Source organism: Typopeltis vanoorti, chromosome 8 (genome assembly GCF_054136105.1).
Source record: "Typopeltis vanoorti isolate ZY-2024b chromosome 8, IOZ_Tvanoo_1.0, whole genome shotgun sequence".
Taxonomy (NCBI): Eukaryota; Metazoa; Arthropoda; class Arachnida; order Uropygi; family Thelyphonidae; genus Typopeltis; species Typopeltis vanoorti.
This window is the reverse complement of record NC_143556.1, coordinates 21114329-21186417: the sequence shown is the minus strand read 5'-3', so window position 1 is coordinate 21186417 and position 72089 is coordinate 21114329. Positions and strand designations below refer to the sequence as shown.

General features: G+C 36.4%; 2 protein-coding genes across 4 annotated transcripts in view; both read left to right on the top strand.

The window, feature by feature from the left end:
* The first annotated feature begins 34722 nt into the window (after positions 1–34722).
* Positions 34723–60280, top strand: LOC150103810 (uncharacterized). Of its 3 annotated transcripts, none has more exons than XM_090396553.1 (3): positions 34723–34980; positions 38247–38508; positions 59442–60280. In XM_090396553.1, the coding sequence occupies exons 2-3, from the start codon at positions 38260–38262 to the stop codon at positions 59712–59714; spliced, it is 522 nt and encodes a 173-aa protein (XP_090252679.1). In that variant the 5' UTR covers positions 34723–34980; positions 38247–38259; the 3' UTR covers positions 59715–60280. The 3 variants fall into 3 exon arrangements, 2 of the variants coding, with proteins under 2 accessions (XP_090252679.1, XP_090252678.1); XM_090396552.1 differs by having other exon boundaries at positions 34724–34984; XR_016548662.1 differs by lacking the exons at positions 34723–34980; positions 38247–38508 and adding an exon at positions 54426–54579.
* Positions 60281–66974: 6694 nt separating this feature from the next.
* The window catches only part of LOC150103809 (uncharacterized), a 17077-nt gene continuing 11962 nt past the window's right edge, over positions 66975–72089 (top strand). The window contains exon 1 of the mRNA XM_090397150.1: positions 66975–67085. Within this exon, the coding sequence (XP_090253276.1) occupies positions 67004–67085 (82 nt within the window). The 5' untranslated portion in view covers positions 66975–67003. The remainder of the gene's footprint in view (positions 67086–72089) is intronic.

The following is a 72089-nucleotide window of genomic DNA, read 5'->3' as shown; positions in this document are numbered from 1 at the left end:
TTGCACCACTGCAGAAATAAAAAGATTAAGGAGTTTCAACTCATCGTACGAAGGAGGGAAAATCCGAGGTGCCAGGAGGAAAACCTTCCCGTCGTTGAATGAATACACCAAGTTCTTCTGTTCAAATAATTTTAAAGGCTCTTTCCTTCAAAACATGATCAGATCATCTTCACAAAACAAATCCACTCTTGCACCATTGAAGAGATAAAAGAGTAAGGAGTTTCAACTCATGCCACGAAGGAGGGAAAACCCGAGATGCCAGGTGGGAAAACCCTGCCGTCGTTGGAAATTACGTGAAAGGCTCTTTGCTTCTAAACATGATTCCAACTTCTTCACAAAACAAATCCACTTTTGCACCACTGGAGAGATAAAGATGGTAAGGAGTTTCAGTTCAAGCCACGAGTGGGGGAAAACCCGACAGCCTGGAGAAAAAACCCTGTGTAGTGGAATGAGCACACCAAGTTCTTCTTCTGTTCAAATAATTTGAAAGGCTCTTTACATCTAAACACGATCCGATCATCTTCACAAAACAAATCCACTCTTGTACCACTGGACACATAAAAACGGTAAGGAGTTTCATTTCTAGCCACGAGCGAGGGAAAACCTAAGATTACGAAAGGAAAAACCCTTCCGTAGTTGAATGAGCACACAAAGTTCTTCTTCTGTTCAAATTATTTGAAAGGCTCTTTAGTTCCAAAATACGATCCGATCATCTTCACAAAACAATTCACTCTTGCACCATTTCAGAGATAAAATAGTAAGGAGTTTCAACTAATGCCACGAGGGAGGGAAAACCCGAGATGCCAGGTGGGAAAACCCTGCCGTCTTTGGAAATTACATGAAAGGCTCTTTGCTTCTAAACATGATTCCAACATCTTCACAAAACAAATCCACTTTTGCACCATTGGAGAGGTAAAAATGGTAAGGTGTTTCAGTTCAAGCCACAAGTGGGGGAAAACCCGACAGCCTGGAGGAAAAAACCCTGTGTAGTGGAATGAGCACACCAAGTTCTTCTTCTGTTCAAATAATTTGAAAGGCTCTTTACATCTAAACACGATCCGATCATCTTCACAAAACAAATCCACTCTTGCACTACTGGATACTCCAAAATACGATCCGATCATCTTCACAAAACTAATCCGCCCTTTCACCACTGGAGAGATAAAAACAGTAAGGAGTTTCAATTCATGCCACAATACAGGGATAACCCGAGATGCCAGATGGAATAACCCTGCGATCGTTGAATGAGCACACCTAGTTCTTCTGTTCAAATAACTGTAAAGGCTCTTTACTTCTAAACATGATTCGAACATAACATCTTCACAAAACAAATCCACTCTTGTCCCACTGGAGAGATAAAAAGAGTAAACAGTTTCAATTCATGCCGCGAGTGAGGAAAAACACGAGATACCAGGAGGAAAAACCTTGCCGTCGTTGAATGAGCACACGATGTTGTTCTTCTCTTCAAATAACTTGAAAAGAGCTTTACTTCTAAACACGATCCCATCATCTTCACAAAACAAATCCACTCTTGCAACACTGGAGAGATAAAACGGTAAATGGTTTCAATTCCAGCCACGAGGAAGGGATAACCCGAGAGCCTCGGTAACAACCCTGCCTTCGTTGAATGAGAACACAAAGTTCTTTTTCTGGTCAAATTACTTGAAAGGCTCTTTGTTTCTAAACTTGATTCAAACGTCTTCATAAAACAAATCCACTCTTGCACCACTAGAGAGATAAAAAGAGTCAGGAGTTTCAATACATCCCACGATGGACTGAAAACACGAGGTGCCAGGAGGAAAAATCCTGCCGTAGTTGAATGAGCACACGAAGTTCTTCTTCTGTTCAAATAACTTGAAATGCTTTTTGCTTCTAAACATGATTCGAACATCTTCACAAAACAAATCAACTCTTGCAGCACTGGAAAAATTAAAAGAGTAAGAAGTTTCCATTCATGCCATGAGGGAAGGAAAACCCGATATGCCAGGAGGAAAAATCTTGCAATCGTTGAATGGGCACACCACGTTCTTCTTCTGTTTAAGTAACTTTAAAGGCTCTCTGCTTGTAATCATAATTCGAAAATCTTCACAAAACAAATCAACTCTTGCACTACTGGAGAGATAAAAAGAATAAGGAGTTTCAATTCATGCAACGAGGGAGACGAAACCCGAGATGCCAGGGGGAAAAAACCTTGCCGTAGTTGAATGGGCACACCAAGTTCCTCTTCTATTTAAATAACTTGAAAGGCTCTTTGCTTCTTATATATATGATTCGATTATCTTCCCAAAACAAATACCCTCTTTTACCACTGGAAAAATAAAAGGAGTGAGAAGTTTCAATTCATGCCACGAGGGAGGGAAAACCCATGATGCCAGGGGGAAAAAAATTGCCGTAGTTGAATGAGCACACAAAGTTCTTCTTCAGTTCAAATAACTTGAAAGGCTCTTTACTTCTAATCATAATTCGAACATCTTCACAAAACAAATCAATTCTTGCACCACTGGAGAAATAAAAAGAATAAGGAGTTTCAATTCATGCCACTAGGGTGTGAAAACTCGAGATGCCAGGAGGAAAAACCCTACCCTCGTTGAATGAGCATATAAAGTTCTTCTTCTGTTCAAATAATTTGAAATGCTCTTTACTTCTAATCACGATCCCATCATCTTCGCAAAATAAATCAACTCTTGGACCACTAGAGAGATATAAAGGATAAGGAGTTTCAATTCCAGCCACGAGGGAGGGAAAACCCGAGATTGCTAGGAGAAAAATCCCTGCTCTATTTGAATGTGCACACAAAGTTCTTCTGTTCAAATAACTTGAAAGGCTCTTTACTTCTAAACATGATTCGAACATCTTCACGAAACAAATCCACTCTTGCACCACTGGAGAGATATAAATGGTTAGCAGTTGGAATTCAAGCTAAGGGAAAGGATATTCTGAGAAGAAAATCCCTGTTTCGGCTGTTCGAGAACATTCGTCTTCTGCTGAACCAACTTGAAGAGGACCTTGGATTGTATATAGGATTGAACAGTTCACTGAAATTCCAATAAACTCAAATGTTCTTACACCACCGCTGTTAACCGTCGATATAAAACTGTAAAAAGGCGAGACCAGCCGTTTAATTCTGTTAAAATTGTAAAATGCTGTAATTCATGGCAAAACTGCAACGAAAAAACCAAATCGGAACGAAGACCAGGATAGATTTTGAAAAAAATTCAGAATTTCCTGAATTCGCGAGAGTGGGATAGAAAAATCAATTTGCGACTTCATATAAAAATACTGCTGGAAAATTCTTCTGCCGTTTATACAGTATAACACATGCTAATGCTATTCAGCGCAAAAGGTATTCCATCATATGTCTAAGATAAATACCGGTATCCTGACATCAGTAACTTTAATCGGCAACTTCAATTCAAACCACGAGGGAGAGAAAACCGCAAGATTTACATGCAGACCACTTTCTGATTACAATGAAAATTCTACTACTGGAAATGAAGTTCCTCGAAGAGTTCAAATATGGGAGAGCGGATTGCTAGAAAGAACTAAATTCACTTCAATAGTTTCAATTACTGAAATGTCAATGTGGTCTTCAGATATGGCCACTGATTTTTGTATATGATACACGTATATCAGGAGTTCTCTGCTTTTAACTTACTAAACTTTTATCACTCAATCTTCGAACAGATGGCCAACCGTAATAAGGAGCCTGTTGTGTTTCTTTCTTTTCTCCTCAAATGTGCCCCTTTTAGCTTCCCTAGCCGACCAACTTATATTCCCCTATATATTTTTTCTTTTCTTTCGATGTAATCTTTTATTTCCTCCGAAGAAAAACTCCAAATAAATGTCTCTTGTTACTTGAGTTCTCAATAATTCTATACACAAAGTGAAAATTCTGTATGTGGGCCATTCTTGCGATAAATAAGAAGGAAGTGTTCGTCCATCTTTAAAGTCTTCAATGCATTACAGAAATCCGAAGCCATAATTAAAGATTATCCAATTAAATAAATTGGTTTTTTAGTTAGGTGACTGGGATTCCAGTGTGGCATACCTCCAGATTTTGTTACTGTAAAATTAATGCAATATATATTGACACAGTAGCATATTGACACAGTAGCATAAGGTTCACGTTCGCTGGCATTTATAACGGTATGCTCATAGACATTTACAAGGCTACGTTCTCAGGATTACAGATGGAAGGAAAGAATCCAATTTTCCTTTTTGCGAGAAAAAAAAATCTTCTGAACGAGATAAGAATCTAAGTCACCTTCTTGAACATATAAAACTCGGAGAAACAATTCAGACATATATCACACATATAAAAGACCTCCCTCGGAATTCCTAATAACTGAATTCGGAATTTTTGACGACGAAAAGACAACATAAGAATACACTCTCACTTTATGGACATCATTGAAACATTCCAGATTAAAAAGGGTAGAAATATGAATTTCTATAAGTGAGTTGATAATGACTTATAGAAATATTGGCAAATAAGATAAATTGCTGTAATAAATTACTGCCCTGTTTGAATTCTGCAACAAAATGGAATCTTCCTTTTCGCATGTAATTAACAGCACTGTGCATTGAAAGCAGAGAATGCACTTCTGTCCAAGCTACACTTGTAAATGATTCTAAATAGTCTTCTCTCTATTACTGAAAATGGAGAACCTGTCCTTCCTATCGATTCGAAGTGAATCAAATTGAATTAGATTTTCGGATTCTAATCCTAAATTCGAATTCAGATCACACTGTCGGATTTTGGAGACTTTCTAGACATTGTCCTCTCTCCGCATTGTCCGCTCTCCGTGAAGGCCATTCTGCTATCGTCCATTACCCCAACAGTAGAATCCAATCACCCCACGGTGCATTATGATCCAGATTTACTATAAAATAAGGAAAATAACTACAGTTGCTACTAATATTTCTTTCCAATACATTCTGATGAACGTATTGGAAAGAAATACATGAATAAAAAATCATTATCAATATTCAATATCAATATTTATCATTATCAATATTTTTAATGATAAAAAAGATTTTATCATTAAAAATATTAAAACATTTATAATACACTACAAAAATAAAATAAAATCATACATAAAAATGAAAATATTTCCTATTCCTAAAGTTATATTAAAATTAAAGTTAAAATCACAAATCTGATTGTATAGTGCTATCAGCTTTGTGAATACATAAATTTATATTCAATTATTTTTTCCTTAGTAAATTACTTACGAAATAATATTCAATTAAAAAAATATTTTCCAAATAATATACCGTCAACGTAAGAAAATAACAAATTATATTAGTATACAAAATTAATTGAAGTATCATTGAATTCTAAGAGATAAATACTGTGATTAATACGTCAAATTTCAAAAGATATTTCAAAACATTTACAATAATAAAAGCTTATTAAAAGTGAACTAGATAAACCTCTTTGTACATGTCGGTTGTGTTGTTTATGTCAACAAACTCTGAAACTAGCTAGGACTACCCTTGCGGAGGGACTCCCTGTAAGAACACACAGTGCCCAGTTTCCTCCACCGCCTCACTGTCAAATATCTGCCTCAAGCGTGACCCCGTCCCAGATTCCAGAATTACGCAAAGTATTGCATTCAAAAACGTTTTGACCTCAGAATCCTCGGAAACAAAAGACCATGGACACAATGATCAAGAAACAACACTGAATTGTCATCCTCCAACCGTCCCAACGCTTCAGCGCTGGATGACTTTGATCCTCATGGAAACATTGAGATTCAACGGGGAATCTCTAAGGAATGATGATCTACACTCATAATTGCTTGCTTGGTGGATTCCGTTGAAACCGAACGCCATCCATTATCTCTTCAAGAAAATTCCCACGACGGAGTTTTATTCTTTTAAAGAGTAGAATCTGCCACCCTCGCCTCCTCAAGAACACTTGACGGCGCGTTTCTTTTACGAGTCCTCATTCCGACTTCCCGTAAGAGTTCTGCATGTAAAGTGTAACCTAAATCTTTCATGGAATTACAGAGTAATCATACCACTTCCTCCCCCTCCTTGCGATTACATTGGTCTCTCGTAACAACCATCAGACCTCGGTCAGCGCGAATGTTATGGACTGTCATTGACCTACCATCTGGTGGCCCTTTAAACCTCTATCATCTAGTGGACCCTTCAACGCTAAAACAATGAACCAGTGTACCTCCAACCGCCTCTGATTCACCATCCATGACGAGATCGTCATAGAAACATCAATCTTCAATTAAATGTACAGTCCATTATGCCTAATGGGACAATCCATTCTTCCACTGCAATTGAATCCGTGCCTATGAAAACCTTGCTGTCTAAGGGTCCTTGAGAACCTATTATAACAACGTCGACTTCAGAACATATTAGACCTGAACATTCAAACCTGATTTCTCGTCCACTGGATCGGAATATATACCCATTGATGGCATTGTGACTTCATGAAACGTTGTAACAATAGAACGGGAGAAGAGAAAAAAATTCTTCTCCTCTCTATGATAATGTAGCTAACAATAAACTTGAACTTGTTGTCGAAACTATTGTTATGCTATGTGCACTTGGATCAAGTCATCGTGGATATTAAATAGTGTAATGTAAACTCTCCTGATGTGGAAAATAAAGAAAACTAAGTTAGTACAAGAAAGGAACAAAATCATATCTATGATTTTATAGATCATTCAGCACGCGATGCGTTTAGTCATATGAGTAACTTCAAAGAAAACAAATTTTTATAAACATTATTCCAGCATGGTTGGCCGAGTGGTTAGCGTATCCGCTCTCCAACCAAAAGGATGCGGGGTCGAATTCCGCTGTGGGCATGGATGTTTGTGATTGTCTGTGAAAACACAAGTGTTGGTAGTTGGTGTTAGATAATGAAGGTTGGTGGAGTAGTAAGACGTAGAATTGATGCCCTCCCTCGATGAGTCTTTGGATTCCCTGGAAGTATGATGTAATAATAATAATTATTGAATGTGAGTATGCACCTGTTGGTAAGTATTTTTATTATTATCATCAATAAGTATTTGGTTAATTCTTCATACCACATCTGGTATCAAGGGTTGTTTATAAATTCTGGCTCACTCCAAATCCATAAAAGGAGACCTATTTTAAGTTCGATTCTGCTCGAGCTCTAGAGGAATATTTTCGTAGTTGAGTTAGTTGATCGTCGGTAGGTGGCCGTTTTTTTTTTCTTTCTTTCCTGGAAACCAAGATTTTTAATCGCACAACAGAAAAATCAGCCTAAAATTAATAGTTTTACAGGAAAAAAAAAACCAGTCAGGTTACAAAAAGAATTGTGGGAAGTTGTTTATCCTTACTCTGTTCACCGCAATTTCTCCATTATTAGGTAGATTAGAAATGGTTATCACACATCTGCCTATTTATAAAACCTACGATGACAAGAATTCTGCCCACTATCGTCGGGTAAGAAAAGTGCTGGGGCATTTTATTTATTTATTTATTCTTTATTTGTTTACCATCGACAGAATCTGTTATTCGACTAACTTGATTTTTTGTTTCTCTTTGACATTTTTTCCCTTGATGCTTGTTTCAAATGTGCAACGAAATATAAAAAAACTTGAAAAAAAAAAAAAAAATATATATATATATATATATATTATTGATCATAATTTACTCGGTAGAAAATGTATATGTTAAATGTTAACCATCCAAGAAATTTTTTCCCCTTACTTTCTCACTGTGTGAACTCAGGATACTTCAAATACGAAAACAAGATTTATAAACCAAACTCAGGTTTAGCTATGGGCAGTCCGCTCTCTCCGATTCTTGCTTCTTAAGGATTTTGAAGAAAAAGCAATTAATTCCTCGACTCTTAAACCTAAAGTATGGTATCGTTATATTGACGATGCATTTCTCATCTAGGGAACACGGTGTCACCAACCTCAACTTTTTTCTGGACCACCTCAACAAGTTTCATCAGAAAATCAACTTTACCTGTGAACTAGAATCCGACGAATGTCTTCCCTTTCTGGACTTAAAACTTATTAGATGCGTTGAGAACATCAAAATCTCCATTTTTAGAAAACCCACTCACACGGACAGATACCTTCATGCTTCTTCCCATCACTATCCTCCACAAACGTTTGGTATTATTTCAACCCTGGCACATCGAGCCAGATCTTTATTAACAGATGAAACAGAAATTGAATATGAACTCAATTTTCTTAAAAGGTCCTTTGTTAACAATGGATTCTCTCTTAAAAAGATTAATAAAGTTCTCACTGTCCACCGCTCAACTGCTTTTGAAGATTCTTCTCCACCAAGAGCTTTTATTTCGTTACCATACATCAGCTCTCTCTCTCTCTCTCCCCAAAACTAGCCAAAATGCTTCAGAAATTCAACATCAGAACTTACTTCATTATGTGTCCTAAACTTCGCGCCATACTAAGTAGACCTAAAATGAAACATCTTCCTACTCAATATCCAGGAGTCTACAAGATTTTGTGTGATTGTGGCAAACCATATTGCGGCCTGACAGCTAAATCCATCTTTTTACGCATGGAAGAACACCAAAGAGACATTTCCTACAACAGAACCAGGGCCAGCGCTCTCTCTAGCCACGTTCTCTTCTCTATCAACTCGGATGAAGGCCGCCAACACCTCGTAGACTAGCCACAAACTTCTAATATCCATGTGTGCTATGATGAACTTGAAAGAAGAATAATTGAATCTAGAGAAATATCGCTTGATTCATCTCATATTAATAACAGCCTTAGCTACAATATTTCTGATGCACACATTGCCACTGTCCAATACTGGCGCACTCGTGTCAGCTCACGCACGTAGTCAACTTCATTTGGAACTCAAGCACGCATTCCTTTTCTTAAATGTACTTGTGTGTTTTTATACTAGATCTGTTAATGTATTTTATCATGTCTCTGTTATTTGTTATTTAATTCTTTGCCTGTGATACCTGAAGAAGTTGAATTTCAAAACGAAACTAGTCGTATCTTAACATTAAACTTTTCTTTCTCGCTACAGAGTAGTGCTGTGTAGTATAAAGCAGCCTTTTGCAACTGCCCAGTTTTAAATACACTAACTCGAATGCTTCTAAATGTTTTTTCAGTGTTTTGGGGATGGCGCCTAAACCACTTATTATCATGGGAACAACTTTCGTTTTCTTTTGCCAAATTCGTCCATCTTCAACTTGCAACTCGCGATACTTTGTATTTTTTTCAGTTTCTTTTTCGTAAATTCGGCTTTCTCTTGGTACTGATATTTCGATAAACTGAACAGCCTTGTTTCACCTTTTCCAATCACTCTGATAACTGATGTATTACATTCCAAGCTTTTGTCAATCTGGATTTAGAAATCCCAGAGTATTTTAACTTTTTCATTTTCAATCACCTTTTGGTCAACTTTATGCTTCCAAAAGTCTTTAGATACTTTAAACCCGTACTTTTTACAGTGAATTATCTTAGCTACATTATCGTGCCTTTTATGGTACTCAGTTTGTACGATTTTGCTGCACCCACTTATGATCTGGGTTTCTCTTGTTGTTATCTCTCAATAGTAAGATGGTACACTGGGAGAAAGTCAGAGGATCTTCATCTGTTTGCGGATGCAACGACCGGAGGAATGATAAACGATGAGACTGATGTGTTGGCATTTATAAATGAAGAATATAAAGTTATATTCTGGGTAGTCAAGAAAAGTGGAATGGATTATGGAAGCAAAAAAACGATAGACCTCTTTAAACGATGATTTCTAACATTCAACAAAGGCTATAATACGGCATTTGTTGAATGCACTGGATCATCTCTGTGATGAACGTCGGCCCAGTCGGCGAAGTGGTTTAGCGTACCTGCACTCCAAACAGCAAGCTGCGGGTTCAAATTCCACCATGAGCATGGATTTTTGTGATGGTCGTCAGTTAGAAGAAGAATGTCATCGCCTGGTATGAGACAACTCTCCCTGCTTAGTAGATGTCTGAAATGGCTGAAAATGTTTCGTGTTTGGTCTCTTTTGCAACTGCCCAGTTTTAAATACATCTAACTCGAATGCTTCTAAATGTTTTTCAGTGTTTTGGGGATGGCGCCTAAACCACTTAATTTTATATATATAAAACTGGTTTATATATATATATATATATATATATATATATATATATATATATATATATATGAAAAATTTATATCATTACTAACTTCGTATCTATAATTTTTCTCCAAATCAGTTTGTTACTTGTCAAGAATCCAACATTTATCACAACTTATATTTCTGTCGTCTAAGGCACTTTGTACCGTATCAATCCACCTATATCTTGGTCTTCCCCTGGGTCTTCTTCCTGCCAACCTGGCAGAGAACACTTGTTTTCCTAATCTTTCCACGCCCATTCTGTTTAAGGGACCATACCACCTGAGATTAGTTTGCAAATACATTACCCGGATGCTGATAATATCAAGTTCTTTTCTAATATCCTCGTTTTTAATATGATATTGCCATTGATGCCATCTGTTCACGCCTATAATCTTTCTCAGGACTCTCATATCTGCGGTCTCTAGCCTTTGGTCAAGTGTTTTACTTCTGACCCAGCTCTCAGATCCATAAGTTAAAACTGGTTTGAACACTGTCTTGTATACAGCTAGTTTTGTATTTTGGTTAATTTCTCTCCTTATTCGATATACATTTATTCAGTTGACTTCCTACCATACCAGCTTTGTTGATTCTGTTGTCTATTTCCATATTTAATTTACCATCTTCACTAAAAATCGTGCCTAAATAGCTGAAATGTTTCACTTGTTCCACAGGTTCTCCATTCACAACACAGTTGTGAATGGTGAACTATTTTCATCGTCTTTGTCTTTTTAATGCTGACCTTCATATCATACCTATTACAACAGCTATTCAATTTTGTCAGAGAATCTTGCAGACTTGTAGCGGATTTCTTTAGAAGTATAACATCATCCTCATAAAGCAAAGAGCTGACATTAACATCGCCAATTTTGATATCATGTTTAATACCACTTTCCTTCATAACGTGATCCATATAGATAATGAATAACAGAGGGCATAATGTACATCCTTATCTCACACCAGATTTAACCTTAAACCATCTTCCTGTACTTCCTTCAATTCTACCTAACTGACTGCTGACTAACAGTTCAAATAAAGACTAAGTATTGATTGATATAATGCCCCATTGACACCATATAACTGTAGCATATTGAATAGCGTATTGAAAAAGCATATGACAAGCATCTTGTCATATGCTTTTTCCAAATCAACAAAACTTAAATACAGATCTCTGTTATATTACCATGCTTTCTCGACTGTTTGTGTAAAGTGGAGATCTGATCCTGACAGCTTCTATTTGGCCTGAATCCAGCTTGTTCTTCACGAAGCTTTTCTTCAACAATTCTTCTCAACCATTTCTCAAGTATACTTGCATAGATCTTGCCAGGAACACTCAGTAGGGAAATACCTCTCTAATTCTCACATTCAGTTTTATTTCACTTTTTATATATGGGTACTATGAGAGCTCTACTTTAATCATCGGGAATTCGTCCCTCTGTCCAGGCTTTCTGAACAATGCAGTGTAGCCACTGTATGACTCTTATACCACCATACTTCAGCATTTCTGGTCGAATATCATCTACTCTTGCTGTCTTTCCACATTTCAAGCCTTTGTTGGTTTTTTCTACTTCAAGTATTTTTTCCACTGTGCTATCACTGCTTGTTTCAATTAGCAAATTTTCAAAGTAATTACTCCATACTTCAAGGATATCTTTTTCTCTTGTTTTCATGTCACCGTTATCATCTCTAACTCCTTTTACAGCACTCTTTCCTCCATTTCTAAGCTTCTACAACAACCTCCAGAACATCTTACCACCTTCTTGATATTTATTTTCTATGTTCTTGCCAAAGTCCTCCCACGACTTTTGTTTAGCTAGTTTTACACACTGTTTAGCTTTCTTACATTTGTCTCTGTAATCTCTAAGAGCACAAGCTGACTTATTTGCCAGGAACGTTAACTTCCTGTGTTCAACATGGAATTCTGATTTTTCCATCCTTGCAGACAACCTCACCACATGCTTCTCTGGCTGAATCAATCAGGTTTTTCTTCAAAGCCTGCTATTGAATCTCCAAGGTTTATTTCCTGTTCTCAAACTCTTTCATTTTTTCTTCAACAATCTTTGTATATTTTAGTCTACAGTTCACATCTGAGAGTTGCTCAACTTTTATTCGCTTTAAAACTTTCTTATATGTTATTCTCTTCAATATGAAATTCAATTTTATCCTGCTCAAGACTAAATAGTGATCATTCCAATTTCAAATTTTCTCTACATTCTGATGTCCTGCACCAGGGAGAAAACATCACTATCAACAATAACATAGTCAACGAGACTTTTCTTATTCCTTGCCTCTTCTCTCCATGAGAATTTTTGCACATTATTTTGTTGGAACACGGTGTTAGTAATAATCAGTCCATGTTCTGAGCAGAAATCCAACAGGCATTTATCATTATTATTAGCTTTGCTCTTTCTCGAAATTTTCCCAAAATATTTTTGTATGTCTGACAATCATTTCCTACTCTGCTATTTAGATCCCCAACAAGGGGATCTAATTTCTGAATACTATGGCTACCCCTACTTTTCCTTGATTGTAATTTCCTGAATATAACATTTTGTATTTATTGCTCCGAAATATCTCACCAGTTTTTGTCTTTTTTGTTTCAGTCACCCCTATTATGTCGATCTGGTACTTATATAATTCCTCAGGTAGCTCCATTTCTTTGCCATTCAGGCGTCTTATGTTGATAGAACCGATCTTTAACTCTAGTGATGTTGAGTTGGGGTGTATTTTCAGATTTGTTCCAGTAGCTGACTTTTTGCTGTTCGCACTGGTTCCCTGGCGAAAACAACGGGGGGGGCCTTGTTTAACCAGACGATGCCTCAGCCTGCATGAAATTTTGTCATGTTGTACAATCATTTTATATATTGGTTTAAGCCAATAAGAATACAATTTTTTCGGCTAAATTCTAAATTGCCAGCCGATCCTTGTTCGTGCAGTATCCAGGTAGATACCCAACAGAGTATATGTATATATATATATATATATATATATATATGTATCCGGTATCAATATATATATATTGATACCGGATATGAATTTTTTTTATCAATTTGATAAAAATAGAAAAAAATATCTCTAGCCCACCCATAGTACAAAACTGTACTATAGGTTTAAAAATAACCTTACGTGAGTGGGTTCAACATAAACAAAATTAAATTATTCAATACATTTTATGCGTGCGACACCTTCCAAGTAGTCCAAAGACTCATTGCAGAAAGCACTTCACTCTACAAAACCCATGGTCCAGACTGTTCAGAACGTCTACAAACAATGGCACCATCTACATACCATGCCACAATCTATCAGTTAGATGCAGCACCATCTATCGCCACTGATAACACTTTTGTCTGTAATTACATGGGTGTATTTCCATGTAATTTAATTAACATTATTACTTAATAAAGGACTTCCGTATAACAAAGTGCACCAAGTCATAGCAGCTGTAAAATATCACGATATAAATTAGCTAGGCCTAAAAGCCCTGTGGCAGTACCGTTTACATCCATAGCGCAGGGTCACCTGAAAAAAGCTGTTCTGAGTTCAATCTGAGATTAGAGGAAATCTGAGACTAGAGGAACTTTCTTAAAACCGGTTTAGAAAAAGTTTTCATTGACTGGTTCACAAGTTAGTCGATCTCTGGCATGATAGCTAGTTTTTATATGAGGAACTTGGGTTTTGATCCAATAAACTCAATAAAATAGACTTTAGAATTCACACTATTTAATTTCAGAGAAAATACCCTTTTATTGATAGTTAGCACGAGACGGCAGCACATCTGCCATCTCATTATTGGATGCCACTTGTATTTAATGATAGTCGTGGTCCATCTATCTCTGTTTGGTACTGGTGGAGACTGGACTATTATTCCCTCTCATTTGGGAATAACAATGCCCTAGCTGATTTATTTATTATTTATCTCGTTATTTCCTTAACTGAAACACTAAATACAAAACGCAATGAAGTTTGCATCCATAGAGGTAGGCTACTGAAAGAAAGACTGTTGTAAGTTCAGTTATAATGGCCAACAACAGGAACCTTTTCTAAACCTTTCTTCGACCATTTTCCATGTTAGTCCATCTCTGACACAGCAAATGTTTTATTAAGAATCTCAGGTTTTAAACTCTGAACCATAAAAAAGAATAAGGAAAGAAACAGTAGTACTGACACCATTACAAACATAATATGTTATTGTTGTGGTTTACTCCCACGAGATGGCAGCAGTTGTCTGGCTTATAACACACAAAATTGACATATATATATATATATATATATATATATATATATATATATATATATATATATATATATATATATATTTAGAAACCAAATGGCTAGATTACGATATGTAAGTTCTTATTAACCCATCTAACAAATATAAGAGCTTCATTGTTGATTGATACAAAGTCTTCACGTCCCGTCTAGAAGGTTGGATTTAATTTAATTATGTTCCACTGTATTTTATAAAATATAAACGTTGACAAGAATTGCTACTCCAAGAAGAAAAAAAAAAGAAGAAGAAGATAAAAAAAACACAGCTATTATCAATGCATTGTTATCAAAGAATGCATTAGAATTATCTACAATGAGTATTCTTACATCTTCCAATATAAGAAACAAGGAAGGCAAGTTTAAATTTCATTGGTTTAAAGATTGACTTCTTCCTCATACGTTCCTGATATCAAATTGGTCTTGCTTGACCTTTCGTGTCTTTAGGACAGATAAAAAACGAAATAAAATAAAAAAATATATATTTATCTTGTTTTATCATATCAAGTTGTAATGATAGAATGAATGAATGAACAGGAGTCAAAGTCGAAGACTAGTTTATATGGATTTTCACGTGAATATAGAATTCCTGTCAGTTACAATTGCAAGTTAACTTATTTAACATTCGCATAAAAGTTACTCGCTCACAACATTTTTCTTCTGAATTAGGTCCTATGACATAACAATTTGTTCGTCTGCCTTTCGAAATACGCCATCTACATTTTTAAAAAAAATGAGGTAGATTGAAAATTATAATACAAGTACGGGTATCTCTTCTTTTTAACTCTGTCTCCACCACTCACAATCCATGAACTGACCGCAACTACACCAACTTTATCTATCGCCGACCACCATCTGTAGCATTTCCACGGACAATCACAAACATCCATATCCACGGCGGGATTCGAGGCCGCATCCTTTTGGCTGGGGAGCGGATACGCTAACCTCTTGGCCAGTCTGACTGGCCCAGTGGCAAGGCCAAACTCGCCTTGCCATGTAAAGTGGGTTACATGGCAAGGCAAATACCTAATAGACAGATTTATGAAACGATGGACCAAATAAACAAGCCAACAGCCAGATTCGTGACGGTAAGTGCTAGTGGTGGCGGCGGGCGATAGATAGCGTTGGTGTAATTGCGGTTAGTTGTAGTTGGTGGATTGAGTGGTGAAGACAGAGTATTGTAGAGTAGGTGCCCTCCCTCGATGAGTCTTTGGACTCCCTGGAGGTGTCACATAATAATAATAATAATAATAATAATAATAATAATAATAATAATAATAATAATAATAATAACTCTACATAATTATATGTTACGCATATCATCCAGCACCCATTAGCATCCGATGCATTTTCCACTATTTCTCACATTCCCTTCCATCCATTGCCAGGTGGCCCGACAAACCTTTTAGACACCATTCTTCTAAATCCGTATATCCACTCTCGTCTTGCCCGTTCTCTTTTGTTTGTATTGTCTACTCTACTCTACTGTACTCGTATACCGGACATTAAGGTTTCGAACCTTCTGCTGTCATCCATCCCATAGATATGTCCAAAAAAATCGTTGTTTCTTTCTTCATTACATTCTCTTTCCAATTTTCTTCTTATAGAGTTTATTCGTTACGTTTTGCATCCATCCAATTCCTAGAAAACCATTTTACAGCCTGTTCTTTCAATTGGCAATATTTGCCTCTTAGAATCTTTGACCTTTACCGATGTTTCACATCAATGGAGAGTGCTAGTAAATATGTGGATCAGGCCTCACTATTTTACTTTGTCTTATCTTGTTTATTGCCTGTAAATTTACTTTAGCTATTTTTATCAGCGATTTCATGTCCCTTTTTGCAATCTAAATCGTGCGTCATATTTCTCCCCAGGTATGCGAAACTCCTGATCTCTTCCAGCTCATGTTCATTGACCTTTATTCGCCTTTTCATCCATTTCTCTTTGAATATTTAATTTTTAGATGTTCGTTATCAACCCATACCACTTTTCTTCTTCGCTTAACTTCTGCACTTTTTTTTCTATTTCTTCTTGGTCTTCAACAACGACTGTTATTTACAAATCTTAAATTATTGATGTTTGTATCTTGAGCTGAAATTCCCCTTATATTTTCCCTTACGACATCCATTGTTCTTTCCAGAATCATGATGAAGATGTAAGGAATACTGGGTCTCTTGCACCCATTGTCCAGGATCATATTTTTCTCACAATTTCTTCTTTCATGTTAAGAACCTTTTCTCAGGTTCCTGTCCACTCCATAAGATTCGAGTACAGCTTGCCATTTCTGATCTATGCTGGAATACTTCCTGATAGTATTCCAGCATAGCAAGCGTGAATATTTATAATTTTAAATAAATTTTTCTCTACAATTGATCGTGACATTATTTGGTGCACAGTACTCCTGTGTCTTCTCAATCGTACTTCCTCAGCTTCCATAAGTTTCCTTATTGTTTCTGTTAATCTCATCATAAGTACTTTTCCCGCTAGACTCATTATGGTAACTGTTCTGTAGTTTTTGTCCATTTTGTTTTCTTTTTTGTGAATGGATATTAGAATCACCGTGTCCATTATTTTGGTGTTTTCCTTTCATTCCACACAATGTTACTCAACCAGTGTACTTCCTTTACCATCATTATTCTCTAGGATCTCCCTAATGATCCCATAATGGGACTTTTATGGTGCTACAATCTTATCCTTTAGTATCTGTGTCTCCGTCCATGCTTAGTGGTCACATTTCCTTCGATTCTTCAATTAACCTCTTTTGAAGCTTAACATTTCTCCATGTCTTATGTAATTCTGAACATTAAGATCTTATCCATATCTCTCGTACTTCTTCAGTGTTCATCAAGATTTAATTCGGCCCTTCTAACCAACTTTATTACTTCATCGCACTTCACATTGCACTGTCCCATTTACGCAGAAATATCTCTCCTAGTCTTCAGTGCTCTTTTTATCTTGAATAAGTTTTAATAATCTTCTAAGATTCACCCCTTTTTTTTCGGCTTCTCTGTTTCTGGCATTATTGCAAATTTTTAGCAAACAAAAACAAAACGAATGTGTTCTTTTTGGACTCCATGGAACTGCCATGTAATAATAATAAAATTATATTTAAAAAAATTTCCAGTAAATATCGTGACCTATGGAATATTCATCCTTCCCATAATTTGCTTAATAATAATAGAGCTATTGCTACATAACCGTCTCCATTGTCATATGTAAATTACTTTTAACCAATAATTAGAGTACCACAGAAAGATTCTGGAACAGAAATTATTATTAATGCTTCAATTTCTACATTATCTTACTTCCATGGATCATTTGTAAATTCCTGATCTTTCAAAGACATTTCACAGATTTTAACATACCTTGCATGGATTTCTTAAAAAATAAGTATAATTGTAGGAGGAATCAAACAGGCATGCAAAAATGCGATATCTTTTACTGTAAGTTCTTCTATCTTAATATTCATTCATTTTTAACTGCGATTCAACGGCTGTGAGCCCCTTTTACGGAGAGGTGCTGCACCACCTCAATCCCCCCTATATTTATCCGGACTCGGGACAGGCATAGCTGACAATTCAGATCTACAGCTGGAGGGATTGTCTTAAGTATTCCTGAGAGTATCCGTGTGTGTTCACCGGGCCGGTTTGTCTGCTTGTGGGATGAAAAACCCCAGATAAACTGGTGGAAAAACCCTCGTCCAAGCCCAAGGCCGGCTAACTTCGCTATGGCTGAGGAAAATCCTTAAGCTCCTCACGTCATCGACGGAATCGAACCTAGGACACTTCTTCCCCAAGCATATGGTTGCGAAGCGCATAGTCACTAGGCTAAACGCGCGGACAGCCTAATGTTGTGTCCCATTTTACGATTTTTATTCTATTTTATAATTAATTCTTATCTATGTTCTTCTATATTCTACACACGAGATATCACCAAAAATTCTACTAATACTTAAATTATTTCTCCCCTTAGTACCCCTAATATTTGTATTTATACTACGCCTTTTGGGATATTTAGTTTAAGATATTATATTCAAAAACAAGGAGAAAGAACTCAAATATGTCTGAAAGTGAAACTATGTTGCAGTCGTGACACTTTATCTCGTTTCTTAACATTAATTTCCCGCGTGATTAGGTTCGTAATTTTTCAAGTGGTGCATTGGACAGCAATTTCAGACAACTCTTTTATCATTGAACAAAGGTTTATTAAATTCCTTAACATGGTACAATTCAACTTTTGTGATTACTCAATTTAATGCAAAACTAAATACTTACAAACTAACATTAGCTTATTACAAGTAATTAGGCTATGATCCTATAATGGGTAGTACGATCATGCCGCCATAACAATTCAACACATAAACTCATTTGACATGGACATATAAGATTAATTCACACTATTTAACTATTCAAACTTAAGTAGATTAACTAAACCTTTTACTGCACTAACACATAACTATGACATTTAACCTTCCTATACATTACAATAGACATTCAAAATTCTCAGGACACTTAAATTTTCTTTTTTATAACATTAACACTAGCCAGCTTACTTTTAATATATTCTGTCAGATACTAAAGTCCTAGTATAAATTTTCCTTGGTCACTTCAACAGTTCCGTATTAGAATAATGATACTTATTACAGACAAATTTTAGTTAACATTAGATATATTTTACAGTACCTTTCTTTCTTGGGTTTTTCATATGGGCCTTTACCTTCTTCTGATTGAACTATCTTGGTATAACCTCACCGATAATCTGCTTCTCCTACATTCTTTTTGGAATTGAACTAGCCTTACGCTGGCTTAACTTTTCGTAACTCCGAACATACTTTGAATCATCTATATATCGGCTGTGCAACTCGCCACGTGGACATCGATTTCTTTACCTCCTTCCGTTTTTCGTAGTTGTCACTGAAGTTGGAACACAAAGAATGTGCTTTCTTTTCCTCGACTTTATGGCATTCTTCGCTTCTCACATAGGAAATACGGAATTGAAATTCCGCTCACTTTCGTTTCCGTGTTGTGACGAGAAGATATAACCCCTATCTTGCCACTCAGGAAAACACCGTGAAATCCCTACGAAAGAGCTCGCGAAGGACTCTCCTGGAACAGAATCAAACCAAAACCAAAAAAGCCTTGTGGGGAGGGTTTCCAACCCTTTTATACTTGCTCTCCTGACGGCACCTTCTATAACTTCTTTTATTCGCCCCCTACTTGATTTTACTTCACCGACCAATTAGGGTGGCGTTTTTCTACCAAACGTCCTTTGATCGGCGAGCCTGTGACGATGTCTCAATCCGGGAATCGGCCTTGAGCGATAGTCTGTTTTTCTTTTGCTAGCCTCTAATTTAATCCCCTTTCCAAAAATTTTCTATTAACTTACTTAATAACTTAATCTCTAGCCTCTCACATACCATCTCTTGTGACTAATCCTTTTCTGTCTTATTTATTTAACTTTTCTCATTTAAATCATATCACAATATTAATATATTCTTTCTTTTGTTAGTTAGTTTAACAAAGACCTTTATTTTTTTTATTTTATTGGATGCAAGAATTTTTCTTTTTCTTTTAATTAATTCAACTGTTATTTTTATGCAGGTTTTTAATTTATTTTATTTATTCTTCATGTTACACCATGATAACTGAGAATTTTACATTCTTAAGATATCAGGGTGTAACACTAATATTAAACTCTTCATTCTTCCTTTCAAATGAATGATCCTGAACAGCCTATCATGTAGTTTAAGACTAGAAGTACGACATTCAGGATCAATTCTTGTAATCTTACTAGTCTCAGCAGGTTTAGGCCATAGGATCCGCAACACTGCCATGGGATTTGGTAATGTTTTCACCATGGAAAAGAAATTACCTAGTTTGCAATACTCTTGTATAAATAAAATATCCATGCAATAAAAAAAACGTACAGATGTTTTCGTATGACTGCACAATACGCAAGTTTGAATCAAATAATTATGACATTCAATTCTTGTTTGATGATTTTTTTTTAGATAATCCACTAATATTCGAAGTCCCAAAACGAAGACCAGTGAACATCCGTTTCAGCTCCAAATGGATGTGATGAGCTCAGTGAGTAAGTTACGTGGATGAATAGGCAATAAATAAATTATTGGAATAATAGGTGTGCACTCTTTTGGTAAACACACACACACACACACACGCAAGCATACACTCACACACAAACGTGTACAAAGAGACAGACAGAGAGAGTTAAACACCCGATCAAATGATTATGAAAATATTCTCCGCACAATAAAACAAGCTGAGAATTTGTAATTCTTGTAGGTTGTTATAATTCAATCCAGAGTGGAATCCATAATATATTTAATTATTGCGAATTGTATTTTATATTGCATGAGCATAGTTTTGTTTCAGACCACAAGCGAAATGACTCGACTGATTTTAATAATGATTCTAAATCGAATGAAATCCTTCAACCCAAACAAATTTAATTATAGAAATAAAAAAACAATTCGAGTATGCAATTCTCAGTTTGAAAACCCGTTTAAAAAGGATTGAAACAAGTAGAACAAATCAAAATACTGCATTTAAAAAAAGATCAGTAAAGTAATCTAAAGTTGAACGTGGTCTATGTCTGAATCAGCGAGTTTCTACCACTGCCGCATTCAGAATGATTGAAAACGTGTGTGTGTGTGTGTGTGTGTGTGTGTGATGAAAGATCTTATGTAAAGATCATTGCTGTAACATTGCTGTAATGATCTTATGAAAGATCATTGCTGTAACAGCACTCTCAGTATGTACTGAGAGTGCTGTTACAGCAATGCAGGACTCCGACCAAAAAACAAAAACTTCCATCGCTCTTTCCCCGCCTTCAGTCCAAAAAAGGAAATAATTTAAATTTCAAACCATTGTTTCAGTCTTTGTGTTAGCAGTACTAATGCCTGAACATACTACAGATAGTAACTTTCAAATACACTACAATAGGACACAATACATGTTCTCTCAGAGACATCCTTTCAAATTCCACCAGATACTTAAAGTAACTCATATTGCAATATCGAACTTCTCTCAATATATTAAAATCGTGATAGTGGCTAAACTATCATGACAATAATGTGGATTAAAACAAGAATATAGTTTCTGGTACTCTCATATCTCCAAGATGACTTTTTTGAGCAGAGATTTGTAATAATACTCCCACCAAGGAAACGATGAGGACTATGGATGATTGGCACACAAAAAAAATTATTCAAATTCTTAAATTATTTATATTGCAGTTACTGTTCTATTAGCAAACAGGCAGAAATGATTCCAGATAATCATAATAAAAGATGCCCTTTGAAGAAAAATTCGTGTACTGTATAATGCCATCCTTCATTTTCCCATAAATCATCCTACAGCCGTTCTGTGGGGAGTTTCGCAAAATGCGTAACCACTTTTCATTTCCATAGTATCTACTGAAGGTTTTCCTGAATTTTTACTGATGAATATTAATATCACAAAATCAGGTTTTTTACCTCCCGAAAATTTCATCTGGTATACTGAAGAAAATCGGCTGTAGAACCCCCACTGCTTCAGAAAATAATTATTGTGTTAGGATTAGTGACCATGAGATGACGGCACTTTCCAACCGACTCTCTTCACCGCACACCGTGTATGATTAGTGTTAGTCATGTGCCAGCCATCCCTGATTGGCTACGTGTAGCGAACGAACTTCCTCAATATCCAAAAATTAGGGCTAATACGGCCTTGCCTAGTCCACATATAGGAAGAAAAGGGACAGCCGCAGATTTATTTTTTTTTATAAATAATTGCAAATTGAATATTTTGTATCCTTCTAAAGTTTGTTCAACTATCCCAGTTTTTTATTTCATCGGCCTATGTGCAAGAAAAAAACTTTCGAATTTATATAAGTAATAAGATGAAATTGTATAAAGCAATAAGCTCCCCTCTGTAGATGGAATTGAAGAAAGTGTGGCGTGTGATAGTTGTTCTACAATATATCCACATAGTAAAGTTTTGGGTCTCAGCTGGACTGTTCTCAGGCTGGATGGAATTTAATATATGGATCGCCATTAAAATTTATTGAGTTGTCTATGTTGATGGCAATCGGGCTATTTTAACCACGCTACCAGCTAAGACGTCTATAGACGTGAAGGTTATCATGGATGTGAAGTGCATATTAAAACTGTAATACCATTGATATCACGTTGAAATATATGATGGATACGAAGCGTATGAGGATAGTATTTGATCCATAATAGTAAAATTAGGCATAGTAAATTCATATGTCGACATTATGTACGCCAAACATGAATTGAAGTATGTTTACTTGCTGCATTTTGAACACACACACACACACACACACACACACACACACACACACACACACACACACACACACACACACACACACACACACTATTCGGATATTTTAACGTATCTCCATTCTACAAAGTCCTTTGAATATGTAAATACAGTAATTGTAAAATGACATAGCAAGATTTAGATTAACTCCGACCTAAAAGATATAACGTCTACCTTTCTCTATATCACATCATGCTGAAGTATTTCCTCTTCTATGTTGTAAGAGAAGTGAAGAGCTGGGTTATAAATGGAATAGGATGGAATGATGAGTAGACTGGAATCTACAGAATGTAGGCTATATAGGTCCCTGTTTTATTTTTATTTTATTTCGATTGTGATCTCAGAACAAAGGAAATATTAATAAGAAGTGAGACTATTCGAAATGGCATTGAGAGCAGAAAGAAGGAGATTATCGATGCCAGTTGTAATGAACAATGACAATAGAAATATCTGTAGAAAATGCACTCAACAGAAACAATACATATGTCAAAGAAACAGCGAGATTAATTCGTGAGAAATGTTCATTAATTAATCTAATTAAGTCAAGAATTTTTAAGAACCTTTTATGGGTATCTTAAATGTCAGACAGGTGTTCAAAGAAAAGCATTGTAATTTGGACAAACTTCTCTGAACAGCTCTCCTTGTGAATAATTGTTCAAGGGTAAAGCAACGCCTTGAACGAAAGAGAAATTTAATTTCTTGGATGCTGAAAAAAAGAATATTTGTAACCTGTTTCTGCCAATTTTAAGTTATGATTCTAAGAAACGGATTAAGAATAAAACACTTAATCAAAAACTGGAGACTACTGATATGAGAGTTCATAAAAAAATCTATGGAGTGAACAAATCGCATCAGTGACTAAAAAAAAAAAATGAAGATATCAGCAAGACATATTACATTCAGGAAGTTAGTAGAGATAATCTCAAGTGGTAACTGTTAACAGGTAACTGGATTCTTGGCAGAACATATTAATGAGTTTGTTGTAGTACAAATAAATCGATGTTAACTGACAAGTGAAAATTGATAGATTGTTTAGCAACATTTTACTATTTAAGAACGAATATGGGTATGATTCACTTTTGCTACAGAAAGCTGCTTATACAGCTCGTTGAATTGGTTGTTTGGAGAACGGATACGCTAACCACCAGGCCGACACTTAACAGTATCACAGTCATTATTTCTTTCTGAATAAGCAAATTTCTTAATTAAAATGAAAAGCCAAACGGCTAGTTTTCTGGCAAGTTAATAGAAATTAAGCGGATAAAAATCCTATGTTGTTATATAGCCAGTAATGCTTGCCAGCTTGCTAAACCTTTGCTTCGAATTGCCTTCGCCGATAGTTTTTCGGCATTGAAACTCATATTTACTGGCTATATAACAACATAGGATTTTTATCCGCTTAATTTCAAGCAAATTTCTTGCTTAATTAATCACATTTACATGCTATTTTGTGTAAAAATAGCCTACAAGAATCATAAAATCTTTTAGACAGGCAGAACAGTTTCAGCCTAGTTGCGTCATAACCTCTCAATTAACAGGAACTTGCAGAGTTCCTGTTAATTTCAATAAAAATGTTTCAACGAACTTTTCAAGGTTACAAGAAACGCAACACTTAAAAAACCTTAAAATTAATTCAATTATTTCTTAACTTAATATTCAGAACATTCAGAATTTACACTCTTGTAGTATATACTACAAGAGTGGTCTGAAACGTTCTCGGCCTCGATCATAGATGGCAACACCATCGGCAAGACTGAGTATCCTGCGGTTATACAATTCTTTGTAAAAGAATGTTTAACGCTAAAGGAAATTCATTCGAAGTACATAAAAGTTTATGGGCACTCTTCTCCTTCGTTTTCCACAATTAAGAAATGGGCTGTCGAGTTTAAACGAGGCCATACCAGCTTTGAAGATGGTCCACGTGAAGGACGTCCAAAAAGTGTAACAACACTAAAAATCAATTGATCAAGTGCACGATATGGTATTCGGTGACTGACGAGTCAAAGTGCGTGACATTGCTGAGACTATAGGAATTTCAAAAGAACGTGTGGGATATCTTCATTAAGAATTGCATACGAAAAAGCTTGGCGGAAGATGGGTACCGCGCTTGCTCACAGTAGATCAAAAACGCACTCGCATGAAAATCTCTGAACAGTGCTTGGAGCGTCTGAACAAGAAGAAAACTGATTGATTTTCTGCGTCGATTTGTTACTATGGATGAGTTTTGGATTCCCCGTTACACTACAGAATCCAAACAGCAGTCAAAACAGAATTAATAACGGAAAAAACTCCCGTACAAAGATTATTTAATAGTATAATTTTCGCCTGTGTGTCACAGGCATCTTCAGTACATTAAGCTCAAATTAAACAATAACTGGCAATTCCAAAAAGCGCCACCTAAGTAGCTGGTGTAAGATAACTAAAAAGGTCAATAACTTTCCTAAAAATAAAAATAAAAATAAATAAAAATAAAAATAAATAAAAATAAAAATTTAAAATAAAATAAAATAATAATAATAATAATAATAATAATAATAATAATAATAATAATAATAATAATAATAATAATGAAATAAAAATAAATAAAAATAAAAATTTTAAATAAAATAAAATAATAATAATAATAATAATAATAATAATAATAATAATAATAATAATAATAATGAAATAAAAATAAATAAAAATAAAAATTTTAAATAAAATAAAATAATAATAATAATAATAATAATAATAATAATAATAATAATAATAATAATAATAATAATAATGAAATAAATAAATAAATAAAAAAAATCAATACAGTAAAAAGTTAGGAAAGATTAGCTGATTTGTAAAGTACTATCTCCCATAAAGGGGATAGGCGTAAGCCGTCGGATCTGTTTAAGTTAGGAGAATGAAGTAGAGTTTCACATGTTTCTTTATAAAGGCGTTCCATGAGAAACTGACTTCTGTGAAGAACTCTTGTCTTTCTCCAATGAACTCTGTGTCTAGTGAAGATGGCATGTTCTGCAAGTCCAGACTTTTCAGGTTTAAAGTATTCAATATAAGATTGGTGTTCTTCTAGCCGAATAGAGGCAGATCTTCCCTTTTGTCAGAAATAAGATAATCCACAAGAGCAAGGAATCTGGTAGACACCTGGATGATTAAGATGTGGAAGCTTGTCCTTAGGAGAAGTGAGAAAGGTGGAGATTTTCTAAACGGTCGAAAGCAACAAAAAATACTCAGTGGTTTTAAAACTTTTGCTATACGTTCACTGATGCCTTGTACATAAGGGATAGTAATGAGGGTTATTTCTTCTGTGTTTGAAGAGGAAGACATATTAAAACTACTCAAAGTTCTTTTAACACGTTCATTGCCAATCACGCGATATCGCGCGATGCGAGTTCTCACCAAATGGCCAATCACGCGTTATCGCGTGGACGTCGCTAACTAAATAAAAAAAATAAAAAAAATTTGGCCACCACACAAAATTCCAATTTTCAGCTTGGCAATGAAAGTGTTAATGAAGCAATTCTTATAACCATTACATAGAAAGGAAGAAGTTATATATTGTAGTTCTTTCTGTAAAAGATCGTCTGAAGAACAAAAGGAGTGAGCCCGATGAACCAGTGTTTTAATAGTTCCTGCCTTTTGACTGGGATGGTGATGAGATTCCGCATGGATATAATGGCCTGTATGAGTCTTCTTTCTATAAACTGAGAAATGTAGGTTACCATCTGGTTGGCGAAGAATTAGAAGATCTTAAAAGGCTAACTGCTTATTTGATTCTACTTCTAGGGTAAACTTGATCCTAGGATGAAATGCGTTTAACTTAATGTAAAATTGTTGAAGTTCATCCTTTTTAGTTTTTAGTTATCTTACACCAGCTAATTAGGTGGCGCTTTTTGGAATTGTCATTTATTGTTTAATTTGAGCTTAATGTACTGAAGATGCTGTGACACACAGGCGAAAATTATACTATTAAATAATCTTTGTACGTGAGTTTTTCCCGTTATTAATTTTGTATCGATATGTCTACTCACGGTATACCTCTTTTAAAACTTAGTCAAAACAGAAGCCAGTTGTTCAGCGCCAAAGAATACAAAGTCAGTTCCATCAGCAAGAAAGGTCATGGCATCGGTGTTTTGGGATGCTAAAGGCATTTTGTTTATTAATCATATTGAAAAGGATAAAAGAATAATCGGAGAATATTATTTCGATCTTTTAACCAGAATAGACGAAAAAATTCGTGAGAAAGGACCGGTTTGCAGAAGAAAAAAATCATCTTTCATGAGGACAATGCACCTGCCCACAAAGGTGTTTTGGCTATGGGAAAATTAAGGGATCTGCACTACGAATTGTTGGACCATCCAGCCTATTCCCGAGATATGGCTCCCTCTGGCTTCTGTCTCTTCCCTAAACTAAAACTCTTCCTCCTGGTCGACGTTTTTCTTCGAATCAAGAGGTGTTGAAGTTGTAGACGGGTATTTTGCAGATCTTACTAAGAACCACTACAGGAAGGGGATAATCGACTAGAGTATCGCTGGAATAGATGTATTAGTCTTAATGGAGATTATGTTGAAAAATAAAAATAATTTTGAAATTATAAATTCGTTTTTTCAATGTTAGGCTGAGAACCTTTCCGACCATTATTATTATTATTATTATTATTGTTATTACAGGCGACTCCAAGGAGTCCTTAGACTCATCGAGAGAAGCCCTAAACATCATGTCCATCACAACTATTCGACATTCACACAGTATCTATCATAGTTTGCCTTGAAGTCATTCACTCTCATAGCACCCACAACAGATTTTGACAGCTTATTCAACTCATTCATCACTCTAAAAGTAAAAACCAAGCTCTAACACCTTGCTAACTACACTCTTTCCCAGCTTCCATGGATGTCTCCTAGTCCTCCCACCACCAGTCCTGTTCTCAAAAATATCCTCTGAATTAATCTTATAGAAACCCTTCAGCAATTTGAATGTTTAAATCATATCTCCCCTTTTCCGCCTATCAACCAATTTCTGTAACCCACAAATCTTCAACCTGTTCTCATAAGGTTCATTCCATAGTCCTGCTATCATCTTGGTCACTCGCATCAGGATCCTCTCCACCGCCTCCCCATCAAGAAGACACCTAGGTGACCATATCTGGGCACAGTAATCAAGATGGGGTCTTATCAAGGCTCGATACAGAAGAACAATAAGTTGCTTATCTCTGCTCGTCAAAGTATTCTTCAGCATCCAAGTGATTTGATGAACTGATTTAGCCACTTTTGCTATGTGTCCCCTAAACTTCAACTCCCTATCTACCAACACTCCCAAGTCCCTGGCCTTATCGATCTCCTGGACTACAGTTCCACCAATATAATATACTGCTGTTCATCTTTTCACCCTAAAATACATAACCTTACATTTTGCCACATTAAATTGACATCCATCATCGTATATGTTTTAACATGATTTTGTACCTAACATTGCATTTTCCACGTTCGTTGTGCCCTTTTCCGGAACATTCTGGCACACGTATTTAGAATATTTTAAAGTATTGTTTACGATGATAATTTATTGTTAATTTATGAAATATGATTTCACGGATATCTTCCCGCGTTATGTAAGCTGGAAGCAAAATTAAATTCAACTTTTGAATTGCTTGGAAGTGAGGAGTCATACAACTGACGATGGATTTCTTTTTCTGCATTATCCTGATATTTCTAAAGTGCTGATTTAAAATTTATAGACTACTGAAGCCACGCGTAATATACACTATGTTGGCAAAAGTATTTCAACACCTAGTTGTGTTAAAAAAAAAGAAGCGTTTTAATTACATTTCTAGTAACGATTGAGACCAGTTTTTCGTCTGAATGATAGCAAGTTCCCTTCCGGGCATGCTTTCAATCAATTTCTGATACGTCGTAAAAAGGAATATTCTTCCATTTCTTGCTCAAAGCTACTTTCCGTTGCTCATGCTGATGACGCGAATTTTACGTTCTAATATGTCCAAACGATGTTCGGTGGGGTTGAGGTTTGCACTCTGATCCGGCCAATCCAACACTGCAACATTGTTTTGTGGAAGCTAGTCTTTGACACGAAGTACAGTACGGCATGGAGAATTGTCTAGCTGAAACTTGCAAGGATCACTGCCGAAATATTTCTACAGAGTCGGAAGCATGAAGAGTCCAGGATGTCTGGGTAGCCATCAGACATCATGGTTTTGAGCGCGTCCACCAATGGGCCGTATCCAACTGAAACACTCCCATACCATTACCGAGCCTCCATCAAAGTTGACAGTCAGAAAGATGCAGTCCTGTCACCATCTGTCGGGTATTCTCCAGATCCAAACACTACAATCAGAGTGAAACATTTGAAAGGGTGATTCGTCACTCAACAGAACCCTTTCAAATCATCTAAGGTGCAGGAACGGCGCGAAAGATACCAGTCCAGACCTCATTTGGCGTTGACGGGGTGATGTGTGGCTTGTTCGCAGCAATTCTGCCATGGTAACTTAAGGCATACAACTCTCTGCAAACAGAGTTCTTGTGCTAACAGATGTCCCTGCAGCATTTTCCATCCACCGCTGATGACGTGCCGGATGCTTAAACAATTCGAAACAGACCACTTCGATCTCGGTCAGTGAGTGTCGATGACCCCCAGGGGTTTTCCTGCTATGGTAACAACATCAACTCTACAAATGACATACGCATCGGTGGATTTCAGTATTCTGAGAAGGATAGCAATGTCAAGGACAGAAGGACCATTGATCTGATACCCAACTACAAAAACAATACCCCTTTCCAAGGATACCAGTTCGAATCCTATAATTACAATGAATCAATTGTAAACTGACAGATTTCCATCCCATATTGGAAGTCTCCCAGTTCATCTGAACGTGGCATCTTGATATTGAATACAGTACAAAACATGCAGCACATCCCACCTTATATTACCAAACATACGCAGACACTCCCTGAATATTTCCATGTGATAGGATTCGAAATTTACATGGCACATAAGGTGTCCAAATACTTTCTGTCAACATAGTGTATTTGGTAACTAATCCTGTCAACGACAGGATTAGTCCCCAAAACTAAATGAGGGTTTGGAATATCGAAAAGACACACTTTGCATCATAATGAGAATTTTAGCAAGGAAACATTTGATTGATGAGCAGAATCGGGCATTAACGACAGACGTTTACTGATTAGTGAATTTTATAAACTCGAGCTCTGTTAATTCAACACTGTTGGCAATATCGTGCGATGAAAAGGTATTAACCAGTTAACTCTAACCAACCGCACGCTAAACATCGACAATTTATTACATTCAATACATGCTCCTTTTTCTCATTACGATTTGTGCATTAAATGAGCGAATATTTTTATAAAACTGACTTATTTCTAGGACAGTTAAGTTTCGTTATCATTTGTAACCTTGCGCCACATATGTCTTCTTCTTAAAAAAGCATGTTACCCCTTATTGGCATAATTTCCATTCTCATAATTTTTATGGGAATGGAAGCGCTTGAAAAAAATTGTGGAAAAGAAGCTTGATGAAGAACAAGCTAGATTCAGGCCAAATAGAGGCTGTCAGGATCAGATTTTTACTTTACGACAGATAGTTGAGAAATCGTGGGCCACGATTTCTCAACTATCTGTCAACTTCCTACGATTCGTGGGAATAACAAATTTGTATTTAAGTTCTGTCGACCTCGAAAAGGGATATGACAAGGTGCCAAGAGAGAAGCTATTATATGGTGTCAATGGGAAATTTTATCAAGCAATACTTAGTCTTTACTTGAGTTATAAGTCAGCGGTTAGAATTGAAAAGAAGTACAGGAAAATGGTTCAATGTTAAATCTGGTGTCAGGCAAGGATGTACATTATCCCCTCTGTTATTCATTATAAATATGGATCACATTATGAAGGGAAGTGGTATTAAAACTGATCAAAGAACCTGAAAGTGGTATTAAACTAAATCAAAATTGGAGATGTTAATGTCAGCTCTTTGCTTTATGAGGATGATGTTATACTTCTGAATAAATCCGCTAAAAGTCTGCAAGATTCTCTGACTAAATTGAATAGCTGTTGTAATAGATATGGTATGGAGGTCAGCAATAACAAGACAAAACCATGAAAATAGGCAGCAGCATTGAAAATATCAACTGCATTTTGAATAGAGAACTCATAGAATAAGTAAAACATTTCCGCTACTTAAGCACGAATTTTAGTGAAGATGGTAAATTAAATATGGAAATAGACAACAGAATCAACAAAGCTGGTATGGTAGGAAGTCAATTGAATACATTTATATGGAATAAGAGAGAAATTAGTCGGAACACTAAATTAGCTGTATACAAGACAGTGGTCAAACCAATTTCAACTTATGGTTCTGAGAGCTGTGTTAGAAATAAAACACTTGACCAAAGACTAGAGACCGCAGATATGAGAGTCCTGAGAAGTATTAGGGGCGTGAACAAATGGCATCAATGGCGATATCATATTAAAAACGAGGATATTAGGAAAGAACTTGACATTGTTAGCATCCAGGAATGCATTAGCAGAACTAATCTCAGGTGGTATGGTCACTTAAACAGAATAGGAGAGGAAAGATTAGCAAACCAAGTCTTCTCTGCCAGGTTGGCAAGAAAAAACCAGAGGAAGACCAAGATATAGGTGGATTTGTACGGTACAAAGTGCCTTAGACGATATAAATATAAGATCTAATTATTTAAAATAAAGAGCCAATAGGCTTCATTTCGGCGAGGTAAACATTATTATTTAAATTAAGGGGATATTAAATTCCACATTGTTTTAAAATCGAATGAGATCTCAATAAAGATCGAAACCGGTCTGGGTAGTGACCTCCCTCCATAATGTATAACATCATATATCTTCTAGGAGATGAATTTTACATTATGGGAAATACTGAGAATAACGATCAGTACTTTCTCCACCTTTGCTACGAGTTGCCCTAGTTTGTACTACGTACTTGGACTACGTGCTTTAGCGTACGCCAGTAGTCGCCGATACTTTTATAGTCACTATATTCGGCATGAAACTCTTTGATTCCGATCTCTGAGTTTCTTATTCGGTTTTAAAACAATGTGGGATTTAATATCCCCTTAATTTAAATAATAAGATCTGATAATGTTGGAGTCTTGACAGGTAACAGATTGATTCGGAGAAAATTTGTAGATAGGAAGTTAGTAATGATGTTAATCTTTCATCTAGTACTATCATATCCTTTACAACCCCCCCCACAGTTGTGGGGGGGTTGTAAAGGATATGATAGTACTAGATGAAAGATATGATATGATAGTACATGTCAGGAATTTGATAATGATGATGGTAATTTTTATGAAAAGTGTCATAGGAGTTTCGCGAAAAAAAAAAATGTAAGGCTATTCAGTCTAATAAGTTTAAGAATTTCTCCTCGACACTACACAACAAACAGTCTACGCCAGTGGCGCACCCAGAAAAAAAGAAAAAACATTAGAAAATTTTCCAAAACCATTTTCCTAATTAAAATTCATTTTTGTTTATTTATGTTGTGTCGTTTCTTCTATTTCTATACTACTTTTGAATTAGCGATCATCGCAGATGCTCAGTCATAGGTCGCATGCGACGCGTGGTGTGTATTCTCAAATCGTCCACTCAACTCGGGCCCCCGACAAGATTAAATCCTAAGCGAACTCCTTTTGTCTACGCGACATATCCATTTACCTATTCTCTAATGCAGATACATATACCGGCCACTGAAAAAGAAATCTGTATGAAGATGTACAGTAAGGACTGCCACTAGGAATTTTGCCGCCCCTTCCCCCATATTTATCGTACAGTTATGCCAATTTTGCCGGCCCCCAAAAATCGTGCCGCCCCGTGCAAATGCACGTCTTGCACCGTTGGTAGAGCCGGCCATGTGTACGGTAAACGTCATTTACGCAACATACATGCAAAATATTTCGTCACGTGATCTAGGCAACTATTTAAAAATGCTACTGGTCAGTCGTTTTGAAAACCTGATTTTGATTTCTCAAAAGGTGAGATATGCCGGGTGTTTAATCAATGGAAAAATAACCTACTGGCTTGCCTAAGAGGCATAACTGTGGTCCTATGACAAGACAGTTGGTCAGGAACGAGATCACCTTCGTCTGAAAAGGCTTGTATGTACAAACAGAACTTCCTATGTGAAACAGTTGACCAGAGCATTTAACGAAGGCTGTTCCCGACCCTTATCTCACTGAACTATACGCAGAGAATGGAAGAGAATAGGTATTGGCAGCAGTATGCGTATATACGGAAACCAGTGATTTCTGCGAAGTTTCTAGTTCAGTGATCGGTATGTATGTGTATATCATTCTTAGAAAGAAAGAGCTTCACTTCATAGTACGATGAACAGGGCGGTACTTATGTACAGGCGTACGAAGCGCTAGCTGGAGCCCCGAAAAATTAGGATCAATTCAAGGGCCCCAAACAATGAGGAGGTGACCTCCACGCACTAGAGTCCCCGCCAGCCTCGTGAAAAGTATCAATACGGCCCAGTCGATAAATCATATTATCAATTATAGTAATCAAATTTTATTTCTTAAAAAATAAACAACACAAGAAAGAAAAAAAAAGTGATTTCTAACCAAACAACGTCTTATTTGTGTGTGTGTGTGTGTGTGTGTGTGTGTGTGTGTGTGTGTGTGTGTGTGTGTGTGTGTGTGTGTGTGTGTGTGTGTGTGTGTGTGTGTGTGTGAGAAGGGAATCATCAGTAGGTACTGATAATTCCCTTCAGTATAAAAGACCTGGGTTTAAATCCCGTGTAGGACACTAATACCCTTTATAACTGTTTTTCACTTGACGATGAGTTAGCTTTTTATATGATCCACAAATGAAAAGCCACAAGACCTATAGCACACTAGTGCCATGTGTGGGCAAGTGAATAGAAGGAAGGAGAGGTCTTATACAGAAGTTTCGTTTTTATACTACAGGAAAGTGTGGTGTTCCATTTAGAACAAGACAGATAAACCAACTAGAAAATATATATAATTTACAGACGTCACAGAGAAGATTAACTGTCCTGTCACGGCTAAATAACTGTCGAAATTATATACATTCTGCCTTTATTATTCTCCAAAGACAACAGACGGATTCTTTTTGGCTAAATTTTGGAAATCAGCAGGTAGACAGTTCCACCTATACCAACAATGGACTGAAATGAAAGTGAATCAAGAGACCAGAGGATAATTATATTACTATATTTCAATAATAACAATCAAAGATAAACATTTACAATTGCATGAACATGTTTAATGAATGCCTACTAACAGGTATCCTAAAATTCTCCAAAATGGAAAAGAAAGAAATGACCAGGGAGACTTACAACGAAAACGATGGAAAGCATCAAGAGTATACGTGGTCTGAACACATGCAAATAATTTGGATGGCAACAGATTAGAGTAGAAAGTTGGTTTATGGTAGCCTCAACTCGCCTTGTGTTATATTGGCCTTCTCAGGATGCAATATTTGGGACATTAACTGCCCCCCCCCACACACACACCTGAGTAAGAGCGTCAGTGTTCACTGATACAAAGTCCGCACATTCGGAATATATCTCCTGTTGATTTAGAAGGTTGCATTTAATTCATTTATATCCCACTGTATTTTATAAAACATAAAAGGTTGATATTTTAATGTATATATAAAAAAAAAAGAATTGCTACTCGAAGAAGAAGAAGATATTTTTAAAAACTAACAACAACTACGTGTTATCAATGCATTATTATAAAAGAATGCTTTAGAATTATCTACAATAAGTATTCTTAGAACATCTTCCAATATACAAAGCAAGAAAGATAAATTTAATCAGTTTAAAGATGAAAACTATCCACTCGAGGCCCTGATATGCCATAGGTTTTGCGTCACCTTTTTTGCGAGATAACATATAAAAGAGAAGAAAGGAAGGAAGAAAAAGCATATTTACTTTCCTCTTTATCATATCAAGAAATACTTATAATATAAGAAACGGGTGTACTTTGAACAGGTCTGTAACTTTGCTTTTGATTTAACAAAAGCCCAACGTCATTTACGTATATTTAGGTTCCAATATAGAATTCCTGTCAGTTTCAACTGCGAGTTCAACCATTTAAGATTCACATAAAAGTTACTTGTTCACAACTTTTTCCTTTTGGATTCCTTCTGTGATATAACGATTTGTTCTATCTTTGGGAAGACACCAAAATAATCGAACAGTAACAAAAGGAGTGAAGATCGAAAACAGCAATTGAAGTGTAGGTATGTTTATTTTATTTTTGTCGCAGCTGTATATATTACGTTTTCGTTTTAATTTTTTTAAAACGAATTAATTCATTTTAATTAATTAACATATTCATATATATATATATATAAACAAAAAATATGTTATAAATTTCGTACAAACTGCAATACGTTTTTGGCAAAAGTTACAAATTTCCTAATGACGTAGTTAAGGAATTAATGTACAGTGCTTACAGAAATCGATTCAGAGAGACATTTCAGTATGGAATATGCCCATACTGAACTGCGATGCAGCTCTCACAACGTCGTACCATGCTTAGCGCCAAATGATTCTGGACTTCTTGAAGCAAACTGGCCCACTCCTCCTTCAGAGCAAGGTTATAGCCTTGTTTGTTTTCTGGAGGGGAATTTCGACCAGCAAATGCCTCTCCCTGTTATGTCCCAAACGTGTTCTATGGCATTGAGGTCTGAGAAGGAGCGGGCTGGCCACTCGATTCGATTAATACTATCGATTCGAAAGTACCACTTTCATGCCAGATCAAGTGTTGTGGTTAGAATCTGAGGAAAGACTAAAACGACCCTCATCTGTATAGAGTACATTAGCCTATTGGTGCCTTTTTCATTTTTTATGGATACAACACCACTGAAAACGTGCTCCACGATGAGCTGTGGATAAAGAGACGCAAACTGCAAGCTGCGGGTGTACAGGCCTATGGGCTTACTTGTCACAGACTTATCGGCCCAGTTTGTCGAGATATCCCCGCACCTCTGCTTGAATGAAGCCGAGTGCAAACTGAACTGCCGTGATGCTTTGATTGCATTTTGCTAATCAGCTAACGCCTTTTTATTCCCGTATATACGGGAGTAGGCGAGGCCATTTAGCCCTATCTAACTTTTGGAGACTGAGTGGGCAGTTCAATCTCCACTGGTACCCAATCAGAGACAGATGGCCCAAGGCTATCACTAATTAAGTGGCACGCAGTGAAGAGAGACGGCTCAAATGTGCCGCCATCTCGTGGTCTCTAACCCTAACACAATATATTTAATGTCTGAAATAATGTGGGTTCCACGGTCGATTTTCTTGAGTTTACAGGACGAAAAACCCGAGTTTCCGGGAGGAAAAACCTGCTTGCCCATGCCAGATATCGACTAACTCGGGAACCGGTCGAAAAAAGGCTTAGAAAAATTTCCTCTAGTCGCCGACTAGACTCGAAACCAAGACTTCCTTCGTGCGGCCTAGCGCGGTGGTGTGCAAACGCCACATCCACTGAGCTACACAGGCTCTTGCATTTTGCTATTATAACCAAAATTCTGTCTTCATGCCCGATTGAGCGAGATGCAACCGCTTAGGAAACGTCTGAAACGCATTCCATTGGTTTAAACGCTGACAGAGCCTGGATGCAACACTATGTGAGGTTCCAAACTCCCTGGCGATATCAGTAATTCTGCAGCCGTCATCAATGCTTTCCAATACTTTTTTCCCGCGTGAATTCATCTAGATGATATCTTTGAGACATTACAAGATATCCAAGTTTGCAACTTTATTTCTTCGCGAAAAGAGTTTCCTTCAAACACAATTCGCTTAACGCAGCCTTTTGGATTTTATCCTGTACCCACTTTCTACTCGAAATCGTCCGATATAGAAATTTCCAGAAACTAATTCGTCTGTTATAGTACGCCCACATATTCGCTACCCTTCGACACTTCTGCGCATGTCACAAAAAGGAGAATCCATTCCGATAATAGGGTAATAAATCCGTCTTCTGGGATGAGTTGTTTATTATTACACGTCGGAAAATTAACTTCTCTTTTATGATAATTGTAGTTTTTAAAGTGGTAATTATTTTTCTTATATAACAATTGGAAAATGTTATCTAAAAAGCGCGTGATTTCGTGTGTTGGCAACCAATTCGTACGTCCTTTATTTCTTTCTCCCTTTCAGCATGAATCGACTACTCTTGACTCCAAGCCAAGCGAAGATCTACAAAAGTGGACATACTTATAGTTGCGATTGTAATATTCAGAAATAGTGTTCTTCCTTAAGTTTTTGACACCAGTGTACATACATATACATATTAACATATACTTTTATTTCATCTATTTTTTATATTTTTTATCATTTTTCACAATCACCATCGTCTCGTGCGAGATGGCAAGATTTTTTCTTGCTTGAAAGTTAGGGTTTTCATTCCTCAAAGGAAACAAATCGGAAAGAAGAACATACTCAATAAACAGACAAAATTATTGTCTTAATTTTTTTTTTTTTAATGTTGAGTCCATACATGAACGGTTGGTTGATCAACCTATAGTAGATAAGCCAAAACAATAACATCCTCTTTCCATTCGTTCTATTGGCAGTTTATCATATTTTATATCAATTTATTATCATTCATCTTCATCAACATCAAGAGTCGTCATCGATTTCGTGGAGTCTCCGTAGCTGAATAGGTAAACGAAACTCTAGGTTCGATTCCTGTCCATGACGTGAGGATCCTTTATTGGGTCTTTTCGGCTAAAGGTGTTCAGCCTGCCTCATACGAAGGTGAATTGTTTTCCTCCCGGAAACTAGATTTTTTTCATCCTTCAAAATAGACAAACATGCCTCGTGACCACCCATATCTACACAGAACACATCGGGGAATGAATGTAGCCTGCATTGCCACCGACTAGAAACTAGTAACTTCTACCAGTATCTCATATTGGATCCAAATGTCAAATCTGCTATTCTGGATACGCCCACACTCTGACAACAATAACATCAACTTCATCATCATCATTATTCGATAGAATTTCCATCAGTGGCCAATAGATTAAACCTTGATACATTTGTCTGTTTATATAGCCTTTCCCTTTTGAAAATGGCGAGAGGAGAGATTCAAAAATATCTAACCTCGAATGAGAACGCTAATTTAGACATTTTTCAATCGCTTATTTTTATTCCTTGAGGCAATCATTTTGACAGTAGTATTACACATACCTTTGGAACCACGAGAGCTACGTAAAGGAATAAAGCGCATGAAATATGTAATAAATATTTATTCATAACAAATATTGCAAAAACTATTAATGCCTAAATATTGTTTACTTACTTGATAAAATACTTGGGATTACAGATATGGATTCATGAAATACGTTAAAATCAGTTAAATAAATTTAGTTGGAGGAGGGTAAAAAACATTTACCTCTTTTACCAATTTACGTGATTTTTGCAAGGTTTGTAAGCAGAAATGTCTTGTCTTTAAAAACTTGTTTTAAATGCATTTTATTTATTCATTTGCAGGAAAAGCATCAGAATGCAAAGGAATTACGGCGCTACTTTTGACACGAAGAAGAGAAAATCAAATTTTTCAAACGTTAAAACAAAAAAAAGCCGATCTAATGATTCATGTGAAGAAGACAAAACTATTGACAGTAAAACATCAGAAGATACAACAAAAAGGGAAAATAAAAAGAAAGAAAACTTACCAAACAAAGAAAGGAAAGTCACCAAAGCACAGAAAGCTTTTAATCATACATGCAGTTTACTAAATGATATTGGGAAGGTAGGTTTTTAATCTTAACTACATACACTATATTGACATAAGTATTTGGTACATTAGCTCTGTTAAAAAAAAAAAAAGTGTTTGAATTACATTTCTAGTACCGAGATGAACTGCCTTTGGCTTGAATGACAGCAACTACCCTTCTGAGCATGCTTTCAACCAATTTATGATACGTCGCAACAAGAATATTCTTCCATTCCTCGCGCAAAGCTACCCCATTGATGATGTTGATGACTGCCCCTCTGGTGTAGAGTAAATTCAGCGTCTCAGAGGTCTGGAGCCTCTGAGAGCTATCTTGCAGTATGTCACAAAGCATTATCATGCTGAAACATGTAAGGGTCACAGCGTGAAAGCATCAAGTGTTCCAGGATGTTCAGGTATCCATCAGACTATGGTCTGGGGCACGTTCATCAATGGACCAAACCCCCCAGCCAACTTAAATAACCCCATAACATTTTTGAGCCTGCAACAAATTTGACAGTTGGATTGGTGTAGTCCGGTTGGAACCGTTCGGGTAATCTCCAGATCTAAACACGACCATCAGAGCGAAAGATTTGGAAGATTGAATCGTCGTTCCACAGAACCTTTTCCAATCATCTGCTGTCCAGGAATGATGTGAAAGACACCAATCCGAAATAAATAAACAAATTTATTTTATTTCGTTTTGCGTTGAGAAGGGGCGGGGATTAAAGTGCTGACAGATGTCCCTGCAGCATTTCCCAGATTGAGAACGATGTCCGCCTCTTATAGCGGATTCCTCGAACATACGCAAACGGAGCTTGTCGATCTCGTCAGTGAGTGTCGGTGGCCTCCCAGGGCATTTTCTTGCTGTGGTAGCATCATCAACATTCCATCTACGAATGGCATAAGCAACAGGGCAATTCGGTATATTGAGACGGGTAGCAATGGCATAAACAGACTGATCACTGATCTCGTACCCAAATACCATTACATGGTGGAAATCTCTCAGTTTAGCTAAACGTCGTATCTTGACATCGATTGCAGTTGAAAACATGCAGCGCATCCCAGCTTTTATTACCGGACTTACGTAGACGCTCCCTCAATAAGTGCATGTGGCAGGATCCGAAATTTACATATCCATTCGAGGAGCATAACAATGTGCGCTCCTTGTCACATAATTCTCTTGGTTTGAATCCCATCGAACATTTGTGGAGATCACGTGGAACACCCTGTCCTCCGTTCGAAGCCATACATTGCTCAATGTCGGATCTCCAAACTTTATTTTGTCTACTTAGTCTAGAATACCTCAGGACACCCTCCGTAGTTTTGACCAAAGGAGACTCAGCTTGCCACTAGGCAGACGGTTATAATTTGGAACTTGGAACTTCTTTCAGTGATGGACTGAGTCCTTGGCTCTTCAGCCCTTCATCTGAATTTTAGTTAGTGGATGATGGGATTATTGTGGGTTAATTACCGGTCTTTGTGAGCTTTTTACGCTGTATCAGCTTTCTCTTGCGATGAAGGATTGGGGTTTTTTTGTGCTTGAAACGATCTGATGGCTTGTGTTCTGCTGGGTGTCGAATTAGATGATTTGCGTGATTATCTGTTATTTTGAAGAATTTTTCTGCAACGCCTATCATGTAGGTCTTGATATCTATAAGGTTGGCTTCTCGGTGTAATTGAAGGTTTCTGATGAAACAAGGGGCATTAATCGCCATTCTTAGACATTTATTCTGGATCGTTTGTAATCTTTGGATGTTTCGCTTAGCCATATGTACCCAGGTGAGTGAGGCATAAGTTAGTTGAGGTCTTATTACTGATTTGTAGAGGAGAACCTTGTTGTTTATGTTTAGGAAGCTGTTTCTATTCAAGAGTGGATAAAGCTGTGCTATAGTCTGATTAGCTTTAGTGGAGATTTATTTGCGTGTCTTGGAGTTTAGGCGTTTATCATGCTGAACTCCTAGATATTGGACTGAGTTGTGTCAAGGGATGATTTTTCCAAACATTTGTATGGTTGTGTTCCGGTCTGCTTTACGTCTGGTAATTAGTACTGCGGAGCTTTTCCATGGGTTGATTGATATACGCCATTTGCAGTAACAATTCTCTAATGCGTTGATTGTATCTGCATCTTGTTTATGGCCAGTTAAGGATGGAGTGACCTGACTATGGTAATCGTGTCATCAGTATAGAGATCGGTGATGGATGGAGATAACTTGGGGAGATCTGCCATGTATATGGAAAAGAGCAAGGGAGATAGCAAAGAGCCTTGAGGGACTCCAGCCGTAATTCTTCTTGTAGTGGATCTGATTCCATTCATTTTTATTCTGAATTGTCTGAAGCTCAGATATGATTTAATGAGTAAACCTAGTGGTAATAGGAATCTTGCTTGATGTAGTTTGAAAATTAGACCATAATGCCAAATTCTATCAAACGATTGAGTTATGTCCAAGACGACTGCACCTGAGTGTTGTTGCCATCAACTTTGTGTGATGTATTCGACGACTATGTAGATTTGTAGTGTTGTGGAGTGATGTTTCCTAAAGCCGAATTGTTCATCCTGTATGACGTGGTTGTTATCTGCTGCCTCTTGAATCCGTGTGAATATAGGCATGCGGCTATCTTACCCCTACAAGATAGGCGGCTAATCGGTCTATAGTTCTGAGGAAACTGTGTATGTTTTCCAGGTTTTGGAATTAGGAAAACATCTGCACGTTTTCATCATTCTAGGTAGTACTTTAGCCGTAGGATGGCATTAATATTGGCCACCAGATAAATAATAATATTATTATCTTTACATAGAAGTAGTTTTAGCGCCTTGTTTGTGATTCCATCTGGGTCCTGAGCCTTTTTGTTATTTAGTTTTCTTAAAATTTGATATATCTCGACTGGTGATATGGATTTGTTGTGGGATGGGAGTGTGGAGTTCAGAGTTATTTAAGCACTTAGGTATGGATTTTTCTTATGAAGTTTATATCTATATTGACATAATTGGGGCTGAATTGTCTTCCCAAGCTGCCTGCAAATTCTTCTGCTTTTTCTTCATCATTGCAGGCTATTCCACATTCACCTTTGAATGGAGGAAGAGTGTTAAGGTTTTGAGCGATGCGATCTCATAATTTTCCACAAAGATTGATCTTCCGTCTTTAGGTGTTGTAACTTGTTCCAGAGCTGGTTTCGGTGATTCTTCAGAGTATATCAAACCTGGTTCATTGCTCTGTTGATTGCCTGTTTATCTGCGGGATCCATTGTTCTTTGATATTGTCTACGTAACCGGTTTTTTCTGGGTTTTATGTCCTCTGGGAGACAATTTGGCGGTGTACGGGTAACAAATATAACCATATTTGTTAAATGTCATATTGCAGTTAATATTTGCTTTTCAAAGGATGTCACTGCCATTTCTGTTTCTTCGGGAGATGTAGTGGGCCAATATTTTCCGGAAGTGCTGAGGAGAATCGATTCCAGTTAACAGTTGTGGTGGTATTTTCAGTTAACTCCTATATGGTGCCTAGTTGCAATGTGATGGGAGTGTGGTCAGAACTCAAGTCGTTAATTGCTTGCATTTGGTAGCTGTGCACTATTTTTTAGTATAACCTATATCGAGTACTTCAGGGCTGCTGGTTGCTCCGTAGCGTGCGGATCCGTGGGTCCTATTACTGTTATATTTCGTGAAGGTGTATAAGAGTAGAGTATCCTTCCGTTGATATTTGAGTTTCTGCTATTCCAGACTGAAGGATTGGCATTAAAATCTCCAGCTACGATTACTGCGATTAAGGATTTCAGAGAACAATGACTGTGTGTGTGTCTTAGGATATCCTTGACTTCTTGAGTTGAGTTGTGTTGGTTTGCTGGAATTCAGCAAGCATTTCTTCTATGCAGCCTGTTATGGTCTGTAGGATAGGTTTGTTAGTTTGCTGTGAATGGTTTATTCTTAGCTTTGGGTCTTTATGTAGATTGGTCTTGCTACTTCAGCGTACGTGCTTCCGTCCGTTGTGGATTTTGTGGCTTGATGGGAGACGTGCGTTCTTGTATGGGTCTCTTGTTTTGGAGTTGTATCTTCTTATTGATTTGTGCTTTGATGATTCAGTCTTTATGACTAAATCACAGATAGTTTGAAGATCGTAGATGTGTTTCTGGTCTTTGCTGATTTCTACCAGTACTAGAGGATATGGTGTCTTATCAGCTCTATGCATATAGCTTCTTCAGTAGGTCTGACTTTAGTAGATCTTACTTTTGTAGGTCTGAAACCTCTGTTTTCGAGGTCTGCTTCAACTTCGTCTGTTCAGATTGATTCTGTTATCCCTCTCAGCACAACGTTGAGATTCTTTTCACTACTGAGTGCAAATGTATGGTAGGGTAGGTTGCTATTATCCAATAATTTGGTAAGTTGTCTGTAATCGGTAGAAGTTTTTGGTTGGATGCGAATTCCTTCTTCTATATTGGTGACTTTCGTAAATGACATTTCCAGATTTCAGAGTGAAGTGACTATTGATGTCCATTGATTTTTGTCACTTAGAATGACTGGGGGTATTCTTTCTCTTCAGTTTGTATTATTATCAATTTTTATTTGTATTGGTTTTGTTGTTTCTCTAGTAAAGGAGATTTTCCGTTTTTTTTTTTTTTTGTTTTTTATACTTCCCCGAGCTCCGCTGATCGATGGCCAACGCCGTCATGTTCTCATGGTGTCATTTTTCTAGACTGTCTTCTGTGACGATTGTGGGGGAATCGTGTCATAGAGTTTAACTCTTCCTGGCCAGTTATTATTAAGTACTTCCCCTAATCTGATGAATTCCCGATATACGTCTTCGAATTTTGTTTCATCTATTAGTTTTTACATGTCCATATGTCTATCAATGTCAAGTATCAAACCTTAGAGTTTGATCAGCGGGTCCCACTACCCAAATCCCGTAGATCAAATCGATGATCTACCAGCAAGTAAAAATCCCACAGTCACAAAGAGACGCTCGAAGTAACGGTGGAAGAGCCGTGATTTTCACTGGGCCTCAGCTAGAGCTTTCTACCTCCCTATATAATCCATACATACACCACTGTTCGACTTTTCGGTTGTGGCCTACACATCCATTGACCCCCATGCACATTTCATGCAGAGGGGGAGAAAGTAGAAATTCGAACTGGGATGGAGCCCGTGCAATGCGAAAAACACGAAATGCCACTGAAATTGAAACACGTCCTCGTCTAGCGCCGTTCCAAAACTCGATGGTTATAATTCTGAAAGTAAAGTCCTAAAAAGAACTGGGCGATGAACTGAGTCCTTGACTCTTTATCTCGTCATTTGAATGAAGAGAATCTGTATGGATGGAGTGTTATTGAGCTAAAAGCTCTAGTCATGGCTGAGTAACGGCATTAACCGAGCCTCAGTTAAAACTTCATTGGCTACAGCATTGCGATCCGCTGCCCTGTTAGTCCTAAAAAGGACTGAGATCTCTCTTCTGTCCTCCCACAGTTATAATGTTTGGGTCTCCCACGGTTATAATGTTTTGGTCCATGAATATATATATATATATATTCATGGACCAAAACCATAGACACATGTACTATGCGTAAATAACTTCTGCTTTTATATTATGTTAATAAGAATATTAATATACTGGTATGTTAGCATATTAATAATCTGCTAACGCCTTTTCCTCACCAAAGAGAGTAGGCGAGGCCATTTTATCCCAACTAATGTTGAAGGCTAGTGAGCATCTGGCTACTAGCCTTCAAAGCCTCTATCCTTCGCCTATCACAGAATAGATGTCCCGACACAATTAAGGACTTTAATTGGCACCCAGGGAAGAAATTATGGCAGACATTTCATGAGACTATCAGTGATCGTCCAACACGAAACTAGTTGAAAAACGGTTTAGAAAAAAGTTCCTGTAGTCCGTAACTGGAATCGAAACTGAGAGCGATTTTTTGTTCTGGTGATTTAGTACTATGGACGCAAACGTCATTTGCACAGAAACTGTCTTATTAAACAAACAATAAATACATCATAGTAAATAATATTTACAATATATATTACCCTGAGTGATATCACCATTTGTTAATACAACTATTTAATTTTTAATTTTGTGAAATTACTTCTCATGGAGTGAAAGAATGATTATAGTGTCAGAGGGCGTTTCAGTTAAAGACGTAACTATTCTGCCTCCGGATGGTGACAGTGATCATTCGATACTTACTTGGTAAGTGACTAAGTTTACGAATGTTCCATCCAGAAAGGGTTACATGCTGAACAACAAAGTAGGAAATTATGGCCAACTGAGAAGTATACTGAGATCAATGGAATGGGATCGGTTGCTGGATGGGAAGCATTTAAACCATACTTAAATGATGCGATATCAGAATGTGTCATGAGAGTTCGAGGAATAAATAGGGCATGAATCAAATGGATGTGTAATCTTATTAAGCAAGAGATTCATAAGAAAATGATGATAATGATAGGGAAGGAATACCGTCTGCATAAGATGATGTCCGTTATGAAAAGTATAAGCAGCAGTCTAGAATAGCCACAACTGTTCAAAAGCAAAGTATGAGTATGAAAATAAACTGGTTCTGAGTGCTAAAGACAACCCACAAGAATTCTAGCGATATGCTGCAAGTAAAAGAAAGATTCATATGAAAAAATAACTCTTTTAAATGCAGATGGCATGAGGGTTACAGATGCAGAAAAGGTTGTTCAACTAATGAGTGCCGATTTTGTTAAAAGCTATCAACCTGACATTACGTCACATTGAACTCACTGCTATCTCTTCACTGGATGAATAAACTGAGGTGTGTGAAGATGAGGTATCAGAGCTATTGCACAAATTGAATAAGAATTTAGCAATAGGGACTGATGGGATATCCGCACGTGTGCTAAAGAGTGTTCAGCTGAACTGGCTATTCCTCTGATCAGGTTGATTAATATGAGTTTTTGTTAAAATTCTTTCCATTCTGCAGAATGGAAAGAATGTACGGTAATTCCATTGCACCACAAGGATGGTGCAAAGACCAATGTATCCAACTATCGACCAATTAGTATCTCAAAAGTGGTGGTGAATATTTTGGAAAAATTAGTTATGGCTCGTATTCAGAAATGGGTTGACAGTGAATCTCTACTTTGCAATGAACAACATGCATTTACTAAGGGAAGGTCGTTTTAGCAACTTGCTCACATTCTATAATAATGTTACCATTGAACTAGACAAGGGGAAAGGATACACAATGATACTTTTGGATTTTGCTAAGACTTTTGAGAGAATACAGCATGGTAGACTGTTGCATAAACTGGAGAATATGGGTTTGGGTTATAGAATATTAGCGTGAACAACAGGGTGGCTGACTGACAGATATCAAAATGTCGCATAGGGTGAATGTGAGTCTGTAAGATTTAAGGTAACCAGTGGTATACCACAAGGATCGGTGCTTATTCCACTGCTATTCAATCTGTACATTAATGATATTTGGAAGGATTTGACAAGCGACATACAGCTATTTGCTGATAATGCAAGGATTGGTAGGTTAATCAGAATGATGCTAATATCCAGTACTTGCAAAATGATTTGAATAGGCTGGAATTGTGGGCATGGGAAAATTTATTCAGTTTAATGTCAGTAAATGTTGTGATTCACTTCGGCATGATTAGACATCCAATGTTGTATTATAATGGTGGGTTTATGATAGAAGAAACTAATGAGGCTAGGGATCTTGGAGTGCTAGTGGATAGAAAATTGAAGTTCAGGGACCATGTAGCAAAGATGGCAAATACACCTCAAAAGATAATTACAATGCTGAAACGAAAGTTCACATGTAAAGATAAGGATGTCATTTTGACTCTTTACAAGGCTTTGATAAGACCTAACTTGGACTATTGTGCACAGCTCTGGTCTCCTGGTTTCCGTTGCGATTTTGATATATTGGAGTGAGTGCAAAGGAGAGTATAAAAATGATATTTCGATTGTGGAATTCTGATTATGTAGTCAGATTGAGAATTTGTAGAGTGCAGACACCAGCAAACAGGAGAAAGAGGGGAGATATGATTGAGATGCATAAACTTCTGAAAGGTTCATACGGGATTTCAAATGTTGGAATTATTCAATTTATGGAGGGTGGGAAAAGGACAAGAGAGCATTCTTGTCCTTCACTTACAAATACAACTGGAGAATATATATGTCATGATAGTTGTGTGTAGCATGTGACTTTCCTCGATGAGTCCGTAACGCCTTTGAGGTCTCTCTTAATAATAATATTAAAAATAAAAAATAAAGGGAGTAGGCGAGGCTGTTTAGCCCTATCTAACTTTTGGAGACTGAGTGGACAGTTCAATCTTCACTGGTAGCCAATCAGAGATAGCTGGCCCAAGGCTATCACTAATTAATCGGTATGCATTGAAGAAGGCGGCTAGCAAGTGCCGCGATCTCGTGGTACCTAACCCTAACACAATATTTTTAATGTCTGAAAATAGTATGGGTTCGACGGCCGATTTTATTGAGTTAACGGGACGAAAAACCCTAGTTTCCAGAAGAAAAAACCCGCTAGCCCGTGCCAGAGATTGACTAACTCGGTAACCGGCCGAGAAAAGGTTTAGAAAAACTTCATCTAGTCACCGGCTATATTCGAATCTCGTGCTGTCGAGCGCCATAGAGTGCAAACGCCACTTCTACTGAGCTACACAGGCTCTACTACTACTACTAATAATAAAATAATAATAATATTATTATTATTATTAAGACCATAAATCGGATTCCCAGGAAGAACAAAAAACAAGGCTTGCCACGACCCGCACCAGTCATAGTTCGTCTGATAAGCAAGGCTGCAAGAGACAATCTCATAAAAGCCAGCACACTAAAAAAAAACAGTTGTCAAGGTTTTAAACGCAACGCAAGACAATACCATCAGATAGATGTAATCACACCAGAATACATCAGCAATTGTACTTTCGAATCACTTGATGCATGGAAACAACACCCAGTACAGGCGGGAGGACTCTCAATTTTGCATATTAACATCAGAAGCATCCGAAAACATTGGTTATTGTTACAGGTTTATCTGAAGAATTACACCGGTATTATTGATATATTGGTCCTAACAGAAAGATCCATAACTAATGACCAAGCGACTGCTTTCCAAATTCCAGGCTTCCAACAACATAGATCATGCAGTCAAACAAAAAGAGGGGATGGAATATTAATATTTATCGAATATAAAGTAATAGCAAAAGAAACTGCCTATCAATTTGAGCATGCTGAAACCCTTTGCCTCAAAATTACTAATACAACAAATAGAGCATCGCATAATACTAAATGCTATTTACACGCCACCAAACTTAAACATGATAAAATTCTTACAAGAATGGCTTTCACGCCAAGAAATATGCTCAACAGAATACCTAATGATAATCGGCGACATAAACATAAATATTGCAAACGAAAACCAGAACAACACTGTACAATCCCTAGACACGCTATCCATGTATAATCTAATACCAACAATAACATCATGTACTAGAGAAGAAATATTCGGAAATACTATCACTGCTTCCTGCTCTGATCATATAAACGTCCGAGCACCACCAAACTGTTGCACTGCATCAGTCATAAAATGCAAAGTAGCAGATCATTACTTCACGGCTCTAACCCTTCACACTAAGACATATCCATGCAACGCCCCACAGAAGAAAAGCAACACAAAACAATAATAGACGAAGAAGTAGTCAACCATGAAATTAGAAAAACCAACTGGGAACACATGGCATCAGATTCCGCAGATATCTTATACAACAACATTAGACTCACACTGGAGGAAATATATAAGAAAGCTGCAAAGAAAGTCAGAATTAGCTCAAAAATAACCCAATTTCCTTGGATAACACAAAACTTAATCCTAGTAATATACAGAAAGGACGCTGTATGGAGAATTAAAGCGATATCCAAATAACACAGCTTTAAAAACTGAATATAGGATAACAATGAATCACCTTACAACACAAATAAGAAATACAAAAAGAAACTACTACAGAGACAAATTAACTTCTGCACAAAACAACATGAAACAAACCTGGCACCTGATCAACGAAATGCTGGATTGTGCTCCCAACGCCACCGCCTCCGAAACCATAAAACAAACACAGCTTCATGAAAGACGCAAAACTTATCCAACAACTAGCAAATGACTTTAACCAATACTTTGCAGACTCCATCCAAGAACTGCACAAAAATATTCCCTCAATCAGAAAACGTGATCCTCCACTTGGACCACTATCAAAACAGACATTATGGTTCCCAACGATAAAAGAAGCACAATTTCTCTCTGCAATACATCAAATCAAACCAAACAAGGGCCCAGGAATTGATGGCATAAGACCTAAGGATATCAAGCAACATGCAACTAGCTTGGGTCCTATCCTACTAAAATTAATAAACAAAATATATAAAACAGGACAGATACCAAGTATGCTAAAGACCGTCATAATCACACCCATATACAAACATGGAAAAAGAAATTTAATCAGCAATTACAGACCCATAGCAACATTAGCAATTATCAATCAAATTATGGAGCGGATCATACTGAAGAAACTCACAGCATATACAGAGAACTTTCAAATTATCCCCAAAGCACGATATGGTTTTCAGAAAAATAATGGAACGATATCTCTCTTGGAAGACATTACAAACGTAATTAATACCGTCTTAGACAAAAAAAATTGCCATGGTAATCTTTCTTGATCTAACTAAAGCATTTGATACACTCATACATAAAACATTGTTAGAAAAGCTGATGCATATTGGAATAGACGGGCCTCTGCACAGGTGGTTTACAAACTATCTCCAAAATAGAAAATATCACACATATTGCGTCAAACCGAAATAGAGAGTCACCAGTAACCTGTGGAGTGCCACAGGGAGCTGCATTCTCCCCAACTGTATTCAACATTTACACGCACGATATTAACCAGCTACCTCTCAAAGGTAAGATATTCCAATACGCAGACGATACAGCGATAATATCCATCCATAATAACACAAACATAGCCCAAGCAAATATGCAACATGACATAAATCTGATCGCAGACTTGCTCACGAAAAACTCCATACACTTAAACTCAGAAAAGACAAAATTAATATTCAGAAATCCACTGACTCGACCAGTTGATAACAAATATATAACCATCCAACATTCACTTTCCAACATAAACAACACACAGAACAGCAAAACCGTTACAATCACTCAGGTTGAAACAATACGATTCCTTGGAATTTACCTCGATGCAGATATGAATTGGAATAGGCACATAAATCATCTACACAACAAACTCCGAACAATAAGTGGCAAACTCTATAGGTTAAAAGACATAGTCCCCACACACCTAAAAACACTAATATACAAAGCACTATTCAAAATATACTAAGATACGCTATAACAACGTATGCTTTCGGTGCACCCAACAAACTAAATAGATTGATCTCGTTACAGTACAAAATCATAAAACTGATCTTTTGGGAACAAAGTGACAATAACGACTTCATATACACTGCAATGTCAGAATACAAAATACTGACAGCAAAACATTTATGTCACTATGATGCTTTGCTAAAACATTATTTCTATGCCAACTACAAAACAGTCAGAAACACATATAGCATAACAAGACCTCAGACTACTAGTTATAATACATATAAATACTGGTTATAATACATATAAATGCAATATTCACCATGGAAAAGCCACACGACTCTTCTACATCCCAGACATGATAAACAAATTACATTTTGAATACAGAAACCTTACAAACTACAATAGCCTGAAAAGAGCTCTAAGGTCATACTATGAACAAGAAACACGCACCCAAAATACCATACAAACTTAATGAAACAAAATATATTCGTTCAGGCTTCGAGTTCAGCGACGCATCAGTACATTCCAGGTTAGTGGGGGGGTGCGCGCGCGAATTTCTCAATCATAGATTTCGTAGCTCTCCAACACAGCAAAAAAAAACAATAAATAATAACCAACAGGTGTCATCCTCAGATAAGCTTAAAGACAAATTACTTCTCATGCAAGATAAATCATATGTAACCAAATGCATGTAATGTACGTATCACATGTAAACCCATATATGTAAAATATATATTATATGTAAACAAATTTACGTAATGTAAGTATCATATGTAAACAAATGTATGCAATGTAATCCTCCCATTTTCTTAGCGTCACCTCACGTCACCCAGTGCTGCGCGCCACACACGGAGATCTTAGCCAACGCTTCTGCGCGTATGATTGGGGGGGGGATACTTATTTGCGTACGAAAGGGTGCACCTGTACTCTTTGATGCACGTGCTTCGATTCCGGCCATTTCTATTTAATCGGATTATCTCTTTCACCCAGTAATTTATAAGTACTTACACTTAAGCAGTTCAGCAATTCACAATACTTTATAATATCACATATTAAATGAAGGATTCTCAGCTTAGTAATATTTTAGTGAAATTTACAAGAGTCTAGTACATTCTGGTACATCAATAATTGATTCAAAATTGCAAGCCCATGTTAAGTCTGAAGGAAACGTAAATTAATTTAATTTTTGTTTAATTCAGAACTTAACAGTGTGATGTGCTTCCTGTTTTTTATGTTTGCTTTATACCACTGGAGTAAACGACCTCCGATTCCAATATGCGTTACTTTCGTTAACAAGGTTTTGTCTGTTAGTGTGTCAATTGTTTTTGTTAGGTCAATGAATACGACTAATTTTATTCTGTTTTTATCCAATGTAGCATTTATTAGGTCTGTGAAACTAATAAATGTTGCTGTTCCTGGAGTGTTGCTGTTCCTTTATTTTTTTGAAAGCCATATTGTGTTTTAGGTATGATTTGAAATTTTTCAACGTATGTGGAGAGTTTGCAGTGCACGATGCGTTCCATGATTTGGCTGATTACAGACAACGGTGCGATGGGTCTGTAATTACTTATAATGTTTCTTTTTTCATGTTTGTGTATGGGTGTGATTAATGCAATCTTTAGTGTTTCAGGTATGTGACCCGTTTCGAAGATTTTATTTAACAGTTTTTGTGTAACTGGACATAGGTTGGTTGAGTGTTTCTTGATGTCTTTTGGTCCGATTCCTTCTATTCCCGGTCCTTTGTTAGAACTAATTTGTTGAATTTCCAGTGATAGTTCTTCTTTTGTTACTGTGGGGAACCACATCGACTGGGTTGCTCATGGACCTACTGGAGCATGTTCGTTTGTGTGAGGAAAGGTTGTTTCTTGTAGTTTTTGGACAGAGTTCACGAATTGTAAAATTCGTGAACTCTGTTTGAGGGATTCGGGGTCGCAAGCAAAGCTTTGTTTTATTGTTTCTGAAGCAGTGGTTCTGTGTATATTGTCCAGCATTTCATTAATCAGGTGCCAGGTTTCCTTTATGTCATTCTGGGCTGTTGTTAATTTGTTACTGTAGTAGTTAGGACATTCTGTGTTATTAGGACATTCCGTTTTCTTTTGTATTCAGCTTTTAAAGCGATATTGTTTGGCGACTTCTTAAGTTGTTTCCATAGGGCATCTTTTCTTTGTATGTCTGTTAATATGTTGTCTGCTATCCATGGATTCTGTTTTGTTTGGGAGCATATTTTTATTTTTGTTAATGCTTTGTTATATATTTTATTAAATGCAAGTTTAAGATTATTATATACAGCTTCAGCAGATTCTAAAAATGCTATCTGGATCCAGTCTGTTTTTCTGATTTCGTCGTTTACTATTGTTTCGTTTAGAATGCTATAATACTCTTTTGTAGTCTCAGAGAGTTTTATGGGATCTGGTTCAGTGTGTAACTGCAATGCTGTGAAATAATGGTCTGCCAGTTTGCATGTTATGACGGCTGCTGTGTGACTGTTTGGAGGGGCCCGTATATTTATATGGTCAATACAGGGTGAGGTTGCTGTATTTCCGATTATCTCTTCTGGTTTGTACAACTTTATGGATGGGGTTATGTTATATACTGATAGCAGGTCTAGGTATTGTTCTGTGTTGTTATATATGTTCCTAATGTTTATATTCATTTCTCCTATTATTATCAAGTATTCTGAGACGCCTTCTTTACTGGCTGAAAGCCATCTGTTTTGTTCATCTAAAAAATTTGTGATGGTTAAGTTGGGTTGTCTGTATATTGCGTTTAATATCAAGGAGTTTTCTTTTTTTATGTTTTTAATTTCGATGCATATGTTTTCTGCGTATTCTAGGTTATAGTTTATTTCTGTTACTTCTAGTTTATGTTTGGTAAATATTATTATACCACCTCCTCGTTTGGTTTGTCTGCAGTGTTTGTGTTGTTGGAAGTGTGACATTTGGTAGATGGTTGCCTCTTTGTTTATCGTAGATACTTCAGTCAGTATTAAAATGTCTATGTTGTCTATATCTTCCTTCAGATAAGCTTGCACGATCAGCCAGTATTTTTGAATGCTTCTGATGTTGATGTGGAGAATAGATAGTCTTTTTTGGGGGCAGTCACTTGTTTCCATTCTACTATTGATTTCAGAATGTGGCAATTATCATGTTCCGGGGTGATTACATCTGCTTGATGGTCTTCATTCATGTAGGTTGGTGTGCTGTTCCCTTCTTTACGAGTCGTCAATATTACTTTTAATGCGGCAGCCTGTTGAGAACTTCTATGGATTTTATTTGGATTGGTTTTGCGTCTTGTGTCTTTTTAAGGAATATTTTGCTCTCTCTTATCCATATAAAGTGGTAATTTTTTTTCTGTTTTTACTTTCATTGTTTGGTAGAATAGTTTCTGATAATATTAATAATGTGGCATACATTGGTTTTTGCCATGTTTATTTCTAATTTCTAATTATATAAAAACAGTTGCATAACAATATTACACATATTGTTATATATATATATTAGGATAACCAAGTTATTTTATAAACTTGGTTATTTTAACTCCTAATCCCAAGTATGCAAACAATTATTAAGTTTGCGCCTGAAACAAAGTTCAAGTCTAAAGATGATACAACACCAGGACAACTCATTGTAAAGGTGAGTAAAGCTCTGATCACTATTCTTAGTATTTTCCCATAATGTAAAGCACATCTCACTAGAAGATGTATACTGCAATGCATTATGGGTGGGGTCACTACCCAGACCGGTTTCAACCTTTTTTGAGGTCTCCTCAGTGAGTAGCTAGACCCTAAATACCAAGGTTATAGTAATACGGAGCCTTATCAACTTTACCCATAGAAGTTACAACAAGGTGTTTTTATTTTTAATAAAAATGAAAAAGTTTGAAACCGGTCTGGGTAGTGATCCCACTCATAAGGCATTGCAGTATACATCTTCTAGTGAGATGTGTTTACATTATGGGAAAATACTAAGAATAGTGATCAGAGCTTTACCCACCTTTACAATGAGTTGCCCTGGTGTTGTATCATCTTTAGACTTGAACTTTGTTTCAGGCACAAACTTAATAATTGTTTGCATACTTGGGATTAGGAGTTAAAATAACCAAGTTTATAAAATAACTTGGTTATCCTAATATACAATATCCCCAAGGTAAAAAATTTATTACACACACACACACACACACACACACACACACACACACACACACACACACACATATATATATATATATATATATATTCTTTCTTGCATACTAAATAACTGTTTTATTCTAATTATTTTGTTTCGAATTATTACCTTATTGTTGATTGAAAGGAACAAAAATAAATCACTCAATAAATAACTGATAAACTATCGTGTCTTTCAAGTCGTATTTATTATAAAAGTGCACAAAGTTTATTTAGCACTTGAGGGTTTATTACAGTCCATTAAAAAAAAAAGGTAATCTACAGTACAAACACTATCAATGGCCATGATTTACTTCCACAGCAAGTACAGGTTTCCAGTGAAACTAATAAAACGACATTTCCAAAATCGAATATGTGTGTTACACACGATCTCTATGACTATGTACACAAAACGAGGTGAAATAACATCCTGACAGATAAGGAATAAAAACCAATGTCTGATAATGAAATATGTGGCTGATATAAGTAGCATACGCACGTCTGAAAGTTAATGTTTGTTTCGTGTTGTGCAGAGATACTGGAATTTTTCTCTTGTCACTCTAAAGGTAAGGTTTAAAATCATTTGGAAATTTCAGTGAGGTCACTTTGAATAACCTGTTCGGCAGACGGTGCAAATAGCGCTGTATGCACTATTGTTTTTTGTTCTGTTTAATTTATGCAAGATGTCCAAGCATAACTAATTTAACGGAACTGAATTATTGATTAGTTAAGTAAGAAAACTTGAGATTTTTTTCTTTCTCTGTCTTAATATAGCCGGCGTGGTAGGATTATTGTATGCAATAATATTAAATGTGCTTACTTCTTTAAATGCATGACCATTTGCATTTTTATTAATTTATCGCAATGACGTCATAGCTTAATCAGTTTTGTACTTATTTATCGATGTGCCAAACGCAGCTGTCACAGAGGACTAACATGGCGTAAGCGAACGAAAGTTGAAATCTGTCTAGATATTGCAATTTTTCTATGACTGTTTGCAGGAGGGAAATCTCGAGTGTCTAGGAAGAAAAATCCTGCCATCTGCGTTGACTCCAGTTAACTTATCTTTAGTTCAAAAGTTAAGTTCCTCATGTTCTTAGAATTAGAACCAAGGTATTCCTAAATGAAGGACAAATTCTGCGACATTCTTGCAACTGTGCAATCGTGAACTTCCGGAAAACAAACGCCTTTCTGTGAACCTGGATTGCTTTCATTCACTGGACATACCATTACTGAATGTTGTTATGGAATTAATGAAGGCAATCTATTATAATCAATGATGCGTCTTGTAATAGAGCGAAAACGTACTGAGAAACCTACTTGCATTGAAAATCAGTGAATTGCAATGAAAATTAGCTTAATACGTTGACAAACACGAATGTGGCTTCAAAGCATTAATGAACAATACTGTGGAATTTCTGCTTCACTTATCGAGAACTTCAGGCAGCCAAATATCTTTATTCTAAATCGAATCAGCGTTATTCTCAATTGTCTGAAACATATCGAGACGTTTGATCTGGAGAGAACGAGGAATGCGGGGCCATCCCTTCACCATCAGAGTAAAGGACACTTATAGTAGAGGCAGTATTCTTGTCTGATAGCAAAAGAATAATCAATGGCCGCACTCTTCTTCATGGTGGTTTTTGATAGAGATGCTCAGAGGTAATGAGAACATATCCTCGAATTCTATAGACGACTTTTGATGCATAAAAATGCCACTGCCCATAGAGCTCAAGTGGTGAAGTATCTTGAAACGGAAGATATCCAGCGACTGATGTATCCAGTACGATCATCACACTTATCTGATCGAACGCCCTTGGGTGTGGCATTGCCCGCCAACTGCCATCGCCTCGGTCACTTCGTGAGCTAAAATCTGCTAAAGTCTACTATTATTAAGCCAGTTTAGCCGTCCAAATTGGGCGACTTACACCTTATTTTCTAAGTGCTTAGTTAATTTTGTGAAACTCCTAAAGTTGCAATTGGATATCATAAGTTGCAATTTTAAAACATGAAAAACATGCAGATAAAAAAAAAAGAAGTAATGTGACGAAGAAAAGCAGAAGAATGAGCTACTCAAGTTTATGGTTAAGGATTAATGAAAGATGGATAGATGAATTATGTTGTAACAGGATTACAACCGCCATCTCTATAAATAATACCAATGTATCTTAAATTAATCTAAAGGAAGTAATACAGAATTCATAAAAGGCGTGTTTCATGTTCAAATCAGATTTAAATTGTCCCATTTAAACAAGAAATAAGTTCATCTTTTCCTTATTTATTCCGAACGTAAGGTGTATTTATGCATGTTTTTTGATAAAGATCTGGAAAACATTTCCAGATCTTTATCAAAGATCTGGAAATGTTTCCAGATCTTTGTTTTATATTTCTTCATTTAATTATAAGGAATGTCGTGACATTTTCCTTTCCAGTTATTCTGAAAAGCTCTGCTGTGCTAATTTTTAATAATTTTTCCAAAGACCAGAAATAGGAGGAAACTCATAAGGAGATGAAAAACTGGATATCGTTTGGAGGTGGTTGTTTACAGCCTAATGATCAACAAACTCCACTGTTTTGATAAGGTTTGAAGAAAATGCATGACCGGATGAATAATCTAACTGATCAATGCTTGGGAGTGCCAGAGAAAAGGTATAATACTCTAAGGCATCGTTTCTTAAATTTTTTCCACTCGCGACCCCTTTTCGCCCGAGAAATTTTTACGCGACCCCGGGTATACAGGTATATAAATAGGTATACAAATCAAACACTTACTGATAATAAATCATAAAGAAATTTATTTTAAAAGTACTCTTTGATAAACATATAATTTTATCATTTGAATAAAGAATTACAAGCAATTACCTCGAATCTGAATTAATTTTTGGTCGTTGCGCGTTCAGAAACCTTTTACTGTTGCCAAATTTTTCATGACCCCTCCACATTCGGTTACACTGTGTTTAAGAAACTTTGCTCTAAGCGATGGCTGGTTTAGAATATGCAAAACTGAAAAAGTCTTTTAACAATGAATTTACGCATGGAAAACATATTAAGTCTTCTGTAAGGAAGTGAACTGGACGAGGGCAAACATGATCATCTTCACTATTGATGATTAGGTTGTTAACAAAAATTCAGAAAAGAGAAACAGAGTGAAGTATAGTTAGTAAGATATGGATAGTATTTGGTGTAAAAGAAGAAGAACATATTTAAAATAAATTTCCTCACGATCTTGAGATATTTTAACAGTCAAACTTGTTGATTATAAAAGAGTCATTTATGACATGTAATAAGCAGGCAAAGAGGAAAAGGCAGTGGGAAGAATAATTCGACATCTATAGAGAATATCCTTAGAAACATGTTTTTGATCTTTCATTGATTTAATGAAAGATCAGGAACATAATCAGATCATAATGAAATATGATCTGATTATAAAGGATTTTCAGCACTTTTGATACGTTTAATGTACACAACTAACTGTGAATCAAACTCTTTTAGCATTACAGTAATCCATTTTCATCTATTACACCAAAAAATAGAAGGAAAAAAATCTGATTTGAATTATACAATTACATTCAGCGATAAGTGCTATCGATAGTCATTGTGAATCATTTCGTGCTGACTGCTGTTTCACAGAGATACTGAAAGTTCACTCAAAACTCAAAAGTACTAAAAGATAATACGACAGATAAAGAAATTTTAATGTGTTTTTGTGCAACACATTCAAGCAACGTTACAATTTAATTTATATGTAATCAAACACGTCTGATTAATGATAAATTACTCATCAGTAATGAAATATATCTCGGATATGGATGACAGAGATAAGATAATTCAGCAAAAACCTACATTCGGTTGAAAATGTTTCTAACGCACAGGAATTCAGTTTCATACTTTTTCTCATTTTTATATTTAACTTTTTTAAATAAAATTAAACAGTTCTGGTTGGCAGAGTGGATAGCATAAATGCTCTGCAACCAAGTAGGTAGTTGGTTCGCATCCCACAGTGAGCAACGATTTTTTTTAAAAGCCTGCTCTGGACGAGCTTGTATAACTCCTTGAATTAAGACTTGTTTCTTATAAATAAATAAAATAAATCAGCTAACGCCTTTTATTCCCTTATAGGGAGTAGGCGAGGCCTTTATACTCTATCTAGCTTTTGAAGACTGAGTGGGCAGTTCAATCTCTGCCAGTAGCCAATCAGAGATAGCTGGCCCATGTCTACCACTAATTATAGCAGCCACCGATGAAGAGGCTAGCAAACAAGTGCTGCCATCTCTTGATATAACAAGATATATTACTGTCTGAAATGATGTGGGTACTATGGTAGATTTTCATGAGTTTATGGGATGAAAAACCCGAGTTTCGGGAGGAAAAACCTGCTTGCCCGTGCCAGAGATCGACTAACTCGGAAACCGGTAGAAGAAAGGCTTAGGAAAAGTTCCTCCAGTCGGCGACTAGACTTGAACTTAAGTCTAAGTTCGAGCGACCAAACGCCACTTCCACTGAGCTACACACGCCTGGCTTGTTTCTTTAAAAAAATTAATTAATTAATAAACCGTGTAACGCCTTTTTATTCCCAAAGGAAGTAGGTAGAGCTCCTTTAATCCAAACTAACTTTTGGAAAGTGGTAGACAGCCAAATCTCCAAGTTTAACCATTAACGATAGCTGAGACTGGTGACCGATTATTTTTGAAGTTATCATAGAAAATACAGATGCCGCCATTTGGGGATCCTGAACGCTAGCTGATATACTATAGTCACAAATAGGATGAGGTCATTTTTTCTGAGTTGCAGGATTAATAATCCATCTTTTCTGGAGGGTCTCTACTTGCTTATATGTCAAAGATTGACTAAATCAAGAACATGTACAGAAAAGTTCCTCTAGTAGCAGACTAGACTACTTATAAATCTATCCTTAACCTGACAGCCCGAAGGTAGTAAAATGCGAAACTCTATAGTATGTTTCTCGAACTCCGAAGAAATCTTTACTCCGAAGAGCACTGAATAAGAAATTATGTTTTGTTGCTATTGACTCTGTCTTCACCCTCCTCACGCTTCATATCACTTTCTTAGTTTACTGAATTTGACGCCTGAATAGTTTTCGTTATATGTTTGGAAAAAAGACCTGAATTCAAATCCATTCAGCGAGATTTCAGTATTTTAAGCTTTTCCCAGTCGAGGATGAGCTGTCTTCGATAAAGGAAGTAGTTTTTGTTGTTCTTGTTGTTCTTGTTGTTTTTCTTATCGAAACTCTGCTTTCCTTCTCATACGGCAAACAATCTATTCGGAGAACTCATGCAGTTTTGACAGACTCTTAAATGTTTTGATAAAATTTGATGCCTGAAGATATTTAGTATTCATCGCTCACACATATTCTTTATCGATATCGAAAGCCGTTTTTCTAATTTATTATTTTCATTTATTTTTGCAGTTGCTGAAACGGCCGATCGACAAAATTCTTAATAAGAAAATGTCACGTGTTGTTGAAGAAAATGAAAATGCATCTTCTACTGAAGAACTGCCATCCGAAAAGGAAGTCGTCATTGAGAGAACGAGGGCTCTGAAAAGTGTGGTGCACGAGGAGATTTCAGAAACGTCCAAGGAAGGAGATAAAGAGGAAACAAAAGAAGCATTGCAAGGAAACATCCCTGGAATTTTACGTTCCGCACCAACTAGAAAGGGCCGTCAATCAACTCAGCAATAAAATAAACTAAAAAAATGAAACAAGAACATTAGAAACATTAGCGAAAATTTTAGGTATCGGTTATAGTGTATTGTGGGTTCTATATATGTTTGTGCAAGTGTTTTTGTACTGAAAGTTCTATTAACATATAATATATGCATTGACTGTTGCTGTTATTTCATCAAATAGAAACATCTAGTTTGTCTGTGTATCAAATGCCATATTTTGCCAGAATTGCTGGGATGCTGTTTTTAAATTTTATTACCACTAATCAGTTTATTTAGCGGAAACAAACTATTCATTGTAGGTTTACATGTTCATTTGACAACTGATTTATACATTTAAAAAAAAGTAAATGCTTACTGAATAATAACGTTAAATAAGATGGTCAAAACATTGTTGAAGTGTTGGAATGGTTTGTAATTGTATCCGGTCAGTATTGATTTTCTACCAAAAAAAAAAATGATATAGTAATGTTCCCCCTCCATTCCCTTCGTTTTATATACTTCATTTTCAAATAAAGGAATGTTTCGTTTTGTAATAATTATCTTATAGTAAATAAATAAACATGTTAATTAATTAAAGAAGCTTTTTCTTTCTTTTATTTTCTTTTTCTTTTTTTTAATAAATAAAAAATGAGAAATAGGAAATAATGAATAGAAAGTGTCTGAACTTTGCAACTGGGAGCATATTCTAATATTTTACAATGATCCATAAATATGCTTCTCAAAGATAATATAAAAATTATTACAAATATAAAAACAAGATTTTGTGTTGCTGTTATTGGTTAATAGGAATAAATGAATAAAATAACTGCACAAATGGACCCTTAAAATTTTGCAAGTGTCATAATGATAAGATTAAAATCTAAAGAAACGGTAATAATAATACACATACTACTGAATAAGAAACTTTCATTTAACACCGTGTTGGATCTACTTTAGCCCGCATTACAGCATATAGCAGTTTAGGATAAATTCCAAAAGGTGTTGGAATCTATCCCAGGTGCGTCTATGCCTACAACATACCAGGCGTTCACCAGACAGTCCTTTAACTGGATCAGATTTGATGGAAGAGAACATTGCTTCCTGATCTGTTTTGCTAGCATATTCCATACATTCTCAATGGGGTTCACATTCGCGCTTTGTGGTGGCTACAGATGATGGTGGAAGTTGCTATCATGTTCATTGAACCATTGCTGAACCATTCTTGGGCGATGGACAGTAGCACTGTCATCCATGAGCAACCGTTACTTGCTCGATAAAAAGTCAACATTGCAGGATGGACTTGATCAGAAACAAATATTCAGATATTCCTTAGAGAACATCCGACCTTCCAGCAATATCAGGAGACTGTTTCTCACAAACAAAACATTTCCTGCACCATATTACCTCTGGAACCTTGAGTTGTGTTTACAAGGCATGCTGGATTCATTGATTCATGGGGCTCCTACGAAACCTCTCTACCGTCAGTAACATATCAGACAAAACAGTATCAGACAGTATCATATCCTGTTAGGGTTAGGTACCAAGAGATGGCAGCTACCAAGAGATGACAGCATTTATTTGCCGGTCTCTTCATCGGAGGCCGCTTACTATTAGTGATTAGTCATTGGCTAGCTATCTCTAATTGGCTACTGGTGGAGAGTGAACTGCCCACTCAGTGTCCAAAATCAAGATAGGGTTAAAAGGCCTCGCCTACTCCCTATAAGGAAATAAAAGGTGTCAGCTGATTTATTTTATTTTTTTTTCATGGTTTGTGTCAGGAAAGGTGAGGTGTATAAGTTAGCCTAAGAAGAGAAATTTAATCTTAACTGGAGATCTGAAATATATTCAAAGTAATGGGGAAAGAAATAAGATCTTTATTCGGTAGTGTCGAGGTTAAATAAATTATCCTTACTTTACTCAATACTAGTATAAAGATCAGTTTTTGAGAGTGTAGTTATTGAAGAGCTTGGAAGCATTCAAGCACTGCAACGTTTGTCGAATAATTGGATTCCTTTGTCAGAGGAATCTGAAAAGGAGAAACCATTCATCATAATATGCATAGAATGGAAAGTGGCAACAGTCCACAAGGATGTCGGCTTGGTAAGAAGCCCCCCGTCAGAACAAAAAACATGTACTAGAAATGTCAAAACGGGACCACAAGATTTTCTTCAAGTCTGTTCTTGCTTTGTATTCAAAGGTGGATAGTGTTGGATATCACATCTGTTTTCGAAACAACTGGTTGGATAGCTGAATTTCGTCTTCCTTTTTAATGGTTGGCTAGAAATAAACTTGCTTCCATGCTGATGGCTAGATACTAAACGAGTTATGCTGCTTAAACAAGCAATGAAGGATGGGTGTTAATTGTAGACTAGAGACTTTAAACAGAACTGGGGTTGTGTTTAAAGACTTTAAACACAGCTACATGAACCAAAAAGTTGTTAAATCTGGATTAATGATATCTTTTTGTCTTTCTGCAACAGATCAGAGGAGGAAATGCAGTGGACTGTGTGTGGTATAGGTGATGGGATTTTCCTTTGTCATCTGTATGAGTTATTGAAGACTGATTCCAAGAGACTAATGTCTCTTGGCATCAGTCCTTTTCTTCGAACGATGTTAATATGACACCCATAAAGTAATTGGTTTGTTGTTTGCGATTACGTCCGAAGCAGTTAAAGAGCTGAGACTAGTGTATAATGCTTGTTAATTGTGTATGTTCTTCTATTTGCCTATTTTTAATTATGAAAAACCTCACTTTCCCAGAGGAAAATCAGTGATCTTAATATGAGACAGGCTAATTCACCTTGGATAGCAAAACAAAACGTTCTTCACATTCTAGACGTGATTCGAAATCAAATCTTTCCAAAGAATGGCAATCTTTCCAAACATAGCTTCATCAATCCCTTTAATTCATAACATACGTTCACAAACTCAACTCCTCTCTCCTTACACAACAGTGCTTGCATACCATTCATAATCTTCCCTCGCTGTCTCACTATCATACCTGGACAACACTTTGACTAACTTAGCTATAATATTATAATATTCTAGTTTCCTCAACAACCTCCTGATATCAACCTTACATTCCCCTTGTTACCAACTACATAATTTATGCATACAACTAATTCCAGCTCATGACAATACCAGCTAGTACCGTAATGACAAACTACCATAATATAGAACATGAAATGTTCCATTACAGTTTCTGACTAGAAGAACTTTTTTTGGCCAGTTCTGTAGATAATCGATCTTTGGAGAAATAAAATTGAGTTTTCTCTCTTAGATTTTTCACCCAGGTTTTTCACCTAACTCAGAACAGCATTTCAGAAAATAATGTGAATATTTGTGTTCAGGAACATGAGATGTCAGTATTATTCTGCAATGTTCTTGTTCTGATGCCTTGAAAATCATTAGTAGTTTTTAGTTAAGCTTTCCCCAATTGCTAAAGTTAAAGACTGGCTGTATCTGATTTTCTTAAGTTATTTAGGCCTAGAAGAGCTCTAACTATGATCCACTCATCTGTTAATTCGATATCCCCGATGCCGAATAGTCACTCAGATTCTCGGTGATGTCCGACATCATTCCTTACCATATGGTCCTGTTGTATGCTTTTCTGGAGACTTCAACTATCTGAAGATCAGTCACTCCAGAGACACCATCCATCCATTTCATAAACAGTCTACCCTTCCTCTATTTCCAGGAAATTTACCTTCTATTACTGTTCTGAGAAGTCCTCCCTCCATCCTTTCAATGTGTCAAAAGTATTTCAACTTTCTTCTGTCAATATCCTTAAGGAGACTTAAAGTGCTACTGATCCTTTCAAGCACCAATCCATCTGTCCTCCTTTCTCTATATGATATCCTCAATAGCCTTCTGTAACCACACATCTCGAAAGCAGTCATCAGACTTTTTAGATTCCAAATTTCATAACTATAAATCGCTATTTTAAAAACAGCTGCATCCAAAATCCTCAACTTTATTTCCATGGAAATAGATAGACCCATCCTTCCAGATTTTAAACAAATTTCTGACTGCTGTTTTGGCCATTCCTAATCTTCTTCTGAACAGCAATTCTTCACATTAATATTGGATCCCAGGCATTTGAACTTGCTGACTTCCTCAATTCTTTCATCATTAAGGTACACTTGTTTCTCAGCAGCTTCCGTTTTTTTTTTTTTTGTATTTACTTTGAAAAACCATAATATTTGTCTTGTCACGATTGAGCTGCAGTCCTCTGTTCTTACTGACCTCGTTAACTTTGTCAAGAATTTGTGCTATTTCTTCAGTCAGCATCATCAGCATACCACCGGATTGCATCATCACCATAACTCAGATAACCGATCAATCTACCACCTATCCTAATTCCTGTCTTGAGCTCATCCAGTACTTCATGTTGTCCTCTGCACAAATACTAAACAAGTGAGGATAAAGTAGGCATCATCATCATCATCATCATTGTTATTATTATTATTATTATTATTATTATCCTGTGTAGATCAGTGGATGTGGCGTTTGCGTACCACGGCGCTTGGCCGCACGACGGAACACTTGGTTTCGAGTCTAGTCGCCGACTAGAGGAAATTTTTCTAAGCCTTTTTTCGACCGGTTCCCGAGTTAGTCGATCTCTGGCACGGGCAAGCGGGTTTTTTCTCCCGGAAACTCGAGTTTTTCGTCTCGTAAACTCAAGAAAATCGACCGTAGAACCCACATTATTTCAGACATTAAATATATTGTGTTAGGGTTAGGGACCACGAGATGGCGGAACATTTGAGCCGTCGCTCTTCACTGTGTACTGCTTAATTAGTGATAGCCTTAGGCCATCTATCTCTAATTGGTACCAGTGGAGATTGAACTGCCCACTCAGTCTCCAAAAGTTAGACAGGGCTAAATGGCCTCGCCTACTCCCCATATACGGGAATAAAAAGGCGTTAGCTGATTATTATTATTATTATTATTATTATTATTATTATTATTATTATTATTATTATTATTATTATTGGATACCTCCAGGGAGTCCAAAGACTCATCGAGGGAGGGCACCTGCTCCACATCTCTGCCTCCACCACTCAATCCACCAACTGACCACAACTACACCAACGCCATTTACCGCCAACTACCACCACTAGTATTTCCAAAGACAATCACAAACATCCATGCCCATGGCGGGATTCGAACTCACAGCCTTTTGACTAGAGAGCGGATACACTAACCACTCGGCCAGCAGGGGTAGCACATCCCTTTCTAATTCTCTTTCCAACCTGAAACCAATCATTTAATCCAACACCTGTTCTTACCATGGCTTCTTGATCTCTTTACAAGTTAGCTATTACCCTGATAGTGTGTTGATCTCTGGTACCTTTACTTTGGTCTCAATCCTATTTAGAATGATCTTTAATAAATGCTGGCTTGCATGAGATATTAAACTAATAGTTCTATAGTTCTTGCAATCCTTCATATCTCCCTGCGTATATACTGTATGAAAACCGATTTCTTCCAGTCTTTGGGCCATGATCCTGTCTCCTGTATTCTTGTAATCAATCTATGAAACATTCTTATCCCTCTTAGCCTTAATTAACTCTCTTGGGATTCTATCTGCACCTTGGGCCTTATTGCTATTAAGCTTTTTAACTGCTCTTAAGTGGTGGAAGATCCAAATCGAAATTTTCTTTATCCTCTATGTTGTATGGATATTCACAGTATTCTTTCTGTCTGTTTTTGATTTCCAGTTCTTCTCTTATTATCGCTCCATTCCTGTTTTTGGTGACATTCAATTTGTGTTTAAATGTATACTTTAGTTAACGAACTAAACAATCATCCTTTTATAATTGCGCTTCCTCATCTGGAGCTCTATCTCTTCACATTTGTTACTATAAAACTTTTCTTTGTTCTGCATGATGGCTCTTCTGACTTCTCTATGTCATTTCACATATTCTTCAGTCCATTCGATTAGATCCATGTTGAATCTGATATCCATGGGTCTCTTGGTCTTCTTATTTCGCCCAAATACTTCTTGGCTGTATCCTGTATTATCACCTTGACTTCTTCCCAAAGCATTTCTGGTGAGTTCTCCTCATTGGTCTCCAAAAAAAAAACAATCAATCGAGTCGATGTTTCTTCTGTGAACCCATTAGGGATTACTATAACATCCAGTCTAAAGGGATGTGCCTGACTTGGAAGGTTTCAGAGTCTTAGTCTTACTTTGTCTAAGTAAGACTAAGATCCGGGATGTAATCAATCTGGTAATCTGACCTATCAGTGGTAGATTGATTACATGCTGGCTCTTAGTCTGTGTTTCTCGAAGCAGGTATTGATAATAATTAAAGTTTTAGCATGGGTAAATTCCAACAGTCTTTCACCACTGGTGTTATGCTCATTCGAACCAAACATGTCACACTCAGGCCTAACTCTCACATTCTTTACCACTTTTACATCAAAGGCCCCTAAGATGGAAGGTACATCTCTCCTTGTTAGGCAGTCCAAAACAAACTGTAAGTTTTCATGGAATTCTTCGCTCCCTTCATCAAGCCTATTTATGTGAGGTGCATTAACCATCACGATTGGTAGCTTGGCATGATGAACCTTAAGTCTAATACAAAGTATCCTGTTATTAATGGGATTATCACCAGGAAGGGTTTTTGCATGAACTGTCTTCAGCATCACTGGCTAAAGTTACAATTGTCGTAATAAACTGCGTATTCAGTGATCTGTTTCTTTACGTCTTTCTTTTCTTTTCTCTTTTATTCTCTCTCTCTTATTTTATTTTATTTTTTAATTTCTAATATGACCAGCAAATGTTGGTCGATTGGTAGAGCCTCTGCTACTAATGGCTTAACAAACAGTTAAGGAAGTTTGAGCGCGGTTAGTAGTTAGAAGAGGATCAATCGTCGATGCTGTTGGCACCCTCTCCCTGGATGAGTTTTTGGACTCCCTGGAGGTGTCACATAATAATAATACATAGACATTAGGGATTGTTGTACCTTTGTAATATTTTACTATAGAGAAAGTCAAAAGTTCGCAAAAATATCACCCATTTTTTTCGAAATTTTGAATGATGAATAGATTAACCATACAAAAGGCGTTAGCTGATTTTTTTTTTTTTTTTAGATTAACCATAGATTCATTTTAAACAAACAAATAAATTTGAGATTAATAACGTTTAAAAAATCGATTTGGGCTTGTTTTACGCTTATTAGATGTATTTTTTTTTTAATTTATATTTTTATTCTTGTTTATCTTTTATCAAATCAGATTTGTGAATAATACGCTAGTGCGTTTACTGTGGTATGTTTTAGCAGAATGAGTGATACTCCCAGCGCGGAAGCAAATATGGCTGCTGGTGAAAATAATTCGGATGGTCACTCAGATAATAATGAGGAAACTGCTGGCTTAACACTTTCAGAAAGAGCAGGTGGTTATTTCGGTTTTTCTTTTCAACTTAATCATAAATGACACGGAAGTTGAATTATAATTATTCCATTTAAATCTTTTTTACCTTCATATGAATGTTATATGAATTTCGTTTTCATGCGAATTCCGTGCTGCTTATTTAATAAATATAAGCTCAGTATTCTTTCTAATACATCACATTTAGCTGTATTTGTTAAATAGTGCCCACTGTCGTGGGAAATAAATTTGTGTAAAAAACACCTGTCTTATTTTGATTTTTTTTTCTTTCGAATATATGCAAAGGCTACCAGTGCAGAAAACATTCTAAAAGTAAGGAATTACGTTATGTGAAAAGTTTGATAACTTAAGATATGCGGATGATGTAGTGGTGATGGCAGAAAGTGAAAATGGGTTACAACAAATTATTCAAAGAAATGAAAACTCTTGTAAAGAGTATGGACTAAGAATTAACACAAAAAAGACCAAGATAATGATAATGGGTAGAAAAATAGGAGATAATGTAAAAATAAGATGTGGAGGAAAGATTTTAGAAGTGGAAAGATTTCAATATTTAGGTAACTGGATCTCAGAAAAAGGAACTTCAGAGTTGGACATTAGAAATAGAATAGGCAAAGCTAAATCGGCATTTATGGAAATGAAGAGAATTTCAATAAACAAGAACACTAAAATAGGTGTTATAATTGGAATAGTTAAAGCAACAGTTTGGAGTATTGCAAGTTATGGAAGTGAGTCATGGACTCAGAAAGAGAGATATGGAAAGAATTAATGCATTGGAAATGTGGTGTTATAGAAAGATGGAAAAGATTAGCTATACAGAAGGAATATCAAATCCAGAAGTTTTAAGACGAGTTGGGATGAAAAGAACACTGCTAAAGAATATTATGCAAAGAAAGACCAGATTTGCAGGACATCTTCTGAGAGGTTTTTTGGGACACCTGACAAGAACTATATTACAAGGGATAGTTGAGGAGAAGAGAAGACGTGGAAGACCAACTAGAGAGGGGTTTAATGACATCGTGGACCGGATGGTTTAAGAATGATGGAAGTGACAGACAGAGAAAAATGGAGAAGAGCTGCTCATCTGCTGCAACCCTCTTGCTAGATGATGCTACCAGATGACAAAAAGTTTGAAATTTCCAGCCATGTTTAAATCAGATTGTTATTTATCTGAATTTTCTGTGGGATGTGTGAAAATGAAAATCTTGTTTTGTTAACAATTTTTTGTTCATGGCTGCTTCCCACAAGTAACAATCAAGGCCGGTTTTATCATTAGGCTAACCTAGGGGTGCTAAGACTTATTTAAGATGTAATAATTTTCTTCCTATACAGATATTAGGAGTAATCATATATGTATACAAATGTATTGGTTTTGATTAATAATTTTTTTTAATGTTCATAATGATATTATTTTTATAAATATCCATATACAGGGTGTTCGGGATAAATTTGACATATTTATAATTAATTATATTTTTCCGTAAGTTACATGTATTAACACACACTTCTCTTCATTTAAAAGTTTGGACCCTTCTTCATTCATATACAAGATGTCAGAAAGGATGGATAGCTGGAACCCACCTGAATCATGGAAGAGAATAACTTGTATCATGATGATTCGTGCCCGCCATCAAAATAAGGATATTACGACTGCTGCCCAATGCTCCCTGAATACAGTAAAAACAATCAGGCATGAACTAGAGACTTGCAATGGTGACTACGAGGATGTAGCAAGAAGAAAGATCCCTAGCAGACGATCTGATTGCGTTCGTACAGCAGAATTCCTCGCAAATCTGCAGGAACAGGTGTTGAAGAACCCTGGCATTGGAATTCGGGCTTTGTTCGTGGAGTTGCTAACTGTAGTCAAGCCCTGGATAACAAGGGTAGCCAATGGTAGGCCGTATGTATGGCAGCAGGATTCGGCCCCTTGCCACACCTCTGGGAAAAGTCAAAAATGGTTGTCTGAAAATTTCTACGACTTCACCAGTCCAAATGTTTGGCCTCCAAACTCCCCAGACCTTAACCCCATGGATTATTTTGTATGGGGCGCAGTTGAAAAAGACACCAATCGCACTTCCAGTAATACAAAAGCCCAGTTAATGGATAAAATGAAAACAGTTTTTGCGGCCCTTCCCAGGGAGACTGTAGCATCAGCTTGTTCGAGGTTCCGAAGCAGAATTGAAGCTGTGATCGATGCTAATGGTGGTTATTTTGAGTAAATCTTGTTGATAGTATTGTAATTAACTCTGCCTGTAATGTTTTTTTGTCAATTCATTAAATTTAATAGATACAAAGAAGATTTTCTTTTTCCTTACGAAACTGTCAAATTTATCCCGAACACCCTGTATGCAGGTGTACGTGGGCTTGTGTGAGTATGAAAAAATATATAGAGAGAGACAATGTATAGGGGCATCAGATACTCTCGGACCAGCCCTGGTAACAATTAATTTGTTCACTAATTTAAACTGTCTTATTAGATTGTGGGCATGAAACGTTCAAGATACTGATAAATTATTTTGTTGCCATGTAGCCTTCACCTGGAAAAAAAAAATACATATATATAGAAAGTTTTTTACCTTGGGTATAATATATGTTAAAGATACCAAGCTATTTTAAACCAGGTTTTACTCCATTTCCCAAGTAAGCAAACAGACAAGTCAAGTTTGCACCTGCACGTATTGCAAGTCTAGCTGACCCGCAAAGTAGTGCAAGTCAAGGCAACTCATGGAAAAGGTAGAATAAGCTCTGATCATTATTCTTAATATTTACCCTTAATGCAAAGCCTTGAAGAGATGTATGATGCTATGTATTAAATGCAAGTTGCCACTACCCAGACCGGTTTCGACCTTTATTGAGGTCTCATCAATGGGAGCCACTCTTAGGAATACCAATATTTAAGTAATACAGAGCTTTGTATTTTACTAAAACAAGTTACCATAAGGTGCTTAGACCTTATTAAATATAAAAATCTCAGGATGAGCGATATATGTAGAAAGTTTTCTACCTTGGGCATAATAAATGTTAAAGATACCAAGCTATTTTAAACCTGGTTTTACTCCATTTCCCAAGTAAGCAAACACAGACAAGTTAAGTTAAGTTTGCACCTGCAAGTATTGCAAGTCTAGGTGACCCCACACGTAGTGCAAGTCACTTGGTATCTTTAACATTCATTATACCTAAGGTAAAATACTTTTTACATCTATCTCTCATCCTGAGATTTTTATTTAATAAGGTTAAAACACCTTAAGGTAACTTGTTCTGGTAAAATATTTATAAGTTCTGTATTACTAAAATCTTGGTATTTCTGCCTGGCTCCCACTGATCAGACCTCAATAAAAGTCGAAACCAGTCTGGGTAGTGGTCCCTTGCCTTTAATACATAGTATCATACATCTCCTCAAGGAGATGGGCTTTGCATTAAGGGTAAATATTAAGAATAGTGATCAGAGCTTATTCTGCCTTTACCATGAGTTGCCTTGCACTACTTTGCGGGTCAGCTAGACTTGCAATATGTGCAGGCACAAACTTGACTTGTTTGTCTGTTTATTTGGGAAATGGAGTAAAACCAGGTTTAAAATAGCTTGCCATCTTTAACATAAATATATATATATATATATATATATATATATATATATGATAATCAAAGTCACTATATTACTAACTGCATCAATCCAACTAGATCATGGCCACTTTTCCTGCTATCGCGGATCAAACACCTGACCTTTCCTCTCTCATCTGTGTAAGTGATCATACTAGCTTTGGTTAGTTCTGCCCTCAAAAGGCCAATGGTGTCAAATCCCCTTCTGGTATATTTTTTAATATGATTCTTCCATTAATGCCCTACTTTCATTTTGTGATTTTCTTATAACTCTAAGTAGTCTTTGATCAACTGTTTTATTTCTAACTCATCTTGCAGATCCACGAGTTAAAATTTCTGTGAACACTGTTTCATATAGTTTAGTGTTTTGATTTCTTTCTTTTTCCATATAAATTAATTTAGCTACCTTCCTAAAATACTAGTAGTGGTCCTTCTTTATTATCTATTTCCATATTTAATTTTCTATCTGCACTAAAATTTGAGCCTAAATAGTTAAAATCTTTTTGATTGTTCTATAAGTTCTCGATTGTGAGTATGTACTACATAGGGTTATAAATTCTGGTTGTCCTTTAATTGGGTGTGAGAAGGGGACTAGGGATGTGAGAATATTAGACCTGGTCATAAGATCAGAATGATCCCATGACTAGGTCCTATGAGGAATATTCGATCAAGAAGAAATATGTGCAGAATCAAGACAGGTGATTATGACAAGCTTAGGAGGAAACTTGAGGTTGTCACATCCCCTGCAAGGGAAGATTGTTAGTAGTGCATGGGAGATAATTAAGTGGCATCTGGAGGGAAACTATATTAAATTGTATACCTAATGGATGAGTAATATCATTAAGCACGAGCTTCAAAAAAGAAAATGGTGTGAAAGATGTATAAGGAGAAAGGTGACCAGCAAACTTATGAACAGTGCTATGGTTAAGCAAGAAAGGTGACCAGCACAGTAATATGAATGTAAAATCAAATTACGAGAAGAAACTAGCTGAGCAGGTCAAAGGGAAGAATCCCAAAGAGTTCTTCAGTTATGTGGTAAGACAGAAAGAATGACTATAGAATAATAACATTGAATGCTGCTGATGATGATGACAAAGTGTGGTTAATGCTGTAACATATATGATAGAGATTTATGTAAGAACAGAGGTGGATGAATTTGAAAGTTTGTAGGATATTGCAGAATCTCAATGTAAATACAACTGTGGGATTAGATGGGAAATTAGCTTGTGTTTTGTGAGAATGTGCAAGGGAACTGACAGTACTAGACATTTTAAGTCAGTTTAAGTTATGGTTGAGTTCCAAGTGATTGGAAAAAGGGCAGAACAATTCCTTTGCATAGGGGGGGTCTAAGATTGCAGTAGCAAATTATAGACCAATCAGTATCTCAGGAGTGTGTTGGTAAAAGTCTGGA

Excerpts from the sequence above, each read along its gene's own strand:
- LOC150103810 (XM_090396553.1), top strand. The coding sequence starts at position 38,260 with ATGCAAAGGAATTACGGCGCTACTTTTGACACGAAGAAGAGAAAATCA. Across the intron at positions 38,509-59,441 it reads TACTAAATGATATTGGGAAG|TTGCTGAAACGGCCGATCGA; the intron begins GTAGGTTTTTAA and ends TTATTTTTGCAG.